Below are 72,089 nucleotides of genomic sequence, written 5' to 3' on the forward strand. Positions count from 1 at the left end.
GCCAACCAGGCCACAGATGAATATGAGGGTGGGTTCATGGTAGACTAGAGAGTAAGCACTATACCTAAAGAGAGCAGTAGCTACCCAGTTCCAGTTGACTGTGACCATGACCATGAACACCTGGAGGCCCAGCACAGCCAGAACTTTGAGAATCTCAAGAGAAATCAGAAATTTGGATTTTCAAAATGTAGAATCCCCTGGGTTTTTTTTAAGTTTATTATTATTATTATTGTTTAGCAATTTCTATACCCAATGCGGGCCTTGAACTCATGACCCTGAGATCAAGAGTCATATGTTCTTCTAGCTGAGCCAGCCGGGTGCCCCTAAATCCCCTGGTTGCTAACTGTTGACTCAAAATGCTTAGAATGTGGTACAGGCCAAATAAAACACAAACACTGGTTTGTGTTCTTTAATACAAGTGAAGTGACACCAAAAATTAACTGTCCTGGACTTGACTTTCAATGTCCTGTACCTGCTAAAGCTCTCCTGGACTCTGCACCAAAAGCACTGCTATCACTACTTCCTGTTATCCTTGCTCTCAGCCTTGGCATCAGTAACTTCCTTTGAGACAAATCCAGGGCCTTTCCCCAGTCCTTAATATGCCTTGACCTCCAACAGCATTTAGCCAGTACTATCCTCAGTCCCTGGTCACTACTGCTTCAGCAAGGCCAGGTTTCAATCTGTCTCCACTGCTACGCCTTATAGCCGAGCACTTTACCATCTCCTGGATGGAAACTAGGGGTTTCTCCCTGCATTGTGCTCGAGCATCCTGACTCCTCTTTCAATACTGTATTCTCAAAACCACAAACCTGATCATATTGCTCCCCTACTTAAAACCCTTCACTAATTTCCTGCTCTCTTCTGGCATGATGTCCAAGGCCCTTCATGATCCAGCCTCCGCCTATCTCTCCAGCTGCACGTTGCATCACTCCACCTCCTAATTCCTTTTCTTGAGTCAACCGAGCCAGCACAGCTCTAGAAACACCATGCTCTCCGATGCCTCAGTGCCTTGGCGCTACTGCTTCCTCTGCCTGAAAAAAAACCAACTCCCAAGCCCTTACTCCAAGGATACAACTACTTCTGTCACTTTCAGCTCAGATATAAGTCTTCCTTAAACCCACCCCACCTACACTCCCAACTACGGGTGCTCCCCTGGTACCCCTTGGGAAACTATCAGAGCACTTATCTCACTACTATAATTGTCTGGTTCCTCTGCTAAACTGTAAGTTCCTAAAAAGCAGGAACTTATTTGTTAAAACCCTGTACCCTCACTCTCCAGCTCAGTACATTGTATGATGCAGAGCCAACACTTATTATTTGCCAAATGACTGTATTGATAAACAAGGGCCTACACACACACACACACCACACTTCCCAGAGTAGCTTGTCATGAGACCAAAACATGGGACATAGGGAAGAGGACCCGTAGGACTCAGACAAGAAGAAAAGTATGCAAACCCAAAATGGTTAAGAACAGCAACAATGGGATCCCTGGGTGGCGCAGTGGTTTGGCGCTTGCCTTTGGCCCAGGGTGCGATCCTGGAGATCTGGGATCGAATCCCACGTCGGGCTCCCGGGGCATGGAGCCTGCTTCTCCCTCTGCCTGTGTCTCTGCCTCTCTCTATCTCTCTGTGACTATCATAAATAAATAAAAATTAAAAAAAATTAAAAAAAAGAACAGCAACAATCTCTAGACCACACTGAATTAAAGGTTTCCCTGAATCCCTTAGTGAAAAGGAAATTGAAACTTAACATTAGAATCCAAAATTAGAGGAACTATAGTGTGATATAGACAATTATGCTTCAGTTTAAATCATACTAAAAGAATGTATACTCCTTGGCTCCACTGAGTCATTTCAGCGAAGTCTTTTTGTTGTCTTCAGGTACAGATGGCGGAGCTGCACGGAACCCACCTGACACACACAGTTAAGATTTGGGGACCCAGACTGAGCAGCCGGGCAAGGAGCCGGTTCTCCTCCAAGAGGCCTCAACGAGCCTGGTTTCTGCTTGGGGCTGCTACCGGGCCCGCATCACAGCCACCAGCGCATTCACTCCTCATGGCTGCCCCGAGCACAAAACAGAGCAGGCCTGACATGTATTATCCCTGGTTCAGAAATAAGGAAACAAAACCTGTGAGACTATGTGACTAGATTCTTTCGCTCCTGCTCAGAGCCCGCAAGCGTCACAGCAGCAGCGTCAGCAATATTCCTGCCCCCACTTTCACCCAGTCCATCCCATGGTAATCCCCAAAACTGGGAGCCAAAGGCCTCAGAAATTATCCAGCTCAAGCCTCCGTGTTCCATAACTCCGATTTCCGGAGCCTCCATCAGCCTGAGTGAGAAAAAGCACAGGAGACCAGGTAGAGCCCAGCACCTTAAATGCCTCGGTTTCCCCAGTGGGCATCAGGCACGCTTGCTGGCCACGCCCATTCTCCTCTGCAGGGCAGGTGGCCACCCGCCCCACTGGCCACCTGCGCTCAGCTCTGATGCCCACCCGGAGCCTCGGTGTTTTCAGATAACAGGAACTGACACCCGGAGCAGTGATGTGACTTGCCCTAGGTCACCAAGGAAGCAAGGGGGCAGATCCAGGAATTGAGGCCAGATTTGGGCCTGCCGGGGCAGTGTTCCATCTACTGCACCTGCCATCACCCACAAGGGCGCAGACACTGGAGACGTGTAAAACAGTATCTTACTCCATTAAGAGCTTTTGCTGCTACTGCTTTGAATACCACATACTCAAATATGCCACTCTTTGTCAAAGCTGTAAACTGGAATTTCAACATCCCTAGAGCACCGAGAAATTTTGAAATCCAAAAGACTGCATAAAAAGAAAGAAGAATACAACCAGACACCTAAAGAGGAAAATGAGAGGCCTTGCACTGTCCCGGAAAGAGGGTGTGAGACAAACCACAAAATAATGTATCAGCAAAACCACTTCTCTTAATTCTAGCTCCAGCAACCCTTTGCAACAGAAACATTGCACATGCTGCTCCTGGGGAGTGCCTGAGTGAGTGGTCAGTCCAGCTCTTGGAAAAGGCAGGCCAAGAAGTCACAAGCTGTTATCTTGAGGGGAACAGAGGACTGTAGCTCTAAGCAGGAAGTGACAGAGCCCTTAGTCAATCTGGAGAGATTAACTGTGTCCTCATTAATTTCCCTTCATTATACTCCAGTAAGCATTGTCAAGGGTTTCAAAGTAGATCATGACTGTGGCACTGGGCCCTGCAATGCTGCAGAGGTCAGGTGGCTGAGCGGTGTCTCAGGAAAAGAAGGTCGCACAGGGCTATTTAATACGTATTTTATAAATATAACACCTGTAGGGGTGTCTGGCTGGCTCAGTCAGAAGAGCATGCAACTCTTGATCTTGAGGTTGTGGGTTCAAGGCCCACATTGGATATAGAGATTATAAATAAATAAATAAATAAATAAATAAATAAATAAATAAATAAATAAATATTTTTTAATATTTAAAAAGTAAATTTTTAATTAAAAAATATATATAATGCCTATACATGAGAGTGTGTGTGTGTGTGTAATCATCTATAAAATATCCATTAAATAGCCCTGTAGGGCCTAGTTCACATGAGACACTAAATTAAGTTGACACAATATTAATAATAGCCAATACCTACTGAGCATTTTTCATGTATTATCTCCTTTAATTCTCCCAATATCCTTGTGAAACATGCACTATCATTGTACTCATTCTACTGCTGGCACAGGGAGTGAAATGACTTACCCAGGGTCACACAGCTAATAAGTTACTGAATTAGACACTCACCCACTGGTTCCAAAGCTGAAGCTCTAAACAACTAAGCCAGAATGCTTTTCCATTTCTGGGTTTTATTTCTGACTAAATACATTCTTCTCTACTTCTGAAAGAGACTGAAACATAAAGAGTTTTTCCGTTATATTTTAATAATATAACTTCCAGGGGCACCTGGCTGGCTCAGTCAGTAAAGCACGTGATTCTTGACATCAGAGTCATAAGTTCAAGCCCCACATTGCACATAGAGCCTACTCAAAAAAAAATAGGATAGCTTCCATTTTTTGAGCAGGTATGCTATACCAGACACTATTTTCTAGGTCCTGCAGTATTTCATCTAACCCTTACAATGACCCAAAGAGGTATGTACTAATAACATCCACAAGTTACAAATGAGGATATCAGGGCCCAGAGTGGCAGAGTAACTAATTGATCAGAGACACATGGAGAGAAAATGGTAGGCTTGCCTGAAAGCAAGGTGAGAGATTACAGAAGGAATTTCCTTACTTAGAGTCACAGTTGATACAATCAGCCAGTAGTGTGGTGATGAATGTTTAACAACTAGATCTCCAGCAAAAGAAAAAGAAAAAAAGAAAGAAAGGAAAGAAAGAAAGAAAGAAAAAAGAAAGAAAGAAAGAAAGAAAGAAAGAAAGAAAGAAAGAAAGAAAGAAAGAAAGAAAGAAAGCCCTTAGCTCCAGACAGGCAAGAGGAAGTACACCCTGCCTTGTCTCTCCCACCTAATGCAGCTATCATGGGGCCCTATTTGAAGATGCTGAAAAGTACATGGTAACAGGCAGATTGAAGAAGAAAATCAGAGGGGTGCCTGAATGGCTCAGTTGGTTAAGCATCTGCCTTCAGCTCAGGCAGTGATCCCGGGATCATGGGATTGAGCCCTGAGTTGGGCTCCATACTTCTCTGTCTCCTTTTACCCCTCCCTCCCACTCGTGCTTTCTCTCTCTCAAATAAATAAACTCTTTAAAAAAAAAGAAGAAGAAGAAAATCAGAATCCAAAGTAACACAAAATTAGTGGTGAGTTTGCCATTTTCCCCCTGCAGTATTCCCCAGCCTAAACCCAACACTGAGCCTAAACAAAAGCTGAAAGTGGGCATCAGCACAAACACAGAAAGTTCCAGTAGAAACTCCCTAGTCCTGGTTCAAGGACCAGGAAAAGAAATTCCTAGTGGTCAGAAAGGTTTTCTTTCATCTCTCTCCATTCTCTCATGGCTCAGATGCCAAACAACTCAGGGGCAGTGGTGGCAGAGGAGCTTATATGGGCCAAACCCTTCCTTTGTGATCAGTGGAGCTGTGATCCCAAGGGTGGGGGGCCTTTTCGTCATTGGTGTGTCCTTCTGCCTACCCATGCTTGGCCCTGGAAGTAGGCATAGGCACAGAAGTACAAATCAGAATAAGGGAACTAAAACCCCTGATTGCTGGCTGGAGGGTGAAAAAAATGGGGAGCCCCGGAGAGCTATAAAGAATCGAGGAGATCGCAGAGAGTGAGGTCAGGAAAATGACCTCATAGAGTCGTTTATAAACTCCTGGGCTCACCCTCAATCCGTTCCTAATCACCCTGAACATAGCGACTACGGCAAAAACTTTGAGAACTGAACCACAAGAGAGATCACTGTCCAGGTCCTATACTGACCACTGGATGGCATATAATTGAGATCCAAATAGCAACATAATGGCTTTGGAAATCAAACTAACATTGGAACTACAGCCCATAGAGGTGGGTTACAAATTATAGCCCAAAACAAACCAGGTTGATTGTCTGCTAAATATTAGCATCTTTTATGGGACTCAACACCTAGCATCTTATGAACACAATAATCAAAATGTCCAGGATGCAATCTAAAAAATATTCAGCATACAAAAAACCCAGGAAAATCTCAATTCACATGAGAATAGACAACCAACAGATGCCAATGTCAAAGTGACACAGATGTTGTAATTATCTGACAATAATTTTAAAAGAGCTATTATAAAAATGCTCCTGCAAGCATTCATGAACATTCTTGAAGCAACTTGAAAGACTCAAAAAAGGAACAGAAGATACAACGAGATGTAAAATTTCAAATTGAAAACTACAATAACCAAAATTAAGAACCCACTCTAGGGAATCAATAGCAGATTGGAGAGGACAGAGGAAGGAGACAATAAACTTCAAATCAACAGAAATTATCCAATCTGGGGCACCTGGGTGGCTCAGTCACTTAAGCCTCTGCCTCCGGCTCAGGTCAGGATCTCAGAGTCCTGAGATGGAGCTCCACCTCCGCTAACTGCTCAGTGGGGTCTCTGCTTCTCCCTCTCCCTCTGCTGCTCCCACTGCTCGTGCTTTCTCATTTGCACGCTCTCTCTCTCAAATAAATAAATAAAACTTTTTTTTAAAAAAAGGAAATTATCCAATAAACAAAAAAAGGAAATTATCCAATCTGAACAAAAGAAAAAAATTAAAAAAATAAACACTGCTATATGTTGGCAACTTGAACTCCAATAAAAAAATTAAAAAAAATAAAATAAACACTCCTAATTAGGGGTTTGCCAATTTCCATAGTGAAAATAGTTCTATCCTGGCCCAAGTTAAGGTACCAGCTGGACGTCATTGAATGCAGAGTTGGGGAAAGATGCACATAATTGGGTCTTACCCACAAACAGTTCTCATTCCCCAAGGCAAAGGCAGCAGTGTTAGAGTCTCCAACCTTCTGACAACATACTCCCTGAGGCTGTTATCTCCCTTTTACACACTCTCAAGCCCATGTGAGCTGTCCTGGTGTTCTCCTCAACCTATTTTAAAATGGATAAGCATGTGGAGAGAGCATACAATGAGCCCCCCAGGGACCAGTCCTTCAGGCTCTATGGGAGGCCCTTAGGTGTGAGACGCCCCCCCCACCCCAGGAAACTAGGTAAATGAGCCTGGCTAAAACCAACCCAGTTATTTCTCAAACCAACAGACCGAAGGCTGACACAAATGCGAAAGCCGTAACCTAGATGAGCAAATCCAGGATAGGAGTACACCCTCTCCAAGTGGCAAAGCTGGGCTTAGAATTGATCATTGGGGGGATCCCTGGGTCGCGCAGCGGTTTGGCGCCTGCCTTTGGCCCAGGGCGCGATCCTGGAGACCCGGGATCGAATCCCACGTCGGGCTCCCGGTGCATGGAGCCTGCTTCTCACTCTGCCTATGTCTCTGCCTCTCTCTCTCTCTCTCTCTCTCTCTCTCTCTCTCTCTATCATAAATAAATAAAAATTAAAAAAAACTTTAAATAAAGAATGAATGAATACAGAAAGAAAGAAAGAAAGAAAGAAAGAAAGAAAGAAAGAAAGAAAGAAAGAAAGAAAGAAAGAATTGATCCTTGGGGATGCCTGGGTGGCTCAGCGGTTGAGCCCCTGCCTTCGGCTCAGGGGTGATCCCGGGGTTCTGGGACCGAGTCCCACATCCGGCTCCCTGCTTGGAGCCTGCTTCTCTCTCTGCCTATGTCTCTGCCTCTCTGTGTCTCTCATGAATAAATAAATAAAATCTTTAAAATAGAAAAAAAAGAGAATTGATCCTTGTATTTTCATTTTTGAGGTTTTTACCAAAAGCTGCTGGAACCTTCTGAATAAAGCCCCACATGAGGATTTTGCAGCACCCCCAAGAAACGCTGGAAAGCAAGGTAGGCTGAAAGAGTTACAGACAGGGATCCCATTCTTCATAAGAACTGCTTATTTGACAAAGAGCAATTTCAGGGTAGGGACAATTCTGAGATTCCCTTTCTTTTTATTAAGATTTTACTTATTTGTTTGAGAGAAAGAGCAGGGGAGGGGCAGAGGGAGAGAGAAAACTTAAAGCAGACCCCGCTGAGCACAGATTCCAACGCGAGGCTTCATCTCATGACCCTGAGATCATGACCTGAGCGAAACCAAGACTGAGCCACGCAATCGTCCCAGTTCTGAGATTCTTTTTTTTTAAGATTTTTATTTATTTATTCATGAGAGATACAGAGAGAGAAAGAGAGGCAGAGACACAGGCAGAGGGAGAAGTAGGCTCCATGCAGGGAGCCTGATGCAGGACTTGATCCTGGGACTCCAGGATCACGCCGCAGGCTGAAGGCAGGCGCTAAAACGCTGAGCCACCCAGGGATTCCCGTCCGAGATTCTTAAATAAGGTTCCATCGCATCTAAGATCCAGGATCCGGAGTTCCTGAAATGCCTTATGACTGGTAGATCCCCAAAGCCACTAATAGTCCCAAAAGGCCCTTTCTAACCTAACAGTGTTATTTGCACCCATTAAGATGCTAAGTTCCAGAGAATAAACGACTTTCTCAAGGTCAGGCAACTAATGAGCTAGAACAAAAAGGGAGGTCTCCTGATTCCCAGTCCCGTGCCTTCTTCTTGACATCATACTTCCTCTTACACTTCCTTCCGAGATTTATCTGGCCAGTGGTGAGAGAGATGAAGACCACTCTGGGTGGTTTGAGGAGAGTTAAAAACAAGTGAGTGGGCCAGTCGCAGCTGACTCGGATTGCATGGAGGAGTTCACGCTAGTAGTACTGTTGTTAAGTCAGCTAGACGACGCTAAACGCTATGAACCACGGAATCTGGAGAGCCCCCTCCAAGAAATTAGCAGGCACACCGCTTGGAGAAGTGCTCAGGGTCCAGGTGCAGTGGATTACGGAGCTGTGGGGAAAGCTCAGAGCCCAAGGTGGCGAACATACCCTGGGTACTCCCTGCCACCCCCCCACCCCACCCCCACCCGCGCCTCTGCGGCACACGCTGCCAAGTCTGGCCAATTGTCTGACAAGGCAGCTGTGTGTGTGCCTGTTAATTACGCTGTGGGGCACCAAAGTGCAGTGTCAGGCAGCTGCCTGGAATATCAAATGGCTGCGCGCGGAGCAGGCCCCTCTGAGGGTCCTCTTCGGCAAGGTCCGCACAGCAGCTGATCCCCACCCCCGTAGGTGCAGCCCCCTTTAAAGTCCTACTATGAAGGCTGCAGTGACGTCTTTTCACAGTTAGGTTAGAATCCATCATGGAACTAGTGTTGCTAATCTTTCTGACGTGCCTAGATGGGATGACGGTAAATGTTATCTTACATTTCTGCGTCTCCTAATGGCAAGGTCCCCTTAAAACCAACATGCCCTTTGAATTAATCGGATTAGATGTGGTTGGAAGTTTTAAAGCTGCTTCCAAAATAATGATGGCCAACACTCGAGGCTCCCTATGTGCCAGGCACTTTATGTAGATTAATTCATTTACTCCTCACACAACCCTGGGTAGGTGCTATTAGTACTTCATTTTACAAATAAGGAAACAGAAACTTTAGGTTAAGTAATTTGTTCAATATAACACAACCGGTACACGGCAGAGCTGATATTCAAACTCAGGCAACGTGGCATCCCCAAGCTTTTTTAATTCCTCAAAGTTAATGGTCCAGGACCATCATTCAATATTTATCCAGCATCTGTAACGTGCTCGTATTTCTGTTCTACTTGCTGCCTTTCAAGTGGATGCAATGAACATTTTTGGGGCAGCCCGGGTGGCTCAGCAGTTTGGCGTTGCCTTCAGCCCAGGGTGTGATCCTGGGAACTTGGGACCGAGTCCCACGTCGGGCTCCCTGCATGGAGCCTGCTTCTCTCTCTCTCTCTCTCTCTCTCTCTCTCTCTCTCTCTCTCTCTCTCCCTCTCTCTCTCTCTCTCTCTCTCTCTCTCATAAATAAATAAAATATTTTTAAAAATGAGCATTTTCTGTGAGGCTACTCAATACAATGAAGGAAATTCACTTCTGAATAGGGCAGTCGCATAAAGCTTCACAAAGGAGGCAGGTTTTCAGTTGGATCCTGAAAGATTCAGTTTTGCCTAGCAGAGAATTAGGGAAGCCACAGGGCAAAAGGACAAATGTGAGCAAATTCATGCAGGTAGGGAAGGTTCACAGAAAAACAGTAAAGCTGGGAGGCTGGGCTGTTGTTGGATGTGGGCCTGGCTCAGAAGGAGATTTAGCCCCAGTATGAAGGATGGACTGACACATTGGCAAGGAGGACAAAGAGAGAGAAGAAAAGGTAGGGCGTACATTTGTGTGCATTTGTGTGCTCTGTATGTGTATGAAATAAGGGGAAAACAGAGAAGCTGGTGGGCATTTATTCACGGCTGGTTTTCTCTCCCCGCGGCTTCTACCATAAGTCTCTGTGTCCATCACTGCTAGGCAAAGGCCTGATGCTGCTACATTCACATTTCCCTGCAAATTAAAATCCAGGTGATCAGAACTTATTACTTGTGTTCCTCTAGAAACATGACAAAACTTCTTACAGAATTCTGATGACGAATTGCATGTTCCAGCTTACTGAGCCCCTCCCTGAAATGTAGCCACAATAGTACATTTTCCACCATTTTGCCCAATTTGGGTTTTTTTTTCCCAACATTTTGAAGCTTACTTCCTGTTGATACTCTCACCTCTTATTTTTTTTTTAAGATTTTCTTTCTTTATTTAAGAGAGAGTGTGTGTGAGAGAGAGCATTGAGCAGGGAGAGGGGCAGAGGAAGAAGGAGAAGCAAGCTCCCTGTTGCCCATTGTGGGACTCGATCCCAAGACCCTGGGATCATGACCTGAGCCAAAGGCAGACACTTAGCTGACTGAGCCACCCAGGCACCCCCACCTCCTCTTCTATTTTCCTTTCTAAAAAACTGAACTCTAGGGGCAGCTGGCTGCTCAGCCAGTAGAGTATGAGACTCTTGATCTCAGGGTTGTGAGTTCAAGCCCCACACTGGAGGTAGAGTTTACTTAAATAAAATAAATTAAAATCTGAGGTATAATTTATAGAGAGTAAAGTTTACTATTTGTGATATTAGTTTTGTGAGCGTTAACAAACCATGAACAAAATATTTAGAACACTTCCTTCCCCCTTCAAATCCCCTTCCTGCTGCCCCCTTTGTGGGCAAGCCCTACCCTCCTCCCATAGCTCCTGAAAACCACTGGTCTTTTTTCTGTTCCTATAGTTTTACCTTTTCCAGAATGTCACATAAATGGAATCATAACAGTATATAGCAATTTGAACCTGGCTTCTTTCACTTAGCATAAGGCTTTGGAGCTTCATCCATACTTTTATGTGGATCGGGTGTTTGTTCATTTTCATTGCTGAGTAATATTCCATTTTATAGATGTACTGCAATTCTTTTAACCATTCAGCAGTTGCAGGACATTTGGATTGTTTCTAGTTCACAGCAATTATGAATAAAGCCATTATACAAGTCTGTGTACAGGTTTTCGTGTGAGCAAAATTTTTCATTTCATTTCATAAATACTAATCTGATAAAAGGCTTATACTGGAATATATAAAGACCTCTGAAAACTCAATAATGGGGGGAAAGTAATCCAATTTTTAAAAAGGCAAAATATTTGGACACTTCACCAAAAGAGACATACAGATGGCACACTGAAAGATGCTCAATATCACAAATCAGAGAAATGAGAATTAAAATTAATGGCATACCATTATGCATCTTTAGAATATTAGAATGTCTAAAAATGGACAATACCAAGTGCTGATGAGGATGCAGAATAACAGAAACTCTCAAACATTGCTGGTAGAAACGCAAAATGGTACAGCCACTTTGGAAAACAGTTTAGCAGCTTCTTGTAAAGTTAAACAGAAACCTACCATACAATGCCACAATCGCACACTCAGATACTTACTCAAGTGCTTTTCACTGAATTTTTTAGGATAGAATTTTTTCCTGCCTTCTGAATCAGACTAGGAATATAATCTAGATGCTTTCTGATGAGTTGAGTTTAGCATTATAAGCACTATTGGATTATACTGGGACCCTGCTTTCACATCTACCTTCCCCAAAAAGCTGAGTGTCTGTTTTATGCTACTTTTATGGGCTGTGTTCTGGGAATATATAGAGAAGCAAGACCATTTCTATTCTTTTTTTTTTTTAAGAATAGACACATTTTAGTTTTATTGAGGTATAATTAACATGCAATGTTATATTTGTTACAGGTGTACAACATAGTGATTCAACAATTCTATACATTACTCAGTGCTCACCACAAAAAGGGTAGTCACCATCTGCCACCGCATAATGTAATTACAATATTGATCACATTCCCTAGGCTATACTTTTCATCTCCATAACTTACTTAGTTTATAATTGGTAGTTTCTACCTCTTAATCCCCTTTATCTCTTTCACCCATGCCCTCCACCTACCTCCCCTCTGATAGTTCCTGTTCTTAAAAGTAGAATAGATATTCTACTTAAAAGTAGAATAGGCATGGTAGCCAACAAGGTTGTTTCCTCCTTCACTCATGGTCTCAGACTGCTGAGCTTTTCTCAGTTTTTGTATATATCTTTTAAAATTCTACTCCTCCTTTAAATTCAAACTTTCGGCTCTTATCTCCCCTGGTTCTTAGTGGACCTGCTGCTAATAGCCTCTCATATAATTTTCTGTGGGCCAGCAAGCCAGCTAATGAAGTCTATTAGGATTGTGTACAAAATAAGGTTACTGATTAAAGTTAGAATCTGACTGCCTCTCCTGATGCTTCTCTTACGGGGTAAAGTCCATGGTCTTTGTGATAGTTCTTTTGAACTCCCAAAGGCATTCTTTGTTTCCTTACGGTCTCTGGCCATCTTCCAGAGAGGTCAGTTAAGATTGCTGGAATTCTAAACTACAGATAAAGGGGATGTTACCAGAGTTGCATCTATCTAATCTGTTGAAATATTTGCTCTTGCTCTGTGCTAGACAGAAGGACCAATAAGCCTTATGATCTAGGAGAACGAACTACGTTTGCATAAACTTAATGTAGTCGGCAGCAGAACAATGGAGAACAAGCCAGAACCCAAAGAGCAAAAGCAAGTCCTGTTTGAACAAGAATATAAGGAAAGATAAAATATATGCCAAGTTCTGCCTCCTACACTCAGAAGCCTCTCTTTCTCCTTGGGACTACTATATTTCAAAGGAAGTGCAGATTTGTTTTAAAGTCTGCATATCCCACATGTATCCATCTTAAATTGAAAGTCATTCAGCACAGACATCAGCATCTCACTGGAACTTGCAAGGGTCCTCTTTAGATTTGAATGGCAAAGCCTCACAGAGGGGCCGAATTACAATTAAAATTTAGCAGTAGAAACAGTTGTTCCAACAGATGCTTTTTTCCTCTCCCATCCTTTAAAGAATACTAAGTCTTCAGAAAATAAGGTTGAAATAAAGAAAACATTTCCCTACTAAAACAAACTCTGCTCTACCAAACCCACTCGGACCTTCTGTTGTCTTTTTTTTTTTTTTTTAAGTCAGCAGGCTTTGGGCAAGGTCTGCTAGAAAAAAGAATCTAAGACTCATCCTTGCTTTGTGCCAAATGCACGGTCTCAAATACATCAGCGATTTCCATTCCAAAGAAGGGTTCAGTCACTTGCTGAATAAAATAATTTTCCGCAGCACAGGAAATGAGGAGATTGGATATTCTATCAGATGGGCAACTGAACAAACAGGGCTCCAGGTGGCTAATGTCACAGGGATGAAGGCACCCAGGGGAATAAACAGGCTTCTGGGTTTCAATGGCCTCCCTTCCATCAACATCCAACACAACGTAACTGCATTTCCACCATGATAGCCTTTTTCCAACCAATCCCCAGAGAATAATCTATTCTAATATAATGCAGTTTCTTTAGAAGGACACAATTTATTGGGATACAGAGCCATTTTTTTCTTCCTCTCCTTTAATTGTCTCTCTTTAACCTTAGTCTTTAAAAAAAAATCACTCTTTCTTGGGCAGTTCCAGGCAAAAAGGTGTCCAAGATTGAAAGAAATAGACCCCTGTTATTTCCATGAAAGACTTTAAAAGGTTCGAAAATTATTTTGCCAGCTTTATTTTAATGAAAATCGACGATGCCATTTTCCCTTCTGAGAAACATCATTTCCAAGCTCTGCCTCTGACGTAATTGCATGCTTAAAAAAAAAATCTCTAAATGACTCTGTGTCAGTGAAGTGACTTATAGCATTCGCCACTCATAAAAAATGCTTCATTTCAGTTATCTGCATTTAGGTAACTCTCTACGCAACATCAATTTCATTTAATTAAATAACACAGCATTTTATACTTGGAAAAGCAGCCATATTCTTTTCTGGGTTGAGCACTGCACTGGTCATGGTATATTTTCTTTGAAACCCTTAAATTATTTTAAGGAAATACTATTAGTTCTTTTAAGTGTGGTTATGTTTTGGTATTGTGGTTATGTTTGTGTAAAGAATTCTTATATTTTAGAGATACATACTGAAATATTTATATATGAAATGTTAGGTTGTCTGAGATTTTCTTCAAAATAATGTGGCAGAAATGGGGCATGTAGATGAAAGGAGAGTGGCTATAAGATCACAACTGCTGAAGCCGGGTTAAGGCCACAAGAGGAGTTGACATATTGTTCTGTTTACTTTTGTATATTCTTCTCATTTCCCATAGTAAAAAGTCAAAGCCTTTTTGTCACTCTAATGCCTAGAGAAATAGAAACTACTCACTCTGTCTTTCTAAGCCTTCATGAAGCTTTGCATTTACAAAGTTAAATTTCTTTAAGTGATCTCTACGCTGAAGGTGGGGCTTGAACCCACAACCCCAAGATCAAGAGTCTCATCATCTGCTAACTGAGCCACCCAGGGGCCCCTACAAGGTTAATTTTTAAACCTACTATCTCCCTACTCTCACTCATGCAACCTGTGCACCAACCAAATTGGACTACTGATAATTTGTAGAACATACCTGGTCCATCCCCACCTCTGGATTTTAGCACATTTTATCCCCGTGGCCAGAATGTCTTGCCCTTCCCACCTCTATTTCTACCTGTCAAATTCCAACCAGTCCCATATCAAATACCACTTGTTCCAAGAAGACTTTTATCATACACACGTTGGAAACTGAATCTTTCCACACCATTTTCTCCTATGCATTATCTGTTCAGGTAATTGTTAAATGATTATCCCATAACTGATATATAAATTTAATAGTAAATAGATAGCAGAAAATAATTATTTGTTGTGGTTAAGTAGTCAAAATGGTATATCAAAATATTACTGGGATGCCTGGGTGGCTCGATGGTTGGGCATCTGCCTTTGGCTCAGGGCCTGATCCTGGAGACCTGGGATTTAGTCCCACATTGGGCTCCCTGCATGGAGCCTGCTTCTCCCTCTGCCCGTGTCTCTGCCTCTCTCTCTCTCTCTCTCTCTCTCGGTGTCTCTCATGAATAAATAAATAAATAAATAAATAAATAAATAAATAAATAAAATCTTTTTTTAAAAAAAGAATAGAATTTGGTCCCAAATTAAGCATATTTACATTTAACTTTTAATGAAGAATTTAAACTATGGAGGGAAAAGCATGATATTATCAATGAACATTTCCTAGATACCCATCAAAAAATGAGACTTCCCATAGAATAATCATAACCATTTGTACAGAAATAGTTTCTATCACTCCAGAGCTTTCAAACTAAGCCTCAAAATAGATGCAAATGAGACAGACTCAGATAGACAAAAAAAGCACTCATATTTCAAGAATAAGCACATTTGATATGGGAAATTTTCTCATGATATAATATTAGGTTGAAAAAAACAGGATACAGAACTGTATATACAATATGATCCTCATTTTTTTAAGATAAGAAGCTATGTTTCTATAAATACATAAAACGGAAAGGAAAATACAATATCTTAACAGTAAATATCTCTAAATAATGGAATAATAGGTGATTTTTCTTTCTTTTTTCTCTTGTGTATATCTAAATTTCTTACAATATGCAGATATTATTTACATAATCAGAGGGAAGTGATGGTGAAAAAGTATATTTGGAAAATTAAATCACTATGCTATTCCTTATACCAAATGAATTAAATATTTAAATCTGAAATTACAGGGATGCCTGGATGGTTCAGCAGTTGAGTGTCTGCCTCTGGCTCAGGGGATGATCCCAGTCTGGGGATCGAGTACCACATGGGGCTCCCTGCAAGAAGCCTGCTTCCCCCTCTGTCTGTGTTTCTGCCTCTCTCTGTGTGTCTCTCATGAATAAATAAATAACATCTTTAAAAATAAGTAAATAAAAAATAAATCTGAAATTACAGAACCATAAAAATACCAGAAGAAAATATGGGTAAAATTTTTAATGATTCTGGAAGGGAAAGACCTAAGATGCCATATAACCCAGAAGCCATAAAAGCAAACACTGGTTAATTTGACTGTATAATCTAAAATTACTGTATCACAAAAAAAATCAGGAAATCAAAAGACAAACTGGAAAAAAAGTAACACACACCAAAGATAAAGGGCTACTTTTTTAAATATGTAGAGTACTCCTACAAATCAACAAGTCTAAGATCAACAACCCAGTTAAAAACTGGTCTACGGATACATATAGATAATTCACCAAAAAAGGTAATACAAATTTCTCTTAAACACATGTAATATGTTCAATTTTACTCATAATGGAAATGCAAGCTTAATCTAGAACATATAGATAAACGAGGGCAGCTGGCTGGCTCAGTCAGTGGAGCATGTGTCTCTTTATCTCGAGGTTATAGGTTTGGGCCCTGAGTTGGGTGTAAAGATCACTTAAAAATAAAAATCTTTAGAATATATAGATCTATAATATACCCATGATCAAGAAAGATTTAAAAAATTAGGATAACACATTCTGTTACAGGAGTGTGAGCAAATAGGCAATCCCAAACATTCCTGATGGGATTAATAACTCTTTTGATCACAATGGAGACAATTTGGCAATTTCTGTCAAAACTAAAAATACACGTACTCTTTAAACCAGTAATTCTCCTTCTAGGGATTTATGCAACATAAACACTCCCACATGTGCAAAAAGACCTTACAAAACTCTATATTATAACAATATGTCTGTAATAGCAAAAGATTGGAAACCATCTAGATATTTGTTAACAAATTATGGTTCATGCAAAAATGAATCAGGCATTTCTATATGTATTAATGTGAACTACCTCCAAAATAATATTAAATGAAAAAGTTGGGTGTAAAAGAGTATATAAAGTATGTTATTGTTTGTATTGTATAAATGTTTAGAACACCTCTGGAGAACAAACAAGTAATAGTTACTGCTTATGGTAAAGGGAATTGAATGGCTGGGGTTAGGAAAGGAAGAAAATTTTTCACCTTTTCAAGTTTTGTTTTTATTTTTTTTGAGTATTTTTTTAACTTACTAATTTTTTCTTTACTATGTAGGTTTTGCATCAAGGGCATATATTACTTATTCTGAAATTGCATTAAAATGAATAGACGTTAGAGTTGTTTGTGTGACTCAGTCAGTTGGGCATCTGACTCTTAATTTTAGCTAAGGTCATGGCATAGAGTCCAGAGTCAGACTTGGCAATCAGCGGGCAGACTGTTTGGGATTCTCTCTCTCCCTCTTCATCTGCCCCTCCTCCCCTTCCTTCTCTCTCTCTCTAAAATAAATAAATAAATCCCTGAGGAAAAAAATGGATAGAAGTTAAAAGATCACTAAGAAGTTGAAAGATCACTAAAAAAAGTAGAGGGGGAAAATAATATCTCAACAAGCTGTGGATGAATGTATGGAAGCTTAAGCCTGCAGATGGTGGACTGGGTCACTGATTCCGTAGAATATAAAAAGGGAATGTTAAGCTATCATAGATGACTTAAAGTTAAACAAAGATGATCTGAGAGTGTTTTATCTGAAAAGACCACATGATACTAATGACATTGAGATGTACTAAGAGGAATTAAAGAGGTCAGCTTTCCACTGTGTTTGTCATGGACATAACCTACTTAGGAGCTCTGGCCCAATTTACTGATCCAGGCCATTTCTATAATCAATGGGCAGTTCTTCAGTGATTTGTGGTCAGGCATGCCATGGAAGAATCTGTGATTTTTTTCCCCTAGGAATCAACCCAGTGCGTGCATGTATCACACGCACGCGCACACAGACACACACACACACACACACACACACAATTCAGGAAGAAGTCATCTACTTGTTTTTTTAAAAGACTTTTTATATATTTATTTGAGACTGAGAAAGAGAGAGAGAGAGAAAGCACAAGCAGTGGGGAGAGAGAGGAAGAGAGAGAAGCATCCTCACTGAGCAGGGAGCCCAAAACAGGACTTGATCCCAGAACCCTGGAATCATGACCCAAGCTGAAGGCAGATGCTTAACCAACTGAGCCACCCAGGCACCCTATGATGTCCTTTACTTTTTTGGTTGTTTTTGCTTTTGTTCTCTTGACTCCAATGCCACACAGATCAGTCATGTCACAACATCACTGTCTTTGACCTTTGATATGATCCTCAATAGAGTCTAACCCTTCTGTTTTCTCCTACCCGACCCACCCAGTCTGACCCAGGAGCAATCTCAAAGAAGCAGAACTTAAAGGGAAAACTTCAGTCCATCGGAATGAAGCTGGTCAGCTTGAAAACAGAGAACAGGTAGGATCTAGGGCAAATGGTTTAAAACTTCTAAATAAGCAAATTAAATATCACGGAAGATACAAAGGCTTCTTTCACATGAACACTAAGGCAGCCAGAAAGAGGTATTAAAAAGAGCCACAAAAATTATCTAACTTACGCAAAACCAATCAATAAAATTTCCTTGCACTAGGCTGCGAAGAAGCTTTCTAGGTGAAGTGTTATTTGAAAGTGCAAAAAAGTACAGGTTAAGCCTCAGGCCACTGGGAAATGTCCAAAGTACCCTCTGTGGGCCACCATAAACCGTTTAAAAGAGCTGGCAATATTTCATTTGGCCTGAAGAGGACACCGACTATGAGTATGTGCTTTTGAACATATTCCCTCCAAAAAATGAGAATATTTATTATATCCTGTCTGCATTTTACATGTCAATTACTATACAGTTTCTGCAATCGTTTGCTTTTCAGTTTCATCAGGAATGCTACCCCAGTAAAACGCTGAAGCAGTCAGTAGAAGCCTTGACATTGTCTCTCCTGACATCTAGTGGATGGATACCAGATACCACAGTAACTATATTTTTAAAGCACCAGTTTTGAGTTAAGTGAATCAGTAAATGTGTATCTCTCTCATGCTTTCCAAAAATGATCTAAGATCTGATCACATTTCAAAGTGAAAAGCAAAACTACATATCTGCAACTGAGTAAAAATGAGTCTAAATTACACATATATACTGTTTAGGTGTGTACCCACCAAATGGCCATGTTTTCCTGTTTTTCCTTAAAATAGCCCTATAATTCCATAGGCTCTCCTTTTGTAGGCATACAAGACAGGAAGACCTAGTAATCAAGAGCATGGGATCTGTATTCATTCTCTGTGGTTGCCATAACAAATAATCATATACTTAGTGGATTAAAACAATGTACAATTATTATCTTCTAGTTCGAAAGTCAGAAGTCCTAAACTCAAGGTGTTAGCAGGGGCTGAATTTCTGTAAGTTCCAGGCCCTTTCCCTTCCAACTTCCTTGCCCTTTCCAGCTTCTAGAGGCCGCAGACATCCCTTGACTCATGAGTCCACTGCCCCATCTTCATATCTCAGGAGGCATATTTTAGTCACCCCATCTTCAATAACATGGCAGCATTCATTTGTCTTGGACCAATGTCCAGCTTGCAGCGATCAACTAAATTATAAGGACATTCCTAAGGGCGCGGTCAATGCTCTGCAAAAGAACACTATCTTTAGCCCCTACATGCTATGTTTTTATGCAAGTTTTTGAGGCGTATAGGACATTACACTGTGGTTCAGGAAATCTGGCCTCCTATTTCTACATTTTCTATTTAACAGGACACTGAGATGGAATATTCAATGGTGTGACACAACAGGTACTCAGAGAATTGCTGCCTACCTCCACATCTCTCCCCTAATTATTTCATGATGCCTGAATTTGAAGGAAATAAAGAAAAGAAAAGGCAGTTGGCAGAAAGCCATTTATTAAGCAAATGGATATGACTTAATATGATAATAATCCTGTAAAAAGGTGACATTTATGTCCTCATGCAAATAAGAAATGACCTATATTAGATCCTTTCCTGCAAAATGTTTTGATAAGCCAGAAGAAAGAGTCAGACTACCTGAGGGCTTGAAGACATGAAGTTTTGGTAGCAGAGAGGCAAGGAACACCCATGACCTAGTCAGTTTCACAAAGGTGCAGATGGCTAGCCCAGTGTGAGGAAATGGGGCTTTTGAAGATCTTCAGAAATATTATGACAAATACAAAACCCTTATTGCTCCTGAGACAGAGACTCGGGATGAAGGTCATGCAAGGAGACGTTCACTTGCCTCTCAAAGAAGTCCCTTGGCTACATAGAGAGAGCCAGAGCTGTGGCAAAATTGGAGAATGACAAGCAGACCAAGTCACTTATCCCATTGTAAGAAAAAATTGACTTCTGCAGGAGAGGGGGCTTTCGCTGAATAGAGCTTTTGGCAAAACTTAATCAAAACAAAAGCTGTCACCCCATCCGAAGTGAAGTCAGCTTGGAGATGGAAAGAAGAGGCAAGTCAGTCTTTCCTTGGCACACCATTATTTCTGTCAGTGCGATTCTACCTATTAACAATTATCCTGTAAAAATAGTTTAAGTTGTCCAATAAAGATTCAAATAAACAGATAATTATCAGTCAGTATCTCCAGAAAACAGATTCCAATGTATTACCACACTATAAAAGTACTACCAACATCCTAATTCCGAGGAAGATAAACTAAGAGCATCTTTGGGTCAACATTCCCTGCCTTACTAGCATACAGTCAGCTTGACCTTGAATAATGACTAGACCACTAGGCTTCCTGTTGAGCGGTGCTCCCTATCAATAGGGCCAAGAGCAGAGTGTAAATACCAGTGGTATAACAAATGGTACAGGGGGTGGTAGGTCTAATTGTGTCTTCACTGAATGAAATTTAACAATAACTATTGACTCTATCCCCAACAATAGTTCATTCCTACATGCTACCTAGCCTTTCAATCTTCCAAATGGAAGATAAAATTGGATCCATTCCTTATACCACAAACCAGGATACATTCCAAATGGATCAGATTTTTCTATGTAAAAACTGAAACTATCTGTTAAAAATGAATTATTTTGGGGGCATCTGGCTGGCTCAGTCAATAGAGCATGCAACTCTTGATCTTGTGGTTGTGAGTTCAAGTCCCATACTGGGTGTAGAGATTAGTTAAAAATAAAATCTTTAGGGATTCCTGGGCGGCTCAGTCAGCTAAGCATCCAACTTGATATCAGCTTGTCTTGATCTTGGGGCCGTGAGTTCACGCCCTGCATTGGGCCTCATAATGGATGTGGAGCCCACTTAAACAAACAAACAAAAATAAAATCTTTTTTAAAAATGAACTATTTCTTACCCCTTTAACTGAAAATGTATAACTTTACCTCCTAATAAAGAAAACTAACATTAGGTTACCTATAAAATGGTAAATATATTTTATTAAAAACTATAATCAATAACTATAAAGTTAACCTGAAAGAACAAATAATAAAATGCAAGAAAACCCTGAGAAATAAGAGACATCTGATAATAAAATATATGGTCAAGCCTCTAAAAATAAAATGATACGAGACATAACAAAATAGGAAATCTAGAAATTGACTCAATTATATATGCAAGCTCAGTAGCATATATAGAGATTTCCTATATATAGGAAAACCCCTACTTGTGCTCTCATATCCAAACACTCTCACTCTAAAACAAACAAACCAACAAACTCACTGGAAAAAAAGAAAGAAGGCGTCCGAGAGAGAATCTTAAACAGGTTCCATACCCAGTGAGGAGCCCTATGTGGGGCTCAATCTCACGACCATGAGATCATGACCTGAGCTGAAAAGTCAGTAGCTTAACTGACTGAGCCATCCAGGCACCCCAGATGACTAACATTCTAAAAGAGACAACTAGACCTTCTGGGCTAGAAGGAAAATCTACATAACCACACAGTGGGAAACTCTTCAGGACAAAGGAACTTCAACAAACAAATTACAATAAATTAAGAGATGGAAAAGGAACCTATAGATGAAAAGAATTAAGACACCTAGGAAATAATCACAACGTGTGGTATTTTTTTGATTCCTGAGTCAAACAAGCAATGAGGGGGAAAAGGCACTTATGATACGATTTAAAATATGAACACTGACCTGATATTTGATTATATTAAGAAACTAACTTTCAGACATAAAAACAGTATTGTGATTATTTTAACTGTCCTTATCTTTTAGAGATACACATTAAAATATTATTGATGAAAATTCTTTCATCAAATTTAATTCATCAAAATATTATTTGCCTCAAAATAATATAGGTGGGGGAAAATAATAAGCATCGAGATGAGACAAGACTGGCCAGGAGTTGATCATTGTTGAAGCTGGGTTATGGGTACGCAAGGGCTCATTCTATTAGTAGAGGTGTGCTGAATCTGGTTAGTACCTGCTCATGAAAGCCCATCATGGAACTTTCAGGAATTTTCACATCACCCTGATAGCTTGCAGTTGGCCACGGTGTGGGTATGTCATCATGAAAATCAGCACAGGCTACAAATCAGCTCCCTCTCCAAGAGTTGAATGTTAAAATATTCAACAGCAAACCACTGCTATTTTGTCTACTCCTGTACATGTTAAACTGTTTTTACTCAACAAATATTGATTGAGCACCAACTACGTGCTAGGCACTGAAAAGGACCCTGAGTCTACAGCAATAAACGAAAGAGACATCATCTCATATTAATTTCCTAAGGCTGCCATAACGAAGTACCATTAACTGGGTGCCTTGACACAATAGAAATGTATTCTCTCAGAGTTGTGTAGGCTTGAAGTCTGAAATTAAGGTGTTGGCCGGGCCATGCTCCTTCTCTTCTGAAAACTGTAGAGGAATCCTTCCTTGCCTCTTCCTAGCTTCTGGCGGTTGGCTGGCAATCTGGTATTCCTCGGTTTCCAGCTGCATTAACTCTAAGCTCTCAGTCATCAGACAGCGTTTTCCTTATGTGTCTGTGTCTTCATAGGGCCATCTTCCTTAAAGGACACCAGTTGTATTGGATTAGGGGCCGACCCCACTCCAGTATGACTTCATCATTTTTGTATTTTTCTTAAATTGTGGTAAAAAAACATATAAAATCTCCCATGTAATACTTTTAAGCAGCACTGTTCAGTAGTGTTCAGTATATTCACATTGTTGTGTAACAGATCTCGAGAACTTTCTCTTCTTTCAAAACTGAAACTCTACCCATTTTCCCTTCCTCTGAGTCTCAACCATCATCCTATTTCTATGAGTTTGACTTTAGATATCTTATGTGAGAGGAATCATATAGTACTTGTCTTTCTGTGACTGATTTATTTTACTGATCATCATGTCCTCAAGGTTCATCAATGTAGCATGTGACGTAATTTCCTTCTTTTTTAAAGCTGAATATTTGGGGCACCTGGGTGGTTCAGTCAGTAAGGCGTCTGCCTTCGGCTCAGGTCATGATCCTAGGGTCCTAGGATCAAGACCCATGTCAGGCTCCCTGCCTAGCCAGGGGCCTACTTCTCCCTCTCCCTTCGCCCACCACTCCCCCTACTTGTGTTCTCTCTCTATATATATATATATCAAATAAATAAATAAAATCTTTAAAAATAGCAATAAAGTTGAATATTCCATTGTGTGTATATACTACATTTTCTTTACACATTCATCCATCTACGGACAGTGGGTTGCTTCCACCTCTTGCCTATTGTGAATAATGCCATAATAAACATGGTGGACAAATAACTCTGAAATTCTGCTTTGGATTGTTTCCTTTTGCACATGTTTTAATATTCTGATAATAAAACTTTAAAAAGTATGTGAAGTAGGAAAAGGACTGTACCTCAGGGAATAAAATGCATGAAAAGCATAACCAAATTATGTTACAAATGGAATTTTTGTAAATATTATTTAAACCCAATGTTTAGGGGCACCTGGGTGGCTCAGTCAGTTAAGTGTCTGCCTTTGGCTCAAATCATGATCCCAGGGTCTTGGGATGGAGCCCAGCATCGTGTTGGGCTCCCTGCTCAGCAGAGAGCCTGCTTCTCCCTCTTCTCTACCTACTGCTCCCCCTGCTTATGCTCTCTGTCAAATAAATAAATGAAAAATTTTTTAAATTTTTATTAAACCTAATGTTTAAATAGCCAATCTTTTCGACAATTAAGTATCTAGGAATAGAAGCAATTAGGACTAAATTAAATTTTCCAGGTAAACATTGATTTTTGCAAAATAAATATAATTAATGTACATATATCAAATAGCGATTCTTCACTCTAGCACATAAATCAATGAAAGGAAAATATATTTTCCTCTCATACTCGTCTCCAAACACATATGTTTGTATTCTCTATTATGTTTACAGGAACAAACACTTGAATTGGACTCTTAATGTTTCTTTTGTTTGTGAACACTGAATTGTAATTAAGATGCATACACTTAGCTGCAATATTTGCATTGTCTCAGAATTTGTGAGGATGTAAATTCAGACACTTTTCAGTTTCAAAGTAATTGTGGTTATTAGACTTGAAGTGGCCCTTTTAGTCTTTGCATTTTGCCTGGCTTTATGTCACTATAAATTAGCATAAGGTAGGTAGTGAGCGATAGGATTGAAATGTGGTTACTCTTTTCATCTAATGCATTACAATGAAGGAAAATGAAACAATAATTAGTGGATGAATGGGAAATCAGAAGGAAGAGAAACCTGTGTTCTGTGTTTCAATAGTTAAGGACCAGATGTATGCTTCAGAATTATGAATACTTGTTTCCATGGAGAATTTATTCCAAGGCTGCTCTTTGTTTATATGACTTGTTTCCACATTTGCCAATTTTCTACAAATTCTAAGTAATAATGTGATTCTAGAAACCGTACTGGCTTGTTTTTCTTGGTCTTGCATCCCTTTAAGGTCTACGCATGCCAATCACATGTAGGTATGGAGAGTTCATGGATTGGTATTGGAATTCATGCCTTCAGCCAATTTTTTTTTGACATTACACTACTCATTCAGTTCATAATCCATTGGAAACCTATTAGGATTTGGAGCTACAAGATGGCTGCAGAGATCTGAAAGCTTAACCTGCACGGGTAAGTAGACTTCAACAGGAGCACACAATGAACACTCATGTCAATATCTCCTTTGTATCAACGTGGCTAGGCGTCCAGACACAACCCATAGCATCCTGGAGGCACTAAGTCAGCCTCTGGGAGTACAGAGCAAGCTGATGGGGAATGCATAATGTACCCCTCCAGTCTTTACCTACTAGCCCACCCTAACCCACTGTGGAACACTGCCCTCCACTGTACAGATAAGGGTAGAACAAAAATTTAAAAGGTGGAGACAGTAGCAGCTAGAGATTAGAGAAGAGACCTGGACCTCTTGTGAGTCTGGCCTGGAGAATGCCAACATGCACTTTTTCTGGGTACAGTACGGTGGAAATGCTAGGGGACAGATGCGCCACCTGTGCTCTCCTCTAATTATCTTTGATCAGGCTTCTGTGGTAGGAAGTTATGTTTCAGTGGCTGTGATTAGGCCCAGGACATTGCTAAGTCTATAATTACTAGCTGGTTTAAATCACAGCTCTTCTGGAATTTAGCAGCCATTTGTGTAAATTGCCTCAATATTTTTAGACTGTAAGCTTGTCCTTTTATACTGCTACGAGAACTCAGAAATGTACAAGTAATAGTTAAGGAAAAGCAAATTTGTAAGTGAATTAAGAAACGTGCAAAGTAAGAGAGCTAGCCACAGGCAGGAAAAATGAGTCTTCACTATAGAGAGAGGTATACTCTTGCTCAATAACCTTTCATGAGGTAGAAAGAGAGGCCTTTACATGTACTTTCAACTTGGGAATACCAAAACTCTAGAATGAGTCCCTCCTCCAACTAACCACTGAGAATATCAAGTGAGGGATAGCTATCAGAAGACCTGGATTCAGATCCCAACCCTCCCACTTATTTCCTGGCTGTATGATGTTATGGGAAATTATTTAACCTCTGTGATCATTAGGTTTCCCGTTAAAAAAACAACAACTTCCTGATCATACAACATGGCCGTTGTGAAAATCAAATGAAATAACAAAATGAACACTTTGCACCACCCTCGGTACAGTAATGGCACTTAATCAATGTTTAGTAATAATAACAACGATGATTCCTATTCTTTTTTTTAATTTTTTTTATTTATGATAGGCACACAGTGAGAGAGAGAGAAAGAGGAAGAGACACAGGCAGAGGGAGAAGCAGGCTCCATGCACCGGGAGCCCGACGTGGGATTCGATCCCGGATCTCCAGGATCGCGCCCTGGGCCAAAGGCAGGCGCTAAACCGCTGCGCCACCCAGGGATCCCGATGATTCCTATTCTTAAAGCAACTTGGTTTTCTGGGCTTTACAGGAAAGAAGAGCGATTCCTTTGCCTATGTCTTGTCTCAACTCCATCCAGTCGCTAACTAGAATTACATGGCAAAATAAGTAAAGGGAACTCTTTCGGGAGGAAGTCAGAGAGCCATACGCCTCCTATCTCCAGGAGTAAGAAAGGTTACTCTCGAAGGATGCTTTTTCCCCTCTCTCTATAATGCCCCTGACATGTTACAGTTGATGAAGTCAAAGAAAATGCTGCATAAACAAGCTAATTATTTCCAAAGGAAATGAATACTCATATAATTTAATGCAGGTGGTGCTTAATAAACAACCCCTTTCACTGAGTAAACAAAAGAGGGAAACTGTGAGTAATTTACAGACATGTAAGTGAAATTGCTTTATGGTGCCTTATGCATGTGCGTCTTAAGACCTATATTCTCTTTTACTGCTCACCTTCTGAGATATGTGTCATTGGAAGAGTCTGGCAACACAAACATGAAAATATCCTTAATCAAGTGCATATGTGTAGATCCTGTACTTTGCTTAGTGAGGTGGATGAAAAGAATCGGAGTCACTTGTTTATGCACTTGGGCAGCTGTGCTGTTGGACCACTGCCACCCTGATTCCCCACTGAAACAAAGGAAGCAAATTCTGTTTTCAAGAAAATACGCCCAACACTTTGGCCAAACAGTTGTCTCCAAATGTTACCCTCCTTAAAGAACACTGTAATAATTAGGAATATATGATTAAACGACATTTGGAAAGATTACCTGTGGGCGCATGAGATTTAACTTTTCTCATTTCAAGCCAGAGTACTATGGTCATTTACTTGAGCTTTAAAGGGCAACATCTGACATTTGGTCTGTGGTAGATTTAACAGGCCGCTTGTAAGCTTAAAGGTTTTGCCTAGTTAAATCGGGTTTTATCGCAGAGGCTATTTGCAACTTTATGCTCTGTCTCACAGAAATGTCAGTGTTTGCCTTTACTCTGACCTGGGGGTAGAAACTCAAGGTCTGTCCCTGAGTAGCTCAAAAATAGAAGATCCTTGGCTTCAGGTACATGTTCTTAACCACCCGCTAACAACCTCTGTGAAGCCTTCATTTTCACTAAGGATGCTAGAAGGCTTCTGGATGACTGAGCAACAACCATCTTTTGAGAAAGACTAAATGCTTATAACTCTCTGCCACATTGCAAATTGCCAGTACATTTTCTTTTATTCTCTTCCTGGTGGGAAAAAAAAAAACCTAACCCTATTTTGATAATAAGCTTGAGAAATACATTTTCTATGGATTCTGTGGAAATAACTATCTCATTCTGTATGGGAAGTTGAACCTCAGCTGGACTTGCACTGCAGCTTGGCAGGCCTCTTGTTGACTCCCTCAGGAATTTCTTAAACATTTGTTCTAAATCCAAACTCTTTCCACTGTTCTCAAGTCCCAGGTCCTACCCCAGCTGTCCCTCCTCTCACAGATGACCTCACCACCTACTCCACTGCAAATATTGTGGCCATGCAGGCTTGCTCATCCCCCTTCTTTCTTCAAGCTGCACAATACATGGTGCTTTTGTCTGTTCTCTACCACAATCCTCCCAATATCCAAGAAAGCCATGTCTCTCTTTTTCTGGCCACAGCTATGTCTTCTACTTGGACACTTGATTCCACCCTCTCTCCACTCCTGAGAGAAATTGTGCCATTTGCCCCATGGTCCACAAACACATTCAGGGCTCTTCTGACTTTGACCTGAATCACCATTCTATTTTTCCTCTTCCTTTCACCATGACCTGTCACAGGTCAATCCTCTCACAAATGTAGCCCCTGTTCACAGACCCCTTCCTCAGCATTTATTCACTCCCTAACCCCCAGCAACCTCGCCTCCACCCCACACTCTATTATACTCTACTGAAACTGCTGTCTTGAAAGTCAGCAATGACCTAATAATTGGCAGATTCTATGGGTTTTTTCTTAGAATTCACCCTGCCTGACCTAGCTGCAGCTTTTACCAACGTTGACCACTTCATCCCTCCTAAAACGGTCTCCCTCACTTCCATGAACTCACTACGTGGGTTTGTGGACTATTTCCTCTACCTATCCCTTAAATTTAAGCATTCCCCATAGGTCCTGTCCTTGATCCTTGTCTCGTCTAGTCTCTCTCTTGATGAATTTACCAATTCCACAGATTCAATTACCTTCTCTGTGGGGATGGCCATCTAACCTCTATCATTCGCTCATGTATACATCCATCAATTATTTGCTGAATGTAGGCCACATAAGTAAAGTGACTATATGATTTATCATTCATTTTTTAAAATTTTATTTTTAAGTAATCTCTATACCCAAAATGGGGCTCAAACTCCCAACCCCGAGATCAAGGGTTTTGCGCTCCACCAGCTAAGCCAGCCAGGCATCCCTATAACTTATCATTCTAACTGGGGCATTTTGAGTGTGAAAGGGGGCACTGTTAATAATTACACCAGAGCAGGCATAAACCCTAGGACATAATATTGTCCTATGCAAACTGAGACATACGGTAGCCCTAAATATAAGGTACTCTGCCAAATATGAAACTACAAAAGCAAATCATAAATGCATCCTGCCCTCAAAGAGCATTAAGTCTAGTAGAGTGATAAGACATGAATATAAAGAAACAGAATACCATTAGAAAGTGATAAACACCCTGAGAGAAGTCCAGATAAAATACACTGGGTTTTCAGGGTGAGAGAAGACTTATTTCCATTTCCTTGAAGAATCAGGAAAAGCTTGGTGAAAATGGCATTTGAGCAGCCCTTGGACGTATGGTGGAGAAAGCAGTATAAGCAAGGCCCTACTCATAGATCCTCAGCTTGTGTGCTGCAAAAAGACTGCCACATCTACAGGGGCACTGTTCACATTATTGACATACCGGTTATTTGAACATTTTCATATTTTATTTTATTTTTTAAAGAATTATTTATTTATTTGAAAGAGAGAGACCATGCCAGGGCAGAAGCAGAGGAGAGGGAGAGAGAATCCCCAAGCAGGCTCCCCACTGAGCCACAGAGCCCAGTGTAGGTAGGGCTCAATTCCACAACCCTGAGATCACAACCTTAGTGGAAATCGAGAGTTGGCCACTTAACCAACTGAGCCACCCAGGCACCCCTAAACATTTTCACATTTTAAAAATTATTGTGGGGATGCCCATGTGGCCTAGTGGATTAAAGGCCTACCTTCAGCTCAGGGTCCTTGGATAGAGCCCCAAGTTGGGCTCCACACTCAGCGAGGAGTCTGCTTCTCCCTCTCCCTTTCCCTCTGCCCCTCCCCTCAGCTCATGCACTCTCTGTCTCTCTCTCAAAGAAATAAAACCTTATAAATACATAAGAATAAAAATGATTTTGTTACTTCAAAGAAGAGTGACTTGTGTATTTGTCACAAAAATTTTCCAGTAGACAGCAGAAAAATGCCATTTTCTCACAATACATTACAACAATTTCCTGACAGATGGAAAAGGTTTGAGGAAGAGACACCTCTTTATACTTTGCACCAAGATTCCATGAGCTAGAGAGGACCCAAGTAAAAGAGAGAATTGTATAGCATAATTAGGGTAGAGAGGATATATCAGTCTGACTGAAGCATGAGGTACATGGGAAGACACAATAAAAAAAAAAGATTTGGAAAAGTGGATTCAGACCAGATTGTTGAAGGGCTTTGAGTGTCGGTATAAGAAAATCAGCCTCTAAAAAAGAAAAGAAAAGAAAATCAGCCTCTAGTCAGTAGGCAAGGGTCAAAATGGTTTCAAGAAGTTATGCTGGGAACAATACATAAAATCCTTTCGAAAGGCAAGAACCGGTAGTGGGAAAACGAGTTAGAAGGTCAATAGCCACCCCAAATAGCTCTGTGGAACTTGCTCTATTTGTATTGCATTTTAATGAGCCAGCACGGGAGCAGAAGCAGAGAAAATTGCATAGTTTAATTCAGCCTTACCATCAATCCATAGCTATGACTCTTCTACATTTCTCTCTGAGTGACCTGCCAATGCTTTACATTCACATGCCAAAAATCAAACCCATCACCTTTTCTCTCAAAACTCTTTTGTGGGTACCACCACAAAATAAGGGTGGCTTAAATAAGAACTTCAAAGGTAGGAAGCCTGTGAGATTTGCAAGAAACCAGACTTGTAGGCATGTACCCTGCCATTTTTAGGGTATGAGTCCTCATTGTCCAAGATGAATACTGGAATACCAGCCATCACATCCTTGTTTCAGACACTGTGCTGGAGAAAGAAGAGAAAAATATGTGATCTCTACCATGTTAAGCAGACTTCCTGAAAGTATCACATAACACATGCACTTTTATGGCATCAACCAGAACTTAGTCACACTGATACTTGAAAGGAAAGCTGAGAGATAGTGTGTTTTAGTTAAGTGACAATGTACCCGGCTAAAAAATCCAGTTTCTCTCATTTAAAACAAAACAAAACAAAACAAACAAAAAAGAAAAATAGATAGTAGAAGGTAACTGACAGTGTCTACAAAGGAGGTGAACTCCAGAAGATCGAAAGGAAAAGCCACGGGAAGGAGATGTCATGGATGACAAGTTTTCTAGCCTAGGTGGTTAGAAGAAGAGTTTTTCTCTTATTTCCATCTAAACCCAATCCTGATATGGCCCAGAGTGGATTTATGTATTCTTTTCAAGATTGTATTTTTTATTTGAGAGAAAGAGAAAAAGAGTACACAGGTGGGGAAGAGGGGCAGAAGGAAAGGGAGAATCAGACTCCCCCCCTGATGAGGGGGGAGCCCCTTAACGTGAGGCTCCATCTCAGGACCCTGGGATCATGACCTGAGCTGAAGGTAGACACTCAACCAACTGAGCCACCCAGGCACCCCGGGGATTTATGTATATTAAAGGAGGGTTTGTTTTTAAAGGAGGGTTTTTAAATAGTCTTCCCACATGGAGCAACTCAGAAGACACTACTACTCCAGTCCCACTAGCAGATTTGATTATAGCTATGTATATAGACTATAACTAGAAAAGAGCTGTTTGGAGTCCTGAGTATCCTAGACTGCATGAGCAGACGTCACAATCTATACCACAAGACCTTCAAACACAGGTTATAATACAGTAGCCATGTTTTATTATGATGATGGCTTCAAATTGTATTTCCACAGAGTTCAAATATGTTGCCGCTTCTTATAATTTTTAATCTAATATAAATGATAGGCATAATGGGCATTACATAGGAAACAAATAACTTAATCTTCATATTACTAACAGGGTCAGTATTAAACTAATGTTTCTGGTCATAGGGTCATCGCGTTTCTCAGATGGCTTCAACCACCAAGTCCTCTTCTGGGCTTTCACAGCAACATCTTTTTTCCGAAGCAGGTTGGTGACCCCAGCCTTGCCTTCTATTACCCCTCAAAAGGGGCCTGGGTGCATACCTTTAGCCCTAAATAGGACTGATATTAGGCCCAGATGCCTCAACATACCCAGTACAGATCTACATGGGCCAAGTAAGATGACTGAAAATAAGTTTTTATGTGTTCCCAAATAGAACTCCCCATTTGCAAGGACCAAGCACCCCAATACATCCAAAAATGCTGCTAGACAGTTCAAGAACCCAGACCAAGAGGGATAAGAGACATCTTGCAAAGAAACCTTCCCTACTCTGGACTTGATCAACAGATACGGGAACAGAGAGAAATATGGAGCAAGAAAGGGACAAGGAGTACAAAGGGGGGGGGACTTGTTTTGTGTTTTGCTTTGATTTCCTTTGCTTTGAGGTAAAAAAGATGTACTGGACCTAAATAATATCTTAATGAGGCAGGTCAGTATTTACGGTCCTTCAAACCCCATTTAACCTTTCTGTGTCTCATCTGTTAAGCATGCTGGCCAAGATCACATACCAAATCACTGACACAGTCATCATGAGGCCCCAAGTGCCTTGTTCCCAGTTACATATTTTAAACAAGCCAAGTGACAAAATAGAGGGGAAAACTGGGTCAGAGAAACAAACTTGGCCTTGAAAAAAAAAATCTGCATTTCAAAATAAAGCCAATTACACAAAGACGTGACATTTCTCATCGAAACAGAAAAATAAGCTAGAGCCCTACCATCTTTCTTTCCCAATGGGGTATAAAGAGGCACTTTTCAAGGGTAAGAAGGGCAAAATGATGGACCTACTGTCACCGTCAGTTCTTTTATCTGATGAGGACTTATTTCTTATAAAATTTTATTGGAGTTAAGGAAACAAGTTGTATAACTGGCTAATACAACACAGCTATAAAGATTTCAAATTTTTTTAAAAGGTGTATATGCTGAGCAAAACATGCTTAACACCAGAGATAGATTTTTATAAATATTAGTTGTTGGTATCTCTCCTTTAGATCCTGGTCATCTAAGCTGTCTTGAATCACTTTCTTGCCAAGTTCTTGTTTCCTTAACTTTAAATTCCTAGATTTGTACTCCAACTTTGAAAGCTGTCTCTAATCCCATAAATATTGGTGCCTTATTCATAATTTTTTAAACCTTGGTTTCTGGTCCAGATATCAATTCTGCTGGCTCCTTTGTCTCTGTCTCTGTCTTTCTGTCTCTCTGCCTTTGTCTCTGTCTCTCTGTCTCTCTGTCTCTCTCTCTCTCTCTCTCACACACACAAACACACACACACACGAAGGGGAAACTGCAGCAGGTCAGGCAGCTTTCCAGTGATTTCCATCAGGCACCTGGGGAATATGGAAGAGGCCCAATTTTTCTTACTCCTGGAACTAAAGCACTATGAGGAAGAATACATTAATGGGACCAAGCAGTTTTACTTAAGGCAGAACAAACTAAAGCCCAAGGCAAAGTTGCTACAATGACTAGGAGTGTGTCTACTTGACTGTGCTTCTCTGCCCCCAAAAGCTCCCCCCAGATTGAGGGGACTCTAGCAAAATTTCCAGGTTTTCTCCTAAGACTATAACTGTTAAGAGACACCAGGACTGGGACACCTGGGTGGCTCGGTCCATTAAGTGTCTGCTTTCTGCTCAGGGATGATCCTGGGGTCCTGGGATCGAGCCCCACATCAGGCTCCCTGCTCAGCAGAGAATCTGCTTCTCCTTCTAGCCACCCCCATTTGTGATCTCATTCTCTCTCTCAAATAAATAAATAAAATCTTTTTAAAAAGAAAGAGAGGGGGACGCCTGAGTGGCTCTGCGATTGAGCGTCTGCCTTTGGCTCAGGTCATGATTCTGGAGTCTGAGACGGAGTCCTGCATCGGGCTCCTTGTGGGGAGCCTGCTTCTCCCTCTGTCTGTGTCTCTGCCCTCTCTCTCTCTCTTTCTCTGTGTCTCATGAATAAATAAATAAAATCTTAAAAAATAAAAATAAATAAAAAAGAGAGAGAGCGATCAGAACCCATAACTGGCCTGGGACAAGAGAGGAGAGGACTGAACAGATGAATTTTCTCAGGTCCTCCTTTAACCAAAGTGATCATCAACCAAAGATCCCCCTCCAGAATACTGCACAGCGTACTAGAATATGGAGAATGCAGGAATGCTGCCAATAAACCTGTAACCCTAGGGTTCACCTGTCGGGAATAGCCTAGTACTCCAGAAAAAGGGAGGGGCCTGCATCTGGACCATCAAGACTCTGCCTGCCACACCCCAACTCTGAACCACCCCAACAACTCCAGGCCAAGAACTTGAGTACTGGCCTCCCACCCACAACTCCCGGGTATGGACCAAGAGACAGGTTGAGGAGCTTGCCTCCTGCTTCAAGCACATCACAGAACTTGTCAGGCACACAGCTGACCCTGAAAAAATGTGGCCTTACTCACCCTGAAAGGCTGGATTCCTGCCTCTCTAAGCACTTATTCAGGATTCCCCACTGCCACCATCCGGTTGTTCTCAAATCAATTTATGTTTGCTCACAACACCCAGAACCTGGACTCCTGGCTCTATACCCCAGTGTCAACATTCATATTCAGCCCCCTTCAGTTTTAGTCAGGTTTGGGTGATCACATCTAATTTTTGACTTTGCTTATTCATTTGTTCTTGCAAAATTGAAATTGGGTTATTTTATTTTGATTACGAAAATACTATATACTCACTGTAAAATTTTTTTAAATATATTTTTTGACTTTTATTTATTTATGATAGTCACACAGAGAGAGAGAGAGCGAGAGAGAGAGGCAGAGGCACAGGCAGAGGGAGAAGTAGGCTCCATGCACTGGGAGCCCGACGCGGGACTCCATCCCGGGTCTCCAGGATCGCGCCCTGGGCCAAAGGCAGGTGCCAAACCGCTGCGCCACCACCCAGGGATCCCCCGTAAAATTTTTTTTAAAAAAAGATCAGCCAATAGAAAATGTATAGAGATGAAACAAATTATCCATGTTCCCACCACTCAGATGATGCCCTCTTCTGTCTCAGCTCAGAATTTCCTAATCAAGTCCTGAGGAACCCCACCCATCCAAGCTGTATCAGCCTCTGATATTCACCTACAGTTAGATATGGTCCAGGAGACACAAAATGAAAGGATCCAGAACTTTGGTCATGAACAGAGTGAGAATATTTGGAAATATCTCTCTCATTGTGTGCTGACCACAGATACATAGGTGAGGCCATCATCCTTACCAGCATTTAAGGCATAAAGCCATGTTGGACACCTGGGGTAGACACCTGGGATATGTAAGCAAATGACTTCAGATAACTGACTTGGATCTCCTCAGTCCTCCCAAGAGCAAGCATATTCAGGTATCAATTTGGGACCCTTTGGGAGATAGAGACGTATGCACACACACACACACACACATTAGATATTCATATGTAACATGATTTATATTATGCAAGTCATTTTAGATTGCTCAGTTTTTAAATAATTTCTCCTGTTTCTTATTTGAATCTAAAACCTTCAGATAGGGATCCCTGTGTGGCTCAGCAGTTTAGTACCTGCCTTCAGCCCAGGACGTGATCCTGGAGTCCCGGGATTGAGTCCCACATCAGGCTCCCTGCATGGAGCCTGCTTCTCCCTCTGTCTGTGTCTCCGCCTCTGTGTGTGTGTGTGTGTCTCCCATGAATAAATAAATAAAATCTTTAAAAATAAATAAATAAAATAGTCTTCAAATAGATGTTTTGATTTTTCTAGATGCAAGCATTTGTCTATCACAATATAAAGTTCAAACCTTTACAACTTTTTTCTTTTAAACAACATGACTACTTTTTTTGAAATTCTTTTTACTTTTCTTTAAGATTTTATTTATTTATTCATGAGAGACACTAAGGGGGGGGGCAGAGACACAGGCAGAGGGACAAGCAGGCTCCATGCAGGGAGCCCGATGTGGGACTCGATCCCAGGTCTCCAGGATCACGCCCTGGGTTGCAGGCAGCGCTAAACCACTGGGGCTGCCCTAACATGACCACTTTTAGTGTACCAAGCCCATAATCAATTTTAAGTGGCTTTCATTATTACCCCACCATGTACTCAAGTCTTAAAAAAGTTGAATTTGAAAGCTCTTTGTGATTTTAGAGTAAGGGAGGAGCTCCACCTTATGGTAATGTTTTAAAGTACACCAAAGAAACCGTCACTAAGCTCTCTGAAACCAATTTTCTGTCCTCTCTAACTCCGCCTATAAGATTTTTAGAATTCTCCTAAAAATTCGTAAGGGAAAGGAATAAGAAAATGCAGACCACATCTTTCAACAAACAGTAAATTCTCTTCCACAATATTCTCAAAGTGCCAAAATGGCCAAGACTGAGGTTAAGGTTAAGCAAAATCTTTCACTTGGATATTGGACAGGGTACTAGGTAAAAAGCAACGTATAAATTAGTAAAGTACTGGAGCCTTTTTTACTTGATACCAAATAATAATAATAATAATAATAATAATAATAATAGTGATTATTGACTACTTATTGTGTACCAGGTTATGTGCCATATGTATATACTAATTTAATTTAATACACAACCTTATAAGGTAGGCACTATTATTAACTCTATTTTATGGTTGAAAAAACTGAAGCCTAGAGAAGTCACATAAATTGGTTATGGCCACATCTAACAAGTCAAGAGCCAGGTACTGGGGCACCTGGGTGGCTCAGTGGTTGAGGGCCTGCCTTCAGGATCAGGGCATGATCCCGGGGTTCTGGGATCGAGGCCTGCATCTGGCTCCCAGCACAGAGGCTGCTTCTCCCTCTGCCTATGTCTCTGCCTCTCTCTGTGTGTCTCTCGTGAATAAATAAATATAATCTTTAAGAGCCAGGTACTTGAAGCTCACCAGCCCAGACTCTAAACCACTATGCCATACTGCCCCTCTCTACAACTCAAATTTGGTATGATCTCTCTCAAAATAAACAACTAGAAGCTATGGTATTGTCTCCATTCTTTATCAAAATTGGTAAAGGTAGGACAAGACCTCTGGTTCAATTTCCATTCCTCCCTTGATTATCACAGATTTAAAATTATTTGGCTTACCTTCTATGTTCTTTCTCTACTGTGGCAAGGATTATGATTTTGAGTATAAAGTATTGGAGCAAAAATAAATAAATAAAGTATCGGAGCAGAGTGCTATAGATCGAATGTTTGTGTCCCTCCGAAATTCATATATTGAAACCTAATTTCCTATATGATGGTATTAGGTGGTGGGGCCTTTGGAAGGTGCTTAGGTCATGAAGGTAGAACCCTTATGAATGGGACTGATGCTCCTAGAAGACACCTGAGAGAGCTCTCTTGCCCTACAGTTCTATGTGAGGGCAGCCAGAAGTTAGCCTTCTATGAACTAGAAAGTGGGCTCTCACCAGGCACTGAATCTACTTGCACCTTGATCTTAGACTTTTTGCCTCTAGAACTGTGAGAAATAAATGTTTGTTGTTTGTGTCACCCAGTCTTTGATATTTCTGTAATTGTAGCCTGAATGGATTAAGATGCTGAGAGTCTACGTTTTGTGTCCCTTCACTATTTATCTTGTAGCTTTTCCTACTCCCCATTTCAGACCCCTCAAACATCATTCATTTAAAGCCATATTGAAAATTACACATTTCTAGGGCAACCCTGTCAGAACCCCTCTCACTTTTGAGAGCTTTCTCTGTTTCTCTGCTTAATAAACCTCCATCACTTTGCTCACACACACACACACACACACACACACACACAAATTACACATTTCTAAAAAATCTACCAATGTTAATTAAGTTCAAATCAGGATTTTTCCTGAAGCATTTATTTCTAAGACAAAAATTGTTCTCCTATGCTATTTTTTTATTTTGGTAAAATCTATAAGTTTGGTGTTTGTTTTCAACTTGAGCAAGCACTAGTTTTTGTTTATTTGTATGTTTTAAAATAAACTTTATTAAGGAGGGCACCTGATGTAATGAGCAGTGGGTGTTGTATGCAATTAATGAATCACTAAATTCAACCCCTGAAACTAATAGTACTGTATATGTTAACTAAATTAAATTTAAAATTTAAAATTTTTTGAATTTTATTTTGGAATAATTTTAGATTTACAGAAAAGTTGCAAAGATGATAGGGAGTTCCCTGTATGCCCCTCACCCAGTTTCCCTAATGTTACCATCATACATTAGCACGATCCAGTACTATGGTACATTACTATTAATTAAACCACAGATTTTATGTGGATTTTATCAGTTTTTTCCATTAATGTCCTATTTGCTGCTCCAGGATCCAACCCCAAATATCACTGCATTTAGTATAATGCCATTTTCACATCTACCAAAAATGACTAATTCCTTAATCTCATCAAATATCCCATTTCCTTGGTTGGCAGATATGTCATATAAGTTTCCTGGAATCTGTAACAGTTCTGCCTCCTTTTTGTTTTCTTGCCACTTATTTATGGAAAAGAACTGGATCATTTGTACTGGGGACCATTCCACACACTGGGTTGTACTGATTGCATCCCCCATGATGTTGGTTTAGCATGCTCCTCTGTCCTCTATATTTCCTGTGAATAAGTATCTAGATCTGGCATGGAGGTTGGTGAAATTTTTCTCTAAAGATCCAAATAATAAATATTCTAGGCTTTGCAGTTCATATGGTTTCAACTTTGCCATTGTGGTAAAAAAAAGCCGCTATTGACAATAGGTAAACAAATGGGTGTGGTTGGGTCTCAATGAAACTTTATTTACAAAATCAGGTAAAGGGCTAGATTTGGCTGGGAGACGATAATTTGAAAATCCCTGATCTACAGGATCAATCAAATTTGGTTTTAGTGGTTTGGTTTTGTTTTTGCAAGAATAATTCTTTGACAATGCTGGGTATTTCCTGTGGCTTCACCAGGTGGCACATCACACCTGGTTGTCTCTTTTAGTGATGTTGCATTTATAGGGGTTCTGATGTTACCAGCTTGATTAAACCATCATGAAGGTCTCCATTGGTGAACTGTATTTCAACCTTCCTCTCTCTTCTGTGGTCAGGAGCACTCGTACAGTGCATGCTTTGAACAACCACGCATGAGTACCTCTCTCCAACATCTGTTATTGCCCCTTGGTATCTTTGGCTTTAAACAGTACATAAAATAGTAGCCCTCAGGGTGCCTGGGTGCCTGAGTTGGTTAAGCATCTGCCTTTGGCTCAGGTCATGATCCCAGGGTCCTGGGATCGAGCCCCACATGGGGCTCCCTGCTCGGTAGGGAAGCAGGGGCTCCCTGCTTATCCCACTCCCTCTGCCTCTGTCTCTCCTTCGTGCTTGTGCTCTCTCTTTCTCAAATAAATAAATAATTAAAAAAAAAGATGTGGGGTATCTGGTTCTCCCTCTCCTTCTGTGTCTACATGTGTTCTCTCTCTCTCAAATAAATAAATAAAACATTTTTTGAAAGTTGTAGCCCTAAAGGTTCTTAGAGTGCCACAAACTCCACCACTTGGTAAAAAAAATAAAATAATAAAATAAAATAAAAGCTCCTAGGGGGTGCCTGGCTGGCTCAGTCACTGGAGCGTGAGACTTGATCTCAGGGTTATGAGTTCTGGCCCCACATTGGTATAGAGATTACTTAAAAATAAAATCTTAGGGGTGCCTCGGTGCCTCAGTCAGTTAAGCATCCAATTCTTGATTCCAGCTCAGGTCATGATTTCAGGGTGGTGAGATTAAGCCCCACGTCATGCTCTGTGCTCAGTGTGGCATCTGCTTGAGATTCTCTCTTTCCCTCTGCCCCTCCACCCTGTCTGCACACACTCTCTCTAAACAAACAAATAAATAAGATCTTTTAAAAAATGAAACAGTTTCCAGATTTTTTGAAGAGGCATAGATTCTAGATTCTTCTGGATCAGAGGTTGTATACAGACTATAGGAGTTTTTCCCCCAAAAGATCTATTTATTTATTTGAGACAGAGAGAGAGCAAGTGGAGGCAGGGGCTCAAGGAGAGAATCTTCAAGCAGACTTCCTGCTGAGTGCTGAACAGGGAGACTGAAGCAGTATTCACCCATGAGATCACGACCTGACCTGAAACTAAGAGTTGGACACTCAACAGACTGAGCCACCCAGGTGCCCCCAGGCTGCAGTTTTCACTTTCCACAAAAATGAATTCATTGCCAACATTTTTAAAAAGATTTTATTTATTTATTTATTTATTTATTTATTTATTTATTTTATTTATTTGAGAGAGAGCAAGAGAGCACTAGCAGGGAGGAAGGGCAGAGGGAGAGGGAGAAGCAGACTCTCTGCTGAGCAGGAAGCCCAATGCAGGGCTCAAATCCAGAACTCTGAGATCATGACCTGAACCAAAAGTTTGACCGACTGAGTGACTCTGGTGCTCCCCTCGCCAACTTTTAAAATCTGGAAGATTTTACATAAAAATCTGACTTTTCCAGTCCTTTTGGAAAATGGGGGAATCTGGCCACTTTGGACTGACCAAGTGTGGCAACAACTGACTGGAGCTAAGAGTGACTGCCCCCTTTACATGAGGCCTCTATATCAGGCATACATTAAGGAATAGTAGGGATTGTGGTATCCTGCAAAGGCACATGTCCTGTCATTTACCAGGTGAGAGAGATGCTTTTCTTGAGTGCCTATGAGCTTCCCTAGTAACTTCAAAATTAGTTGCTAATGTTTCAGTATTTAATACATTTACATCTCCTACCCCTCTCCAGGTTGTCCCACTCCCTTTCCCACTTAGATCTCCCACACCCCCAACCTTCATTGGTTTCTTGTACGTCTCTCCAGAGCTACTTCATTACAAACACACGAAGTGTGCAGCAAGCACCAGTTTTCATGGAAAATCTGAAATGGCATTTTCCAGTACTTTCAACACTATTACCAAAGTCATATTCCATTAAAAGAACCCCCTTCCTTATTCATTCATCCAACAAAAATTTATTGAGTTTTTTAACTACTCTTAGGCACTGGGGATACAATAACAAAAAAGCCAAATGTGGTCCCTGGCCTGATGGAATTTATGGTTCTGAATATTATTCAAAATAGAAAAGAAAGAAGATGACTGACCCAGGGACATCTTCTAGATATATTTTTTTAAATAATGTACTACCTTTAAATAAGAGTTACCAGCATGCACATTGTCTAGCTAGGTGACAAAAAGTAAATTTATAATCTTTCTAACTCCATCAACAGAAAGTAAAACCTATGAATATTCCAGCAGGGGAAAATAAGATCACATTCTATATTCAAAGATTACCAGATGGGATTTTTCTCAGACTGCCAAAACAAGGGAATTAGAAAGGTCTAGGGTTGCCCTGGAAGCCACCCTACCATGGGCATCTTGCCTTTGGAATTTGGAATTCCTCACTAAGCTAGAGGCAATCTGGAAGTAGCTCAGCCTGACCCAAATGAGAACCTTGGGTAAATTCCTCGTTGCCTTTTTATGCCTGTGATCTTTGGGCACCACCCAAATTGCAAAATCTGGCTGGCCATCAACAATCCAACAGTTTTCTCAATGCCATTCCACTCTTCCCCCTTCTTTATCCACTACTTGCCACTTTTTTCTCTCCCATTTCCACTGCACAGTCTGGAACTCTTATTCCACAAAGTCTACTCCTACATCTCCTACTTCTTCCCTGAATTCTCACTTCACCTCCTGTTGCTAATTGAAAGCAGGCTCTCTACAACAACATGTCCCATAGAGTCATCTCAAGGCAATTCTTTCGTCTAGAGTTTGCATACTGGGCTGGAGTGAGAGTTAAGGAAAGCTGTGTTACCATTCTCATTACTCCTACCCACCCACCCCTACACACTGTGTTTCTAAACCAGGGGTTAACAAACATTTACTTTAAAGTACCAGATAGTAAATATTTTAGGTGTTGTGGGACATAGTGGCTGTGTTGCGACTACCTGACTCTACTGTTGTAGCCTGAAAGCAGCCATAGACAATATGCAAACAAATGGGCACGGCTGTGTTCCAATAAAACTTTATTTACAAAAACAGGCAGCAAGACTAGATTTGGCTTTTCTGAGCTGTGCTCCAAACTACTGATCTTTCCAGCTCCTGCAAAATAAAACAAAACAAATCCTTTCTTACTTGAATATCACATTAACTATATACTCCATCTTACCTCTCCCTTGCTCCTGTCATGTACCCATCTCCTGCTTCAGTCATGTTTATTAAGGATTCTGGCATCTGGTTCATAGGTCACTATAGTCCCACCATCATCTTGGATGTTTTCTAAATCTATAAGGGTGATCAATGATCAATGTAACACCACGACCTCATAGTGCCTTGACTTCCTCAATTCCAATGACTCTCATCCCCATTCAATTTCAACAACCTACTCCTCTGGGAAATATTACACCTTTGATACCTTCAAACCAACATCCCATGCTGACCACAACTTCTACAGACATTCCACCTCTTCACTCCTCAATAAATCTGCTCTTTGACCTGAAAACCCCTCCATCTTCTCCCAATTAGTTGGCCTTCACCTGGCTCACTTTCCCCCTCCCCAGTCTGTACACGCTATGGTCAATCACTATTCTCTCTTGCTGCATCCTCAATTCCCAGGTGCTCCCTTCTTTCTATTATTCTTCTTTGACTGTCAATACCATACCCCACTCTTGAATCAATTCAGTCACCAGATTTCTCTGATTCTGTAGCCAAATGGCTGAATATAGTTGGAGAACTCTGTACCACTGTATGAATCTGAGCCACATCAACTTATGATTTTAAATCTTAGCTGGGCCTTCCCTACCTCTAGTCTATCTTCTTCAGTGGTTTTGGTGTAACTCCCCTACCACATTTAACTTAGACAAGACATAGCCATAATGCTATAAAGAGATTGCCGGCTTACAAACCGAACAGCTTTAGGTCTGAAATCTGGTTCCACTTATTAGATGTATGGCCTTGAGCAGGTTATCTAACCTCCTATCACATCAGTTTTTTTCATGAGAAGTATGAAAATAATTCTTACTTCATATGTTAAGTAAGATTATATATGTAAAACACCACAGCACCCTATACTCAGCAAGTGCTCAATAAATGATAGCTATTAATACAAGCTCACATTCAGCAGGTGACTATACCTACTTCGCTAAGACTATCAAGTGTTTCTTAGCCCAAGTTCTCCAGAAAGCAGAGCAATGGTTGATGTGCTATTTGGTTGAACCATATGAAAGTGCTGACATTCAACTGTTTCGACATACAGAAACATGTGGTTCAGCCTAATCTGTTATTAGAGGGTGCAATCCCAGGAGAGCAGTGGGGAGCGTAAAGGGAAAATGAAAGAATCAGAGAGTCAATATGAAAGTGCATTGGTATCACACTTGAGCTCACAGGGCCATTTTTTTGAAAGAGCATAAATACATGACTTGCATCTCTGATCAGTTGACAAGGAGAACAGAAAGAGAATTTAACAGCTAGTTCTCATCTTTTATTAGCCAAAGCTTTGCATCCCTGGGTGGAGTTAACTCCTCTCCACTGTGCATGGAGTCTCCACACCCACAGGAAAGTGCCAGGGCATGTGGTGAAAAGCTGGCAGATTACACTGATAAGTTCATCAGAGCCCACTCAGAGAAGGGGCTTGGACACAAGCAATAGGCCAAAGGCCACTGAGACAAATAAAGCTTAGAGGATCTGAACTGGTGAGTAAAAGGTTGCTGATAGAACATATGAATGCCCTCAATTTCTTTTTACTCTGCACTTTCTATAATTGTAATTTGCTCTATCTTTTGGTCAGAGGAAAGGATATCCTTCCTCTCTTTTAGGCCTAAAGGCCACTCCCACCTGTGCTCTCAATCTTGATCCTTCCCACATCCGGGACCTTTTACCTTCAACTTCTCCCACTTTCCTGATCCCTTTGCCTCTCCCTTTTATATCCTCTTAAGACTTTCCTTAAAATATCCTTCCTTTACCTCACACAGGCTTCTAGCTACTTCCTCTTCTCTTTCCCTTCTTTCTCAGAAAAATCTCTTAAATGAATAATCCAGAGTTACTATCTCTACTTTCTCACCTCAGAACCACATGAACTGATCTCATCATTGTACCAAAACACCTTTGCTCAGGTCACCAGTGACCTCCATTTGACCATATCCCTTAGACATAATTCTGGCTTTGTCTTGGTTTCTCTGCAGCATTCAGTCATGTTGACCCTTCCATTCTTACTGAAATTCTTGGTTCAGTTACCATGCCACCATTATTTAGTCACTTCTGCTAACTCTTTGGCTGGCCTCTTTCCTCTCAGCTTCTCTCTGGTCCTTCAGAGTTGGTGTTCCCAAGAATTCTTTCCTCATCCTCCTTCTCCTCTTATGCTACACACACTCCTAGGAGGTTATCATCCATTCCCTGGATTTCAACTATCACTAAGCGCTCATGACTTCCAATTTCCTATCACCAGCCAGACCCCTCCCTGCACACTCATCTTGGAAATGCCCACCAACCAGCTGGATATATCCACCAAAGCAAGATACATCCAGCTGCTTGATGGGCACCTCAAACTCAACATATAAACACCTGAAATCATTATATTGCCAACCACTTCCACCCTAATCTTGCCCCTAAAATCTATCTGCAGATAATACCTGCTACCCTCATTACACTTTGCATTTTATTCAACAATTAACAAACAACCTACCCTATGCCATATGGTGTTCTAGATACTTGCTCTAATCTCTCTGGCTCACCATACCCCAGCCCTTGCTATTTATTCCTGGACCTTCATTTGAGCTACCCTTTAAATTCCTCTACTAGGGAAGGATTTGGGCACTGGGAACAAGAATTTTTCATAGAAAAAAATCTTAGACTCCTGGCACCACTAAGGTCAGCTGAAGTATCTGCTCAAGGGTAGAGCTATAGTCCCAAGGACCATATCCTCCACACCACCTGGCTCAGGTCATAAGGGAACATGCAGTGGCTGATGGAGAGGATAGGGAGTACTGACCTGCTCAGTGTGTCTCCTCTAACAAGAGCTATACCTATTCCTACCAATAAGTACTAGGGGCTACATAAAATATATAGCCAATAATTCCTACCATACTTAGTTCAAATATTAAATCCTGAACTTCCCAGCCTAACACACACCTTCCACCCCATTCTCTCAAGTCTTCCAGCTACAGACTTGAGTCTTTATTCATATTATGTCCTGGAAGTGAATACAGATAGTTGAATCCCAGGTCATGGTTTTGACACTTTTGAGTTAAAACTCTGTTCCTGGTTCCAGCAGTGTTCTAACCTAGCTATCCTGGTTCAATGGCTGACACTCTAAATCAGGTGAGTGAAATGGGTAGTTAGGCAAGATTATGAAGGATCTTGAACATCAGACTGTGAACCATGGACTTAAACTAGTAGGGAGTAGGGAGTCTGTGAAGTTTCTAAGCAAAAAAGCAAAAAGATGAAAACAAAAGCCAAAAAAAAAGAAAGAAAAGAAAAGAAAACAAAAGCCATGTTTTAGAATCTGGTACAAAGAAGTAGTAGTGAAGACTGACTGAAGAAGAAGACTGAATGCAAGGAAATCTATTAGAAAGCTATTTCAGGAATCCAGAAATGAAGTAATCAGCCCAGCCAAGGCAACCACACCTGCCTCATCTCTTCATTCATAATCCCTTGTCCAAGAGAATCTAAATGAGGAACCGCAGGCAGTATGGGAGGACAGATGGCTATATTTGGAATAAGTTCAGAACATCATAATGACCAATAATGATTGGTATCACTACAAGTCACTCTTTTGATCATTTACATTTTTATTTTTTATTTTTTCATTTAAATTTTTAAAAAGAGGTCCTTAGCTAATTCAACATAAATGTCTAAAGTGTCTCCTTCACTTTGAGCACTAAAATTTCAGGCCATTTACAAGGGCACTGCCAAGAATAGATGACTATCTCCTAAATTGTCCATGCCTTACTTTGCAAATTGTCCTTCATTAGGCTCTCATTTTAGAATTGAAAAAAATTTTTTAATTTCTCTAAAGGTTCACAAAGCTTTCACAGTTATAGCCCTGAAATGGAGGTATTAGTTATACCTCTAGATCTGACAAAAAACTAATTTGAAAATGTTTGTAATGACATTTAGCCAATAAACTATAGCTTTATTTACTCAGTTAAGGAAAGACATTTTACTCATCTGTTCCTGTATGTAACTGACTTCTTATTTGAATCCTACCACCAATGGTCCAGGTCTCCTATAACCAAAATATAACATGTGGGGATGGAATGAAAGAGTGGTAGACAATCTTATAGAAAAGGATTATAAGCTTTTATTTTAATAGTTACTAGGAAAAAAAATAGTTACTAGGAAACCAGCATGGTAAACTAATAAGACTAAGAAGATAATTAGAATTAGAAAAGAAATATCCATAATTCACTAAAACAAAATACCTTGTACTCATGAGACAAAATTAAATAAAGGTACTGGAACATTTTTTTCCTCAGCTGTAATATATACAAATACATAGTATCTAAAAGTCTCAAAGATATATTACATTATTTACAATAAATTAGCATGAGATTCAGTTAAATAACACCATCTAACTAGGAATAGAAAGAATTTCAATTTAAATTTCAAGAAATAAGATAAGCTAGCTTCCTTAATTACTACACTGCAAAACAGAGCAATGCTATGCCCAGTTGAACAAGACAGGATCATAATCAAATGCCATTTAAAATAAAGAGTTATGGTGCTCGCTTCTGCAGCACATATACTAAAACCGGAATGACATAGAGAAGATTAGCATGGCCCCTGCACAAGGATGAGATGCAAATTTGTGAAACATTCCATATTCTTAAAATAAATAAGGGACGCTTGGGTGACTCAGTGGTTGAGCATCTGCCTTTGGCTCAGGACGTGGTCCTAGAGTCCCAGAATCAAGTCCCACATCGGGCTCCCCACAAGGAGCCTGCTTCTCCCTCTGCCTGTGTCTCTGCCTCTCTGTGCCTCTCATGAATAAATAAATTTTAAAATAAATAAAATAAGTAAATACATTTTAAAATAAAATAAATAAATAAAAAATTATGAAAATGGAGTATTTTTACTATCTAATACTAAGTCTTGAATGGTCAGAAAATCATTTGAATTATTAGAAAATTCAAAAGTAAATCAAAATCCAAGGCAAGACCTACCATTTTTCTGTTTATGCTAATGGATATTATTAACTATTTTAAATCTTATTCTTCTTAAATATAAGGGAAGACAGATCTCTGAACATTGAGAACCCAGTATGTCAGTTTCTGAGATTCCTTCAAGATTAGCTGTGTATAGTTTTATCCTGCCTCTAAGAGGTCAGTGGTATAGTATGGTATGAGATTTTTGACACTGTTTCCAGAGCTTTAAATTTTTAGGTCAACTGAAAGATCTAACAAGTGATACAAGTGGTAGAAAAATCCTGTATCTGTGTCTCATGGTAGGCAACCTTCTTTTTTCATGTTGCTTGTATCCATGCTTGTAGAAAAAAGAACACTTACTCCTTTGATTTTCATTTTGTGGTTTGTAAAATGAAGTCAAAATAATAGGTGATGTCAGCATGAACAGAAATATAGAGTGCTTAATTATTTGATCTTTATTTTTCATCAATCAAAAATATGTGAAAAAATGTATGGAGGGGTACCTGGCTGGCCCAGTCAGTAGAGCATGTGACTCTTGATCCCGGACTTATAAATTCAAGCCCATGTTAGGGGTGGAGGCTATTTAAAAACAAATGTATACAGGACTCAGACTGTGCTTAGTGCTAGAAGGAAGTTGAGCTAAACAACACAAAGTCACTTCTCCCATTTACCAGTGGGAAAGAAACACATACACAAATCACTACAATATGAAATAAGTGCCATAATAAGTTTCATTGGATTTCAGGGTGGAAATAACTCACTACTATTTAAGGAATAACAGGGGCACCTGGGTGGCTCAGTCAGTTAAGTGCAGTCTTAGGATAGAGCCCCATGTCAGGCTCCCTGCTCAGCAGGAAGTCTGCTTCTCCCTCTCCCTCCCCCCTGCTCATGCTCTCTCTGTCTCTCTCTCACTCATGCTCTCTCTCAAACAAATAAATAAAATCTTTTAAATAAATAAATAACAAGACACAGGCAACCTGGCTGGCTCAGTCAGAAGAGGATGTGGCTCTTGATCTCAGGGTCGTGAGCTTGAGCCCCACATTGGGTGTAGAAATTACTAATATATATATATATATAGAATAACAAGAATAACAAGAATAACAAGAAGTACCCTTGAATATATAAAAACCCTCTAGTTCATCAATAGCCTTTATTCAAGGAATAAGGGCAGCCCCGGTGGCTCAGTGGTTTAGCACCACCTTCAGCACAGGGCCTGATCCTGGAGACCCGGGATCAAGTCCTGCATCAGGCTCGCTGCGTGGAGCTTGCTTCTCCCTCTGCCTGTGTCTCTGCCTCTGTGTGTGTGTGTGTGTGTGTCATGAATAAATAAATAAAATCTTTTAAAAAATTCAAGGAATAACCATGAAAATGAAAAGTCCATTAAGAGAGGATGCCACTGGCCAGCAGATGAGCATGATGACTTCAACATCAGTCCCTCATTAGGAGTAAAATCTTGCAGATTAGGCCATCCTGGAGAGGAGATAATCATTTGATATGGAATACTTTCTGGGTCACCAGAAAGGTCCCTTGCTTTTAAAAATTCTCCCTGGAAACCAACCTCCAAGACTCTTTAGGGATTCCTTACTTTGCTTTAAGTCACTGCATTTTTAGGAAGTAAAAGAGAAATAGTGTATTAGCTATCATCAATAGAAATTAGCTTCTTTTGAACATGAAGGAAGATGAGTAAAAATGAATACTTGACACAGATAGGACTTCCTAAAGAGTATGGGTGAGCTTGGGATCATGCAGAACTTTTAAGAAAGCTACATGACAGCATAAGAGTATTTGGCCACTGGACCAAAAGGCATCTCATGGGAGGAGATGAGGCCACATGCTAGTTTCAAAAATTTGCCGAAGGCCATTCTGCTTCCAGACATACAAAACAGAAAAATTACTGCCTAATTGCAATGATCCTATACACTTTTCCTAAGGATATTCTTGGTATTTGGATAATTTTTATCTTTAGTTAAACAGGAGCAGGAACCCATAAGCAGAAACCTCCATGGGAACCAGTACCAGCATAGGAAAACCTGTACTACAACTGGCAAATTGTTGGAGGCTCAAGTGTAGGCACGTCTAAGTGTTTAAAACTCCAGGGGTTCCAGTCATAGGGGAACCCCTACACTTTGGTAAGTTTTATCTCCAGAAGCTCTAGAAGGTTCTCACAGTGAATATCTGAGGAAAATCCCTCACACTTCCATCAGGAGAAGAGAAAAAGTAACCATTTTGAAACATACCAGAGGATTCTGTTCTTAACAAGGCCTGCTCTCAAAATAAACTATTTCACCAATGCCTAACCTACTGGAGTCAGCAGAACCTAACCAACTCTGGGAAAGGGGAAAACCCAACTCCAGCCCACTCTAGACATCCTATACCACTTAAGGGTAAATAAAACATAAGCACTTGTGAACTTCACAGCCCAGAGGCATAGGCTCATTTAAAGCCTGAGACCCAATCATAGTTCCACAGAATACTTCCCCTTTCCCCATGCCTTGCCATCACACCTCTAAAGGCATATTTACCAGAGATCCTTTTAACCAATACATCATGTCCAGCTTTAAGCAGAAAATTACAAGGCATACCAAGTGGAAAAACAAAACAAAATAAAACCCCCACAATATGAAGACAGAGTAAGCATCAGAACCAGACTCAGATATGGCAGGCAGGTTGGACTGAACAGATCAGGAATCTAAAACAACTATGATTAAGGCAACTATGACAACTATGATTATGATAAGGGGCCTAATGGCAAAGTAGACAACATGCAAAAACAGGCAGATAATGTTAAGCAGAGAGATGAAAACTAAGAGCCAAAAGAAAATGCTAAGGATAAAAACATTGTAGCAGAAGTAACACATGCCTTTCATGGGTTTATTAGAAGATTGGACACAGCTGAAGAAAGAATCTCTGATCTTGATATCTCAATAGAAATATTTCTTTTTAGAGGGAGAGTGGGGGTGGTGGGGTAGAGAGAGAGAGAGAGAGAGAGAGAATCTTAAGCAGGCTCCAGCTCAACATGGAGCTAGCTTGGGGGCTAAGGGCTAGCTTGGGGCTTGGATCCCAAAACCCTGAGATCATGAACTGAGCTGAAATCAAGAGTTGGACACTTAACTGACTAAGCCACCCAGGTGCCCCAATAGAAACTTCTAAAACTAAAAAGCAAAGGTGGGACAAAACAGCTAAAAAAATAAATCTTATTAGAAGGTACTCACACTACCTTTGAAGTGGTATGGCATTATTTGAAAGTAGACTTGGATTAGTTGTAAGTGTATACTGCAAACTCTAGGGTAACCACTAAAAATATATAAAAAATATAACTGAGGGCTGCCTGGCTGGCTCATTTGGTAGAACATGCGACTCTTGATCTGGAGGTTGTGAGTTTGAGCCCCACATTAGGTGTGGAGATAACTTAAAAAATAAAAATCCTTTTAAAATGTTTGTAAAAAGACATAAAACTGAAATGCTAAGAAACCAAAATCATGTAATATTCTCCAATAAAACCAACAAGGCATAAAAAGAATAAAAGACAAAAATGGGAACAAGAAAAAGAGTAAGAAACAGAAAACATTAACAAATACGGTAAATGTTAGTTCAACTGCACTTTAAAGATCAGTGATCTAAATATACCAATTAAAAGGTGGAGATCGTCAAAGGGGATAAAAAATAAGACCCAAATGGGACACCTGGGCGGCTCAGTTGGCTGAGCATCTGCCTTTGGCTCAGGTCATGGTCCCAGGGTCCTGGGATCCAGCCCTGCATCTGGCTCCCTGCTAGGTGAGGTGTCTGCTTCTCCCTCTGCCCCTCCCCCCACTCATGCACACACACTCTCTCAAATAAATAAATAAATAAATAAATAAATAAATAAAATCTTAAAAAAAGACCCAACTACATGCTATCTACAAGAAATTCACTTTAAATATAAAGACACATATAGGTTGAAGTAAAGGAATGGAGAAGGATACACCATATATATGCAAGTAATCATATGAAAAGATGTTCAATATCATTCATCATTAGGGAATTGCAAATTAAAACAACGAGATTCCACTACACACCTATTAGAATGACCAAAATCCAAAATACTGACAATACCAAATGCTGGCAAGAATGTGAAGCAACAGGAACTCTCATTCATTGCTGATATGAATGTAAAATGCTACAGCCACTTTGGAAAACAGTTTGACAGTCTTACAAGACTAAACATATTCATACCATACAAAAGAATAGTTGTGCTCTTTGGTAGTCACCCAAATGAGCTGAAAACTTATGCCCACACAAAAACCTGCACACGGATGTTTATAGTACTTTGGTTCATAATTGCCAAAACATGAGGCACCTGGTGGCTTAGTAGGTTAAATGTCTGTCTTCAACTCAGGTCATGATCTCAGGGTCCTGGAATCAAGCCCTGCAAATGGGGCTCCCTGCTCAGTGGGGAGTCTACTTTTCCCTCTCCCTCTGCCTCTCCCCCTGCTCATGCTCACTCTCTCTCTCACTCTCCCTTTCTCTCAAGTAAATAAATAAAATCCTTAAAAAAATAATAATTGCCAAAACGTGTAAGCAATCATAATATCCTTCCCTGGGTGAATGGATAACTCAACAGTAATATATCCAGAAATGGAATATTATTCACCACTTTTTAAAAATGAGCTATCAAGCCATAAAAAGACACCAAAGAAACTTAGATTACTAAGTGAAGGAAGTTAATCTGAAAAGGCTACATAGTGTATGTTTCTTTTTTCTTTTCATACTGTATGTTTCTAACTATGTGACATTTGGAAAGACAAAACTATGGAGACAGCAAAAAGATCACAGATTGCCAGAGGTTACAGAAAAGGATGGGAGGAAGAGACAGAGCACAGAGGATTTTAAGGGTAGTAAAACTATTGTGATACTATAAGGGTGGGTACATGTCATTATACATTTGTCAAAACCCATAGGGTATACAACACCTAGGGTGAACCCTAATGTAAACTAGCAACTGGATGACTATAATGTGTCAATGCAGATTCATCAGTCCTAACAAATGTGCCACTCTGCTGTAGGATGTTGATGGTGGGGGAGTCTTTGCATGTGCAGAGAACAGTTCAAATAACAATATAGGGGAAATATTAAATGAATAAAGTGTGCAAAAATCCTTGTGGTGGTAATCAAAGTGACAGGACCAGTGAATAACGTGTTGACTTTATTAGAAGATGTATATTTAAGGGATAAACAGAGAAAAACACAGTATATAGCTTCTCAACCAGCAGAAGAAATAAAGGGAACATAGAAGGCTTTATTAATCCACCCAAAGGTTGGAGAGCAGAGGTGGAATGGGGAGAGGAAAAAGCAAGGAAAAGTAGTTGATAATTGAATCTAAGCTAAGTGAAAAGATGTGAGCTGCAGAAATATATATATAAAATGACATAATTCACATGAAGTTCAAAAAAGCCCAGAAGATAAAACTACTTAATGTTTATGGATACCTAAATAATAAACACAAAATTTGTGACATCAGTTATCTATGGAAAGAAAGGAAAATGAGATCAAGGAAGAATATACAGAGTATCTGAACTCTGAATATTTTCTAAATCTTTTTTTAAATATTAAAACATAATATTAAGATTTAATGAAGAGGGATGCCTGGGTGGTTCAGTCGGTTGAGTGTCCAGCTCTTGATTTCAGCTCAGGTCATGATCAAGCCCCTTCTGGGGCTCCCCCAGTGGGGAGTCTGCTTCTCTCTCTCTCTCTCTCTCTGTCTCTCTCTCTCTCCTTCTCCCCCTGCCTCTCCCCCGGTTTGCTCTTGCTCTCTCTCCCTCTCTCACTAAAATGGATAAATAAATCTTAAAAAAAAAAGATTTAATGAAGATAGATCCTGGGTACCCAAGCATTCATTATTTTACTTCCTATTCTTTCTATGTTTAAAATCATTCCTATCTTTTAAAAAATAAGTTAAAAAGGAAGAACAAGGCATAAGAAGCCATGTATACATATGTATTTTATATGAATGGTTAAGATAACATAGATATTGGGATTAGCATACAAAAAATACACACTTAACTCCAGATTGCCCCTAGAGGACTGCATTGAAACCTACTTCCACTATCTGTTATATATGGTAATTTTTTGTTTTGTTTTATAATGAGCATCCATTTCTATGGTAAGCAATAAAAATAGTTTTTTTATGTAGGAACAATAAAAAAGAAATCAAGGGAGTCTGAACACAACTTTAGTCTTCTTTAGGAAAACTCAAAGTAACAACAGTTAAGACAAAAAACATACTGGGAAATGCTATTTTCTAGCAAATGCTCTTGAATTTATTGTCCTGCTACATTATGTCAAAATGCTGGGAGAAGTGATAAACAAATCAAGCAAAATGTAGATATTTTCTTATACTCTTGCGCAGCATTTCTATTATTGCAATGGGCAGATATGAAAGAATAAAATGCTATAATTTTTTTTAAGATTTCATTTATTTACAAAGACGAGAGGGGGGGTCGGGGCGGGGGACAGGGAACAGAGGGAGAGGGAGTAGCAGGCTCCCTAATGAGCAAAGAGCCTGATACCTACCGAAGCCGGGCTCAATCCCAGGACCCCAGGATCATGACCTGAGCCAGACAGACATTTAACTGAGCCACCCAGGTACCCCTAAAGTGTTATAATTTTGATTAAAGCAAAGCCTATGCTATCCTATGACAGCTGGTCTTTTTTTTAAAGATTTTATTTATTTTTTTCATGAGAGACAGAGAGAGATGACAGCTAGTCTTAAAGATGAAGCCATTCTTAGGCTGTAATAGGATAAGGCTGGCCTTGTTGATTTTTTTAAGATTTTATTTTATTTTTATTTGAAAGAGACAGAGACAGCGACAGAGAGCAGGAAGGAGAGGAAGAAGCAGGCTCCCCGCTGAGCAGACTCAAGGCTCCATCCCAATACCCTGGAATTGTGACCTGAGCCAGAGGCTCAACCAACAAAGCCACCCAGGCGCCCCTGACCTTGTTGATTCCAAGTAGAATGCTAATCTTGGCAGTTTACAGTGACAAGGAAAGTGTTAAAATTGCTAGTATGGGAACAGGAAAAGAAAAAAAAATGTAATGAGAGAGTGGCAGGTATCATTCATTGTACATTGGGTTGCAAATACATTTATACTCCACATAAATATTGTATATTTGCAAGTATAAAAATCTTAGCATAAATCATGAGCATATTATATCATGAATACGATATCATGCATTTTGTGTGTGAGGGCTAATTTTAAACAGAAATCATGAGATATAAACTGTGCCATGTGAGTATATCTTGAACAGAAACATATCACACACAACAGAGATATAAGATAATTACACTCTTTCAGGCTTATGTGGCAGCATCATTATGAACATATTTTATAAAATGTACCCATGAGTGAGTTCATTACCTTTAATGGAAATGGAGAATTGCCATAATCATAATTCATAATCCTATTGCTGAAATGGAAATAAGCCAAATGCTAGCTATTGGAAGAGAAGACTAAAAGAAAAAAAAAGTATTTGCATCAAACAATGCAATATCATATACATAGGTTTTCCAACATGGGTAGTACATTTCTCATTAAATTTTGCTAAGCATAATAGACAAAGTTTAAAAGATAATTTTATATCAGCATTTCTCCAAAATGGACCTTCCAAAAAGACAGGACATAATAAGGTCCACATGGACCTCTAAATCACCTGGAGGAAAAGTCATCTCTGCCAACATGCTTCACCTTCTGGAGAAACTGCCTTCAAGTTAAAAACTGCTATGAAATTTAGCAGCTTTTGTTAAAATTATAAATGTTCATAACCTTTGAATATAGTCTTTTGGCTTCTAGGAAATTATTTTACTGAATCCCATTAGAGCACAAAGATGAGTGTACAAGGATATTCACTACAGTATTGTTCATGTTTTTTTGCAATAGCTAAAAGGTTGATAGCATCCCAAATGTTCATCAATAAGGAGATATTTAAATTATGGTATATGCACACAATAAAATGCAATATATGTATATTTTAATGACACAGATTCATCAGTACCATCATGGAGAAAGATGTGCATGCTATATTAAATGAAAAAATACACTGTAAAATGCTATCTTTAGTTTAATCACATATTCATTGTTGGTATCTGCATATAAGGAAGACAAATTACAGAAATAAACTGTTTCCTATTGACCGTGGAGGCTATGGAAGACTCACTTTTCAGTTTAGGTATTTCTGTAGCACTTGAATCTGGTATGATGTACATATATTAATTTTATAATCAGAAAAAATAATTCAAAAATTAATTAAGAGACTGAGATTTTGGGGCACCTGGGTGACTCAGTCGGCTGGGCATCTGCCTTCAGCCCAGGTCATGATCTCAGGATCCTGGTATCGAACACTGTTTCAGGCTCCTTGCTCAGCAGGGAGCTCACTTCTCCCTCTCCCTCTGCCCCTCCACCCCACTTGTACTCTCTATATATATCTCAATCTCTCCCTCAAATAAATAAAATCTTTTTTTAAAAAAAGGAGAGACTGAGACTTTGTACATGCACAAACATGTACACAAACTAGCCTGAGCATTTTTACTTAATCAGATTAATCAAAAATACACATAGAAACATGCAGCACCTGGGTGGCTCAGTCAGTTAAGCATCTGATTCTTGATCTCAGGTCTTGATCACAGGGTTGTGAGTTCAACCCCACGTTTAAAAAAAAAAAAACACAACGTGTGTGTGTGTGTGTGTGTGTGTGTGTGTGTATCCAGAAACAGACCAAGGTATACAAGCTTGATATATTTTTTCTCTTTAAGGTGGTGTTATGGACTAGGGCACCTAGGCTGGCTCAGTTGGTGGAGCATGCAATTCAGTCTTGAGGTTGTGACAAGCCCCATGTTGGGTGTAGAGATTACTTAAAATCTTTAAAAACATAATAAGATGGTGTGATGGGCTGAAATGTATTGTGTCAAAATTCTTATTTTGAAAAAAATTCTTATTTTCAAGACCTAATCCCCAATAACTCAGAATGTGACTGTTTTTGGAGATTGGGCCTTTAAAGAGCTAATTAGGTTAAAACAAGGTTATTAGGGTGGGTCATAATCCAATGACTGGTATCTTTGTAAGAGAAGATTATGACACAAACACACAAAGCAAAGACCACATATGGAGGCAGCAAGAAAGTGGCCATCTACAAGCCAAGGAGAAATGCCTCAGAAGTAACCCACCCTGCTGACAACTTAATTTTGGACATCCAGACTCCAGAATTATAAGAAAATAAATGTCTGTTGTTTAAAATGCCATTCAGTCTGTGATGTTTTGTTATGGCAGCCCAATCTGACTAATACAGATGGTAAACTAACAAGGGAAATTGTAATAACTAGTACAAATCTACATTTTAAAACCTACTTTATAGCAACATGAATGACCCTTGGAAACGTGCGAAGAAGCCAATCACAAAGACTATATGCTATGATTCCATTTATATGAAATGTCCAGAATAGGCAAATCTATACAGATACTAATATCTGCCTAAACCTCAGGGCCTTGGAGAGAAATTAGGAACGATCACTAATGACCAGAGGGTTCTTCTGGGTATGTGTCCTTGAAACAGTCCTTTGTGTCCTAGATGTGTCTGAAAATTGATTGTGGTGCTGGCTATAGATCTCTGTGAACACACTGAAACTATTAAAGTACACTCTTCAAGTGGGTAAATGTATTGTTAACCATATCTCATGAAAGTTGTTTTTAAAAACCCATTCTATAGATATAGAGGAAAATCATAAAATTAAAAAGAGAAGCATAGAGATGAAATCAAAAGAACTACCATAGAATACTTTGCTTGATTCTATACAAATAAATTTAAAAGCCTAGGTGAAAAGGATTATTTCCTAGGAAAATTTGAATCACCAAAACTAACCCAAGAAGAGATGAAAAATAAACTAATTACTGTGAAAGATATTAGAAATGTTGTCAAAGAATACCCTAACAATCAAGGAGACCCAGATATTTTACCAAATCTTCAAGTACTTAATAACTGAAATGATTTCACCTGTTTCATGGCAGGGACAAATCCAAATTACCTTCTTCAAATTTCAAGGAAAGCTTGAGCTTAGTCTAACATACGAGTATCAATGCAAATAGATTATGCCAGATATAAACAAATAGAATTAGGGAGCCTATTAAAAGAGTTACATTATCAATCACCAAGTGGTCTACTTATGAACGAAAAAAAAATTTTAATGTCAGGAAATTGATTAATACAATTCACTATATTAATAGATCAAGGAAGAAGAATAATATGATCATTTTCATAGATGCCAAAAAGGTATTTGACAAAATTCAACAATGACTGCGTATTTCAAATGCTCTTAATGAATTCAGGATAGATAGAGACATGGTATTTAAAACCGTTTGGTACTGATGCATAAACAGAAAGACAGTCATAGCAACAGAAGAGAATACAGTCCAGAAATAGAGACAAACATATATGGAACTTGAGGAATAAAAGTCACATTTCAAATCAGTGAAGGAAATGGTTATATTCAACAAATGGCATAGTGACAACTGGCCAGGCATACACTAGATCCCTACCACATTCCTTGTACCAAAATAAATTACAGATGGGATTAGTTCTTAAGAAACTAAAATATATTAGGAAAAATTATGACTTTAGAATAAGAAAAGTCCATTTAAACAAGGCACAAAATACAAAAGCCATAAGGAAAATTTTTATATAGTTGACAACAATAAAAATTAAAATTTTCTGCAGGAAAAAAATACTCCTTACTTGACAATGATTCTAGATGAATCAAAGATTTAAACATTTTAAAAATCATACAAAATAGTTTCTTAAAAATAATTCCAAAGTGGGGAAGAACTTTCCCAACAGTACATAAAATCTAGAAGCCATAAAGAAAATACTGAAAAATTCACATGCCTAAAAATTTAAAATGTCTGCCTAGAAAGAAACACTATAACCAAACTTAAAAGACAGGCTTGACAAATATTAGCAATTCATATCACACACAGCACTATTTCCTTAATATATAAAGAAGCCCTACAATTTAAAAAAAAGACCAATAAAAAAAGACAAGATACAAAAAAAAAAAACAAGATACAAACTGACAGTTCACAAAAAAGGAAATTGTTTTTAGAATGTCAAAATTACTGAAGTTCACTCACTCACATTAAAAAAGATGCATGCTTACCATCAGATACCATTTTCATCTATTAAATTGTGAAAGATCCAACAGTTTAATAACACTGTATTTTATAAGGGTGTAAGAAAATAGGTACCCTTACATTTCTCTTTTTTTTAAGATTTATTTATTTGAGAGAGAGAAAGAGAGCACGAGCAGAGCTGGGGCAGAGGGAGAGAAAGGAAAAGCAGACTCTCCACTGAGCAGGGAGCACAATGAAGGGCTCCATCCCAGGACCTCAAGACCATGATCTGAGCTGAAGTCAGATGCTTTACCAACTGAGCTACCTAGGCACCCCACTCATATCTGATGGGAGTATAAATCGGTGTAACCAGCATAGAGATCAATTTAGCAAGACCTATCAAGATTTAAAATAATTGACTCAGCAATTATATTTCAGAGAATTTATATTACTGTTATACTCTCACATTTATGAAATGATATATGTATAGGGGTTATGTATTGTAGCACTGTTTGCAATAGCAAGGCTTAGAAATAACCAAATGCCCATCAAATAGGACAGAGTTTAAATAAATAAAAGATGAGCACCTAGTTAGCTCAGTCAGTAGAGCCTGCAACTCTTGATCTCAGAGTCATGATGAGTTTATGCCCCACATCGGACGTGGAGCTTACTTAAAAATAACAAATAAGTAAGTAAGTAAGTAAATAAATAAATAAATAAATAGGGGCGTCTGGGTGGTTCAGTCAGTTAAGCATTTGACTCTTGATTTCAGCTCAGGTCATGATCTAGGGCATGGGATAGAGCCTTATGTTGGGGGGGAGGTCCCTGCTCAGCAGGGAGTCTGCTGGAGATTCTTTCTCTCCCTTTCCCTCTGCCCCTTCCCCTGCACTCGCTCTCGCTCTCTCTCTCTAGAATAAATAAATGTTTAAAAACTAAAAATAAATAAAGATCTATATGATTATACAAGTGATCTCTAGAGGACACATGAAAAATGGTAAAAGTGGTTATTTCTGAGGAAGGAAATATCAATTTCCCCACTTGGGCTCAGTGATTACAAAGAGATTTACTTCCTTTAGCATACATTTTTCAAAATACTCCTTGAGTTTTTTTACTATGTCCATAATTTCCCAATTTTTGAAATTATTTTTATGTATTTAATAACCAATTATAAATTGGCATGTGCCAAGGCACCTGGGTAGCTTAATCAGTTAAGCATCTGATTCTTGATTTTGGCTCAGGTCATGATCTCAAGGTTGTGAGATTGAGCCCCGTGGTTGGGCTCCACAATCATGAGGAGTCTGCTTCTCTCTCTCTCTCTCTCTCTCTCTCTCTCTCTCTCCCCCCTCTGCCTCTCCCCCCACCGGGCTCTTTCTTTCTCCCAAAAGAAAAGAAAAGGGGGTGCCCGGGTGGCTCAGTCAGTTAAGTGTCTGTCTTCATGAGCTCCCTGCTTATCCCACTCCCTCTTGCCTCTGCCTCCCCTGTGCTTGTGTTCTCTCTCTCTCAAATAAATTAATAAAATTTATTTTAAAAAAAGAAAAGAAAAAGAAAAAAAATTGGCATGTGCCAAACATTATTAGCTTTCTAAATATTATTTTTAGGTGTATTTCATAACAACCCTATGAGGTAGGTACTATTATTATCTCCACTTCACAGATGATAAAACCCAGGAACATTCAAAATAAAACCCAGGGTCACATTATGACTTCCTTGAGCCCTAGATATTCTGGTTGTTGTGGGACACTTCCATCATAAACAAATATTGAAAATTATATTTTAAAACAGCTTTTATAGATAACAAACATAGTATCAGGCTAAATTTTGGTAATTATATGCTCATTAGTTTATATTCATTTTTATTTCTGATTTTTTTAAAGATTTATCTGAGAAGACAAGTTAATGGCAAAGAGGGAAACTGAGGAAAAAAGAGACAATCAATTAAGGGACCATGAAGACAGATTAAGGCAAATAAATGACAGTCTAAGGAAGAAAAACCTACGTTTAATTGGGGTTCCCGAGGGCGCCGAAAGGGACAGAGGGCCAGAATATGTATTTGAACAAATCCTAGCTGAAAACTTTCCCAATCTGGGAAGGGAAACAGGCATTCAGATCCAGGAAATAGAGAGATCCCCCCCTAAAATCAATAAAAACCGTTCAACACCTCGACATTTAATACTGAAGCTTGCAAATTCCAAAGATAAAGAGAAGATCCTTAAAGCAGCAAGAGACAAGAAGTCCCTGACTTTCATGGGGAGGAATATTAGGGTAACAGCAGACCTCTCCACAGAGACCTGGCAGGCCAGAAAGGGCTGGCAGGATATATTCAGGGTCCTAAATGAGAAGAACATGCAACCAAGAATACTTTATCCAGCAAGGCTCTCATTCAAAATGGAAGGAGAGATAAAGAGCTTCCAAGATAGGCAGGAACTGAAAGAATATGTGACCTCCAAACCAGCTCTGCAAGAAATTTTAAGGGGGACTCTTAAAATTCCCCTTTAAGAAGAAGTTCAGTGGAACAATCCACAAAAACAAGGACTAAATAGATATCATGATGACACTAAACTCATATCTGTCAATAGTAACTCTGAACGTGAATGGGCTTAATGACCCCATCAAAAGGCGCAGGGTTTCAGACTGGATAAAAAAGCAGGACCCATCTATTTGCTGTCGGACACCTACAACCTGAAAATAAAAGGTTGGAGAACCATTTACCATTCAAATGGTTCTCAAAATATACCCTAAAAACTATAGAACACTTCTGAAAGAAATTGAGGAAGACACAAAGAGATGGAAAAATATTCCATGCTCATGGATTGGCAGAATTAATATTGTGAAAATGTCAATGCTACCCAGGGCAATTTACACGTATAATGCAATCCCTATCAAAATACCATGGACTTTCTTCAGAGACTTAGAACAAATTATTTTAAGATTTGTGTGGAATCAGAAAAGACCCCAAACAGCCAGGGGAATTTTAAAAAAGAAAACCATATCTGGGGGCATCACAATGCCAGATTTCAGGTTGTACTACAAAGCTGTGTTCATCAAGACAGTGTGGTACTGGCACAAAAACAGACATATAGATCAATGGAACAGAACAGAGAACCCAGAAGTGGACCCTGAACTTTATGGTCAACTAATATACGATAAAGGAGGAAAGACGATCCACTGGAAGAAAGACAGTCTCTTCAATAAATGGTGCTGGGAAAATTGGACATCCACATGCAGAAGAATGAAACTGGACCACTCTCTTGCACCATACACAAAGATAAACTCAAAATAGATGAAAGCTCTAAATGTGAGACAAGATTCCATCAAAATCCCAGAGGAGAACTCAGGCAACACCCTTTTTGAACTTGGCCACAGTAACCGGAGAAGGACAAACAGTGTATGTTCTCATTCATTTGGGGAATATGAATAATAGTGAAAGGGAATATAAGGGAAGGGAGAAGAAATGTGTGAGAAATATCAGAAAGGGAGACAGAACATAAAGACTCCTAACTCTGGGAAATGAACTAGGGGTGGTGGAGGGGGAGGAGGGCGGGGGGTGGGGGTGAATGGGTGACGGGCACTGAGGGGTACACTTGACGGGATGAGCACTGGGTGTTATTCTGTATGTTGGTAAATTGAACACCAATAAATTTAATTTATAAAAAAAAAAAGATAAAAAAAATAAAAAAATAAAATTGCTAAAAAAAAAAAAAAAAGATTTATCTGAGAAAGAAAGAGAGCATGCATGTGCATGTGCAAACCAGGGGAGGGGCAGAAATAGAGAAAGATAATCTCCAGCAGATACCCTGCTGAGCATGGAGCCCCATGGGGGTTCTATCCCAGAACCCTGAGATCATAACCTGAGCTGAAATCAAGAGTCAGATGCTTAACTGAATGAGTCACTCAGGCACCCCTACTTCTGATTTTTAAAGAAATTAAAACATTTCACAGGCTTCTAAAAGTAAAACAGCTCCTAGGCAAGGTATCTCCTGTAGGCAGACAACAGAGAGGTTAAGTACTTACCCAAGGTCACACAGCAAATAAGTGGTAAACCTAGGATTTGAATCCAGGTAGTATGGTTTCAGAATCTGTGCTTTTAATCTGTATACTAGATTAAATAAAACAAATCACAGGGGGAAATTATGTAGTTTACATATATATGTATGTTGACATGGAATTACCTAAAGACAAATTAAGTGAAAAAATCATGGAGAAATTTAGTATACATATTATGTTTTGTAAAAAAAAAAAAAAAAAGGTTTACACACACACACACTACTTCTGGAATATTTTTTTTTTGAGAGAGAGAGAGAGCACAAGCAGGAAGAGGGACAAAGAGAGAGGAAGAAGCAGACTTTCCGCTGAGTGCAGAGCCAAATGCTGGACTCTATCCTAGGACCCTGAGCTCATGACCTGAGCCCAAGTCAGAGGCTTAATAGACTGAGCCACCCAAGTGCCCCTGGAAGATTGCATTTCAAATTTCTGGAGAAAAGGACTGGGGAACTGGGAGCCTGGGGAACTTACTTTTTAATTGTATGTCCCTTTGCACTATTGGATTTTTTTTTTTTACCATGAGCATATATTTACCAATGAGAAAACTGAGGCTGAAGCAAGGTTAAGTGACTTGCCCAAGGTTACACAGGTAGTAATGAAACTAAGACTATACAGGTATGAACTATTCAGCCAATCAATAATACATTGCTGTTTCCAAGTATAGACCCTTGAACATATCCCTGTTAAATTTCATCATTTTACTCCATAGGACCAGGTGGCCAGGCTCTTTTTGTATCATCATTCTGGATACATAGCATTCATCTTTATGATACCCTTAAAACTGGCAAGCATGCTTTCCATGTTTCCACCCACATTATTGATGAAAATGTTTAACACATAATAAGGCTTTAGCAGAGCTCTGCTGGTGAGACTAGGGATCCCTCCAGGATCTCATCAATCCATCTCTTTGGGTAATGAGCTAGCTACCAATCCAATTGCTTTTATCATCTATCAATTCCACTCACATCCCTCCATTTACCCTTGCCCAAAGGTAATCCAAAGAGCCAAATATTTTACTGTAAAGTGTCAATAGCATTCCCTTCTTCAATAAACTATTCTGAAACCTCTTTTACAGTGGGATTTAAAATTAATAAATGATTTATTTATTTATTATGTTCTGCAGGCTTCTGACGTTTACAACCTGGCCAATCCCCCAGAACTCAGTTTTAGGAAGACTGATTTCCACCCCCAAATTTCTCATAACATATTTGAACAGAACATTTTTAAAAAGCAGAGATATACAACTGTTTCCCCACTGGAATCAACCCACTGACACCCAAAATAACCCAGACAACTGAACACAACAGCTGGCAAAAGACAGCCGTCTCTAGTCATGGGGGGAAGGGAACTAAATGCATGCTACCAAAGCAGCACTCTCTGTAACAACCCCTTGCTCTATTTCTAGCTATGACACACAAGCTGTAGTCAGTGTTGAGGGAGACCATAGTTTCTGCCTTCCCCTGTAATCACACACTATGGCACTGAATGTACATGGGTAGCCTTAACTGAATACAACTGCTAAGTTTCTGAAAAGTTTACTATAAAGCAGAATTTAAGGAATTCATTTTTTCATTGACTTGCCTACCACATTGGAGCCACATTGCCCTGCAAAGAATTTTGGGCCCTGATTATTAAAAAAAAAAAATTACACTTAAACCAATGCAGCAGAATCTTCAATTACATATTTTAGAGGAAAACAATGTGATTAACACTAAAATAATAAGTAACATGTTTCACTCAAAATGTCACAGAATAGAATGACTAAAAGCAAAAACACAGTAAAATGTCAGAGATTCCAGTCATAGGATTACTTCGCTAATACTGCCTCACATGTTGTTCCACTATGAAAGCTCAGTTTTGCATCATTTCTAATATTTTCCCCATTTTAAATTTGCCATCCCCTTTGTGTACCTCTTCATCAGATGAAGTCTTGCATTTGTTAAATGATTTGCTTTGGAAATGCCTGGGTGGCTCAGTCAGTTGGGCATCAGCCTTAGGCTTGGGTCTTGGTCTCAGGGTCCTGGGATGGAGCCCCAGGTCATTGGCCCTCCTCCTCAGTGAGGAGTTTGCCTCTTCCTCTGCCCCTCCCCTCCCCAACTAAATAAAATCTTTAAAAAAATATTTGCTTTAATGGAAGATAACAATAAAGTAGCATAAAGTAGGTCTATTTAAATATGCAGCTGACTGGCAGCTATTTAATGTCCCCAAAATAATTAATAAATTAAACTGTGACTCTACTATTCCCAACCTAACAGTTAAAATGGTGCTACTGCTCTCATTAAGCCATGTTATTCTATCAAAACAGTGGCTGTTGAGATGGGCAAAATGCTGATCAAAGTGACATATTAACTCTTTGTTGTCATTTATCATGCCGGGATAGAGTAATGACAGCTAACTTTTACTGAGCATTCACTATATAGTATATCCCAGATACTGTGAAAAGTGTTTTAAGTGGAAAGTGTTTTACATGTATTTTCACATTTAAGGCTGATAACAGCCCTATAAAATAAAGCACTGTTATCCCCATTTTATAGAAGGGGGCACAGAGGGGCTAAATAATTTGACAAAGATCACATAGCCAATAAGTGGTAGAGTCTCATATGAAGCCAGACTAATTTCAGAGCCTGAACTCAACCACTCCACTAGGAAAAGAATGGGGCATTTCTTTTCTTTATATTTTATTTTTAAGTAATCTCTACACCCAACATGGGACTCAAACTCACAACCTGAGACCAAAAGTCACATGCTCTACCAGCTGAGCCAGCCAGACATCTTGGAATTGGGCACTTCTGTTGATGATGGATGGGGGGAGTAGATATAACAGCAGCAACTTTGTTTTTTAAAAAAAAATGATGTTGCAAAAAATACACACACACACAAATGAAGTTGCTGTTTGTATTTACTCAATGAATTTCTTGATTTCACAGTTTCTTTAAATGAATCAATGACAAATGAGAGACACCTACCTACTTAAGTTGGACTCTGCCAATATTCTATATATCTATAATGGGCTTTAGATTACAACTGAGCTCTATCACCTCCACCCCAATATCATAGCTTTGATGGCTTTAGGATAAATGACCAATAGCGCATTTTTATAGAGAAGGGCTATGAAGAGAAATGGGAAAGACTGTTTTCTTGAAGCTTGACTGACTGGTATGGCAGGAAAGGCCTGGATGTACCTTTACCAGGAGCACATTAGTTCATTGTTCTTAAGACTCAACTCTCTTTTGCATATAATTTATTGAAAATCCTTACACAGCTAAGAATAACAGTCCTCACTCTCACTCTACACTACATTCAATAGAACACAATCCTAACTAAATACGTCAATTAATATACCTAATACTGATATTTAGATTTTTGTCTTATAGTTAAGAAGTTATATTAGAAAATAGGGATTCTAAAACAATGGTCCTCTTTCTTCAGTGATGCACTTAAAGATATATATACTAACTAGGGCACTTGGGTGGCTCAGTTGGTTAAGGGGCCAACTCTTGATTTCAGCTCAGATCATGATCTCAGGGTCATGAGATTGAGCCCCACAATGGGCTCCACACTGGGTGTGGAGCCTCCTTAAGATTCTCTCTCTCCCTCTGCCTGTGCCCCTCCCCTCATTTCCCTCTTAAAAAGGATATATATATATGAACAACTGAGCTGCATCCTGACCTCTGAATTATACACAGGTCCTTCTTCCAACATCCTAGTTTCCAAAATAACCTCTCTTCTCTATAAAGTCTCTCAAAGTCCCTCTTGAATAACAATTGCCTGATTATCACAAAACCAGTCCTATATCATTTCCCCTAGAGTATAAGCAAATCACCAATTTTTCACTCTCACTCTAAAATAAATTTCCTGTCCATATCCCAAATCAGTTACTGCTTTTACACTGTGTCTCTTGATTTAGGAGAGGTAACAATTATTATTATTTCTAGTATTAGTCATAGTTTCCAGAGAATAGCAAGGCTATAATTCATGCTTTACTGCAATTGGTAATCGGGCAAGTGAAAAACAGCAGAAGCCCATAATTTAAATCCTCTTTAAGTTCTTAATCTAAGCCTCTGACATTTGAATTAGGAACAGCAATATATGGTTAAAATTAAACCATGAAGCAAGCCTACACAAATTACTATAACATCTAACTCTATCACCCAGAACCTCATAAATTAAGACATGAGATTAAAACTCTGCTTTTAATTCTTAGTACTATACCTTAATACTGCAATATATAACATGTTAAATAGATGATATTTTGTTTTCATTTACATTGCCTGTTATATAGAGTAAGGCCTAACTAAAGCCAGTAATTTGCATCTGGCAAGTTATTCCTCTGAAAACATATTTTTCCAATTAATGAAATTCCAGAAAGCATTTTTATATCATTAAATATGCACTCCATTTATTCGAAGTAACAGAAATTATATCTTCTTTCTTCTGAACTGTGATTTAAGTCTAGATTCTTTCCCATCCTCTCCTTTTTCCCTTTGATGCTGGTTTTCTAAGAATCATGGATTAGCTAAATTGCATGAGATTGAAATAATGCTTATAAAAAGAAAAATTACCATACAACTTCAGATATGCAAGAGTAGGTGGTCTTTGATTCTATATCCCCAAATTATGTATGAATGGCTGCCCCATTGGGGTGGCAGTCACCATTTCCCTTTTGTTCTATCACAGGACACTCCCCCTCTTTTACTAGCCCCTTTTTGTCATGGGCTATAATTGCTACTACTACTACTACCTCTTCTGCCCAGCCCTGGTCCCACCTTGCCTAAGTGCTGACAGGCAAATGGATACAGGAAAAAAAAGGATGCTATTCACATCCCTTGAATACTTTTTGGTGCCAGGCACTAGGCCAAGCATTTTTACATGTCATGCCACTTAATTCTGTATCAGCCCTGCAAAACTGAAGCTATTATCCTCATTGGGCAGCTGATGCAACTGAGGCCAAATGGAACCTTCAAAAAATGCGCCTGACACACAGCTAACAAAAGTCATAAAAGAAACAAGGGCAATCAAAAACCTAAAAAGAAGGGATGCCTGGGTGGCTCAGTCAGTTGGGTATCCAACTCTTGATTTCACTTCAGGTCAAGATCTCAGGGTTGTGAGATAGAGCTCGTGTCAGGCTCCAGGCTCAGTGGGGAACAAGCCCCAGGTTGGGTGTGGAGCCTACTTAAAAATACATATATACATATATGTGTGTGTGTGTGTGTGTGTGTATTTCTGAGCAGCCAGAGGGAAAAATAGATTATCATCAAGATAAACTGACAGCAGGCATCTAAACAGCAACAATAAAAACCAGAAGAAGGGTGCCTGACTGGCTTAGTCAGTGGTGTGGACCATTCTTGATCTCCAGGTTGTGAGTTCAAGGCCCACACTGGGCCTAGAGCTTACTTAAAAAAAAATTATAAGGATACCTGGGTGCTGCAGTTGGTTAAACATCTAACTTTGGCTCAGGTTGTGATTTCAGGGTCCTGGGATGGAGCCCTGCATCAGGCTCCCTGTTCAGCAGGGAGTCTTTTGTCCCTCTGCCCTTCCCCCCACACATGCACAGGTGTGAGGACATGCATTCTCTCTCTCTCTCATAAATAAATAAGATCCTTAAAAAATACATACATACACACATGCATACATAAAATGAAAAAAATTTTAGGGGTGCCTAGGTGGCTCAGTCAGCAGAGCGAGCTACTCTTGATCTCAAGGTCATGAGTTCAAACCCCAAATTGTGAGTAGAGCTTATTTAAAAAAATTTTTTTAAGATATATAGGTCAGAGGTGCCTCGGTGGCTCAGTTAGTTAAGTCTCCGATGTGGAGCCTAATTAAAAACAAAATAAGATATATAGGTCATATAACTTTCAATCTTTTTTCTCATTTCCAATAACTGCCTATATAGTGTACATATCACAAATCGCTACTTTATACAAAACAAGCAAATATTCTGAACTATTATACTGCACAGTATTGTCCGTACTAAGAAAAAAATAGGGACTCCTGAGTGGCTCAGTGGTTGAGTGTCTGCCTTTGGCTCAAGGTGTGATCTGGAGTTACAGGATCGAGTCCCACATCAGGCTTCCTGCATGGAGCCTGCTTCTCCCTCTGCCTGTCTCTGCCTCTCTCTGTGTGTGTCTCTCATGAATAAATAAATAAAATCCTTTAAAAAAATTATTCTGTTAAATATATACATTTGAAATATAGCACAATTTTCACCTTCATTTAACATTTATTTTTTATTTTATTTTTTTATTTATTTATTTTTAATTATTATTATTTTTTATTGGAGTTCAATTTGCCAACATATAGTATAACACCCAGTGCTCATCCCGCCAAGTGCCCCCCTCAGTGCCCATCACCCAGTCACCCGAACCTCCCGCCCACCTCCCCTACCACTACCCCTTGTTCATTTCCCAGAGTTAGGAGTCTCTCATGTTTTGTCTCCCTCACTGATATTTTCACTCATTTTCTCTCCTTTCCCTTTATTCCCTTTCACTATTTTTTATATTCCCCAAATGAATGAGACCATATAATGTTTGTCCTTTTCCGATTGACTTATTTCACTCAGCATAATACCCTTCAGGTCCATCCATGTTGAAGCAAAAGGTGGGTATTTGTCATTTCTAATGGCTGAGTAATATTCCATTAACATTTATTTTTTAATATATCCCTAAGAATAAAATTGGCCAAGTTTCTCTCTGAGAGTCCTTGCTCCTCTTCACACATCTCTTTTCAACCATCTTTCCCTTTCCCCAAATTTTGTTCTAATTCTTCACCCCTCTATTACCTCCACCCCACTTCTTTCTACAGAATTTTCACACTAGGGGTCCTCAGCTCAGGAACCTGTCATTTCTACCTCTCACCCCTTCTCAGCCCAACTTAATCCTATTGAGACAGAACTGCAGATCAGGGAAGCTGCCGCTAGCTGCTTGGACTTGGGATTTCCAATCCTGCTTGTCAAGAACTGGCATGGACTGTACTAGAACTGCAGTAAGAAGTGCTGAGTTAGCAAGATAGCAAGATTTTGATAACATACTTTTGCATGAGGCGTAAGTTAAAGCTCAGGAACTACCTCCAAAGTGAGGAGGAAAATGTTGGTAGATTTGGCTAAAGTTCTCACTAAACATTGATAGGACAGGTCCCCATTTTTTCTATCCAAAACACATCCACAGTCACTGTTAGGAAACATGTAACCCACAAATAAAGAAACAATCGGTTGGCTCAACGCTGTCCACTAGCAAATGGAAGTCAGGATAAGTTGAAGTGGATTCCAGATACATACTAGATAAACTATCAGCTTTGCACACCAAATCAGAGAGGCCTGATCTGAATCCCAACTAAGTATTTCACTCTCAATTGTTCTACAGCTGGTAGAACAGACACTGCCATAGTTTCATGAGTGCCTTGGGCCAGTGGTATCCAGAACTAAGCTTCCTCCCTTTGTGATCACAAAGCGAACTTCAAGGGAGTACAATCTGCGTAGTCACAGGGAGCTCCCACTCACAAGAGCCAGTGCTTGATTTAATGCTCTGCTATTGTCATCTTGAAATTCTTAATAATTTTATCTTTGAATTTATGTGTTTTAAGTCCAATGGGACAATGGATCGTTCACATGAGCCAAGAAAATAATATGGAAGAACAAAGCTTTATATTTTAGTACTTTTAACAGCAATTTTTCTTGCCTTTGGAAAAAAAAAAGCATTTTCACTTTACACTAGGCTGGGCCAATTAGGTAGCCAGTCCTGCATGACCACCACATTTTTCTACAAGACACATCAACAACTGCCACGAATCTGCCAACCAGATACCCTAGCTCTGCTTCAGAGAACCTAGAACTTTATGATAATTTTTGCTTTTTTCCCCTTAATTTCACAAAATACATTTATTAGAAGGAAATTAGAAAATGTTTCATCAAAAAGAAAAATATAAAAAAATCATTGCAAATTCCAAGGTTCAAAGATAAACACTTTAATATGTTGGCATCCCATTCCAGTGTCATTTGGAAAGTAAGTTGGCCCATGTTCCAGTAACTTTCCAGAGCCTTCTCCAGGTCCCAGCTACATCAATCTTAATGTCCTGGGAAACTAGGGAATGATTTTCGCTTTCTTCCAATTCACCATTTTATCTCGGTAGTATCATGTTGGACATGCTACTTCTCTACGGGAGCTTACCATTTCCCCAGCTTGCATTTAGGGATGCAGGCTCTACTACTCTACTGCTCTACTGCTCTCAGAATCCCTCAGACTTATTTGGGACCACTCCCCACTCTCTTTCCTAGGCTACCCCCCATAAGAACCAGAAAGGGTTATATTTTACTTCTTCCTATCTGTACAAGATAAAATGTCCCTTCCTTCTCAAAGTGCCATTCACTCTCTCCATTCCCTGAGGACTTAATGATGGAAAGGTATCAGATTATCAAAAAGGAAACACACTGAGGTATTTCAAAAATTATCCATGTCACATACATTTTAAGGCCTTATTACCTTATTACTACTTATTACCAAATTACCTTACAAAACACAGTACCAATTTAAACTGCCAGTAGCAATATATAAGGTGCTCTTTCTCATAGTCCTTGAACAGAGGTCACTAAACTTGACCAAAATGTGCAAAATCCAGTTTATTATAATCTTTAAAGCTTACATTTCTTCAAGTATTAGTGAAGTTGACAAATTTTGTTATGTCTATTTGTTCTTTTGTGAATTTCCTGCTCAAAATCTTTGCTTATTATTCTATTCATCTTTTTATATCTATCTTATTGATTTATGAGAACTCCTTATATTACCAACTAGACCCTAAGACCTGGCCTTTACTGCCCACCTGCTTGTAGTCGCTAATCTTTGCCTTACATTTTCCTCTAAGCTCTTCCTTCCAACTTTCCTCTTGACTCAGGCAAATGAAACTCAAAACCTCTCCCCAGCTGATGGCAACTGCCCTCCTAACATCTCACTAGCCCAGACCACCCAGACCTTTTGAGCTAAATCTGACACACATCTGTGCAGATGGACTATGAAGTGACGTCTAGAATGACCTACAATTACCTTTACCTCATTATAATACTAAAATCTCTGCCCAAGGAGGAGCCTCAGCCTCATTTACATAACATACAATGTATATATAGGCATGTTGCCTTAGGGTGCATGTGTGACTTTATGCCAGCCTGTACACAGGATGACAAGGCTTCCCTATCTAAATATCCATCCTAACACTAAAAAAAAGGAATCCATTCACCCTTTCTCGAGAACTCATGGCTTTGGAAGCCATTCCCCATGATCTCATTGCTGCAAATAAGGTTTCTTCTGTGGGACAACTCAACCTGGTGCAGTTGGACTCACCAAGGAGCAAACTCATGCTGATTCACTTAGACTTACATGTAAAAATATTAACAAGTTTGCCACTTGTCTTTCAATTTTATTTATGGTACTTTTTTCCTTTTCAGAATTTTATAAAATTTTATGAAGTCAAATCTACCATGTTTTTCCTTTTATATTTTGTCTTCATGTTTAGAAGACACTTATTATATGAATATATATCTATATTTCATTCTGTACTTTTGTGTTTTACTGTTCTCATTTAAGTATATAATATGTTTTGGTAAAAAAAATATATATATGTTTTGATGCAAAATGTAAGATAAGGCTCTTCATTTCACCAAATGATTAACAAGTTGTCATAATGTCCTGGTGCTCTTTGTAAAGAAGGAAAGTATAGGGGCACTTGGATAGGTCAGTTGGTTAAGCATCTGCCTTCAGCTCAGCTCATGATCCCAGGGTCCTGAGACTTGAGTCCCACATCAAGCTCCCTGCTTTGTGGGGAGCCTGATTCTCCCTTTCCTGCTCTGCCTCTCTCTGTGAAATAAATAAAATCTTGAAGAAGAAGACAAAGACAAAGATGAAGATGAAGACGAAGACGAAGAAGAAGAAGAAAAATATAGTGCTCTTGATTTTCCAGGGCACTGCATCTTCAATGTATTAACTATAAGTGACCACCATGAACTTATTTTTTGACATGACACACACTCTGAAGCATCTAAGTCTAACCAGAATTCAATCTCCCAAGACACATGCTCATTTGGACTTGAGTGAATGTGGTAAAAGAAAGTAATCTTCCAGATGTATCTTAGAGAGGTAGAATATCTAATAATACCCTCTGACCATTTTCCAAAGACCAATCACTGGGATTTCTCACAATGTCCTGACCAGAGTCTCACTAGTCTTGAAGAACTCTCTGTATTTCTGCTGTCACAATGTATCATTCCTGAGCCAACCCAGGAATGTTTATCTTAGAAGGCTCAGAGGTACATAGAGGTCCTACAAGTTCTTTAGGGCTAACATATCTTCAGGATGCTAGACAAAGTATTATTATCTTGGGAGTGGAAAACCCCTTAAACTCTTAAGGACATCAATTACTGGAGTTCCCCCAGTTTTCCATCAC

At 39.6% G+C, this 72,089-nt stretch overlaps 1 non-coding gene across 1 annotated transcript; it reads left to right on the plus strand.

The window, feature by feature from the left end:
* The first annotated feature begins 46,067 nt into the window (after positions 1–46,067).
* On the plus strand, positions 46,068–46,174 carry LOC129518905 (U6 spliceosomal RNA). The gene has a single exon (XR_008666241.1). It is a non-coding gene; the product is annotated as a U6 spliceosomal RNA (small nuclear RNA).
* Positions 46,175–72,089: the final 25,915 nt, after the last annotated feature.

Source organism: Nyctereutes procyonoides, unplaced genomic scaffold (assembly GCF_905146905.1).
Source record: "Nyctereutes procyonoides isolate TBG_1078 unplaced genomic scaffold, NYPRO_anot_genome, whole genome shotgun sequence".
NCBI lineage: Eukaryota > Metazoa > Chordata > Mammalia > Carnivora > Canidae > Nyctereutes > Nyctereutes procyonoides.